The following is a 72,089-nucleotide window of genomic DNA, read 5'->3' on the forward strand; positions in this document are numbered from 1 at the left end:
AGTTTTTAGACTTGTTGACACATCACAACCATTCTTGGGCATATGCTAATCACTCCTCGGACCAGCATAGTTGATCAGGATATGCCACTCTTAAGACTGACTATACATCCCCAAGCTTACTTGTGATATTCAACAATCGTAATACTTTTGTTCTTGTCATTGTGACACCGATTTTAGTAGGAATGCAGGCACGTATACTTACTTAAATATTTTATTATTTAAAAGTATAAACTTTTAGTCAAAGTATTTTAATCGGATTGTTTTTATAGTCTGTATATCTTTTATGGGTTTATATACTCAATTCACTATAAACAATGCACTGATACCAATCTGTCACACCCCAAAACCGAGAACGACAGAAACGTTCTGGGGTGGAGGACGTCATGTAATGTATCACAACAATGTAAAGTAGTAAACAAGCAACAACATCATCCATTGCTTTAATAGTATAATTTTAGTTACAAGTGTGTTCTTTCATAGTATAAGACAACAAAATGAACAATCAAAATAAAAGACGAGTCTGAACTGCTCCGTCTTCACAAAACCTGGTCGTCGTACCTGTCTATTTGTGACCTGAGAATACAAGTTATTTTGAAAGCGAGTATCAGCCAAAAAGCTGGTGAATTCATAAGTATTAATGTGTCTTTGATTTGTAAAACTTGGAATGAAAGTCTTGACATTGTTTTGAAAGAAAGTTCGTACAAGTGTGGAAATGTTTGTAAGTAATGGAAAGCGTTTGAAAAACCCTAGAAATCCCTGTGATTCCTATTAGTATAGATGAAATCTTCTACCAAGACCTAATTGTTTTGAAAGTAACAAAGATGGTTTTTCCCTTGTATGACTACTATTAACAATATATATAGTCTACCTCATAGTTTATGTGAATGTATCACAAAATAAAAGTAATAGGAAAAATATAGCTATGTAAGTGTTTATCCTTTTGTATTAGGATCAACCCGACATCGCGACCGCTGAAATAGTAATAACCTTGGACGTTCGTAGATGTTCATTTTCCTCTGTAGCTAACAGCAGGGCGTAGGAATGGTTAGTCCCGTAAAGGTACCCTAATATAAGTGTTAACCATAGGCATCCGTTAATGTTCATTACCTCTGTTGCTAATAGTTGGGTGTCAGAATGGTTAGTCCCGTCTAGTAGTAGGTAGTCTTCTCACGAGACCCGCTGTAAGTAAGTAATAATATGATTGGTAGTCCCTATTCTACATTTGGAACTAAAGGTGACTTCTGCAACGAATCGCTAGGTCGAAATCCATATTTATTACCAATTCATATATAAGTCCAAACTATACCAATAATAGCTTACTAAGGATATATGAACGTATACCTTTGCTAACCAAAGGTCCTGAACTGACTGACTAGAACTATTATGTCCGTATACATATACATGATATATAACTAATATTTAGACAACCTTCGGACAGATACCCGATACCCTACCAGACCACATCCCAACGAGGAAAAGGAAATAAAGCGGGTTAGCCTTCCTAAGTCCTTTAAACATTACTTATATAACTATACATATACAGGCATGCTTTTAACAAAGTATCTATGTAAAGGTATCTAAGTAAGTGTATCCATGTAAGTGTACTCAAGTAAGTGTATCCCTTCATATATCATTTAGTATAGACTCATGAATGATCTGACTCGGGTGTATTCCTTGTACATGGAATGGTAAGTAGTATCTCCTAAAGTATTAATCCTAGAATACTCAAACTTATTCCAAAAAGTCTGAAATTTAACAGTAACTGATCTGACTTCTTTTGACTTGATATGTTATACATAAATGGAAATTTCGGGTTGTCACATCATCCCCTCCTTAGAAGGAATTTCATTCTGAAATTAGAATTTAGGTGAGGAAATAGGCACGAATAAACAATTCAAGAAGTGGGGATACTTCTTAATTGATTGATTCTCGCGCTCCCAAGTGAATTCGGGTCCTTGGTTGGCATCCCGACGGACCTTCACAAAAGGGAAACAACTATGAATCCTTCACCTGACCGCTCGGTCCATGGTCACTATGGTTCTTCTACGCAAGTGAGGTTCTTGTGGGACTCGATCTCTTCGAGTGAGATTTAAAGAGTGTCGTCGGATCGATACCTTTTTACAAGTTCGAGAGGTGAAGGGTAAAATGTACGTTACTAAGCTTGTGGTGTAGGTTGGGTTTGTGAGTTTCAGGGTCGATTCTAGTTTCAGGAGTCGCACTAGGTTCTAAGTTTGTTCACATGACGATGCGATTACTCATAGTCTTGGGCAGTCTCCATCCTGAAGATCATATTAGAATTCATACATGGTTCATCGATCACAGTCTCGTGTATACGAGTCATATATAATTAAGTTTGAAGAGGTAGTCGAATAAATGCTTCCTGTTTAATCTCACATCCCAACGAGGAAAAGAGTTAAAGTGAAATCATCAATTCTAAACCTGTAGAACCTTGATTATATACCACCCCTTTGCATACATTTTTCAGTGATAGATCAACCGTATGGGTCTTTGAATTGAACTTGACATACTGTACGAGTGGTACCTCGGGAAGGTTTGATGAGGTTTCTTCGGAACGGATAAGAACATGAGGTACTCCATGCATGAGTACTCCGGTGTTCTGGGATGGCGGCTTCACTAGCAAGACGATTGCAGAGAAGGAGATGTGCGCACAAAGTTGGTATTGCGAGGATCGAATTGACTCAAGTTGTATGATAATGTCGGAATCATAGTCAATCTTAATGACACATGTGCTACCGTCCTTTCAGACTACAACAAAGCCTTAGATGAGAAGAACATAGCGTCCCAAGAGATGTTTCATGTTAGAGGACGACTGGACAACAAAAGACTCAAAATGGCTATGTTAGAAAGAGATTTAGAGTTAGAAAAAGATGCAAGAATGTTGAGTGAAACCCAACTAGGAATAGCTTTGAACCAAAGAGATTTAGCTTAGAGTGAGATTGTACGTTTAAATCTTTTAATAGAAAAATTGTTCAATGAAAGTGAAGCTATTGAAAATTTAGTTAATAATGGAACCGTGGACAATACATACAATTTATTTAATAATCGTACCGCAGAGGATTCCTCACCCCGGTTTAACAAAGGTCGACTTTATGTCCCTCCAGACCGAGAATTTCAATTTCCTGTCAATGACAAGACTTTTCCCGAAGATATCATAACACACTTCGGTAGAATTCATAATCTAAGTAATAATTGTGTCATTGAGGAAATTGTGCTTTAGGCTTTGGATCACACATGTGATCAACCTCTTATCTGTGGCACAAATAGTCCAAATTCTTAGACCTCATCTATTGTTGATGAAGAAATAGTCATAGAAAGTCTCGAAGTCTCATAGGACTTTCCACCCTTGTCCTCAGACTGCAGTGCCTCTCACTGCTGTCATGATTCTTAGAAAAATCCCATTCCAGTCACAACCCAGACTTATGCTACAGTAGCTAAGTCTTCCTTACCAAAGTCCACAATTAAAGGTTCAGTGACTCTTCAATCAATTCACCAAGAACTACCCATAGAAAATTTTGAAGTATGTCAATGTTCTCAAAATCCTGATTTTCAAGTTCTTATGAGTGAAGCCCTCGGTGTCAAAAATTTTCAAAGGCCTCCAGGAAACCGCAGTTAAACACTAATGACTGCGGATCTCCAAAAACTTTAGCAAAAAAGGCTTTCAAAGAGGATATTCGATCTCGAGGCACAAATCGATAAATCTTTTCTAAAAACAAAAGACATATCAGATTTCGAAAATCTAAGAGTCCAAAAAAGTTTGTTTTTGCTCACTATCTTTCAAAAAACTCTCCCATCAAGAAACCATGCAAAAAGGAATGTGCAGTTTCAACATCTGTTCCTAATTCATTTGACAAAACCCAAAAGAAAGAAAGGTCTTTTCAAAACAATGGTTTTCAAATCTATTCCTCAGATGATCCAAAATGGAAGGGTATCTTACCCACTCCAACACTTTTAAAATCACCTCAAAGTTTCAACAAATGGAAAGGCATTTTACCAAATCCCAAGAATAGGTCCAAAGTATCTACACGTGCAACATCTTCTTCAAGACAAACTTTTTCTAAATCAAACAGTTCACGTGTCAAATCTTACCAACCTCGGACCAGTCACAAATCAACCACACCCTTTCGACTGCTGACCAAACAAAGAGCCAAAACAAAAGACAAAATTTCAGCATGTCAATGTCAATGTAGTTGTCCGAAAAAGTTTTCTCATGTCAAAACTGACCTTTTTCAGAAACCTCGTAAGTTTTCAAAAAGGAAATACGCTCCAAAAACTCACAAACACCCAGGACTAGGATTAAAAGTTGACACGAAACCAGTCACTGCAACCTCTTTTCATGCATCAATCAGAAGCTCATCTATTTTCCCAGGCTCCAAACTAGTTTGGATGCCTGAACTAACCGTGTAATTTTCAGGCCTTGTGCAAGGAGGAACAAGAAGAAGAATGGTTAATCGATACTGCCTGCTCCTTGCACATGATGGGAAGGTTAGAATACCTTCGAGATTTCAGGCCAATTTGAAACGGTGGAAATGTCACTTTTAGGAACAATGCTAATGGGATAATCCGAGGTTATGGTGTTCTCACTACGGGAAACTTCTCTATTCAAAAGGTTGCTTATGTAGAAGGCCTTAAACACAATCTCATCAGTGTTGGTCAACTATGTAAAGCAGGCCATCGTGTTGAATTTGATGACCATTTTTTGCTATGTAATGACAAGCGATAGAAGCACTTGTCTGATCAAGTCCAGATCCGAAGGTACTATGTACCCTCGGGATGTATCTTTGATCATAGGCAAACCACAGTTATGCTTTCTATCGAAAGCCGTATCCGAAGTTAGCTGACTATGGCACCGTAAGCACACTCATCTAAACTTCAGATACATTAACAACGTGGTCACCGGAGAACTAGTCAGAGGTCTTCTAATCCTCAAGTACAATAATGATACTCTTTGTCCTGCATGTGAGTATGGAAAGAAATTCAAGGCAAGTCATCCCACGGTGATTGATTCCACAATCTCTGAACCATTGGAACTTTTACACATTGATCTCTGCGGTCCGTCTACCATAGCCAGTCTTCATCAAAAAAATACATACTGGTTATTGTGGATGACTTCACACGTTTCACATGGGTCTTCTTTCTTCAACTCAAGTCAGAAACACCGCAGGTGTTGATCAACTTCATCAAGGAAATCGAGCTTCAGATCAACTTACCAGTTAGTCGTATCCGATGTGACAATCGAACCGAGTTTACTAATCATCTTGTAAATAGTTTCTTGGTCTCCAAAGGGATTACACACAACTTCGCAGCTCCTTACACACCACAACAAAATGGCATAGTAGAACGAAGGAACTGCACTCTAGTAGAAGCTGCCAGATCTATGCTCAACTTTGCAAACCTTCCTCTCTACTTCTGGGCCAAAGCAGTGGCCATAGCCTGTTTTGTTAAAAATCGAAGCATTGTGTGCAAACGTCCCAACAAAACACCATATGAATGTCTTAACAACTGCAAGCCAAATGTTCGATTCTTTCATATCTTTGGGTGTAGATGCTTCGTCATAAACAACAGAGATCACCTCAATAAATTCGCACTAAAGTCTGATGAAGGCATCTTCCTTGGCTACTCCACTAACAAAGTTGCTTATCGAGCTCTCATTAGACGCACAAGGTTGATAATTGAAAGCTTCAATGTAAAGTTTGATGACTATCACATCCACAATTTCGCTCTGTTAACTTAAACCACCGCAATTCTAGAAAGTGATATTCCTACCTCTTCCGGTCCATTAAATCTAGATGAAATAAACTATGATGATCTCTTTGATCCTATTGATACATCCAAGTTATCCGAAGTTCTTGTGTCTCTAGAAGCTCAGCAACAAGATGCATATGTATCTGGTCCAACAGCGTCCGAAGAAGTATCGCTAAATACTTCCACCTCGCCGGTTGAGGGGGAAAACTCCACTCCGGACCATACAACAACCATCGAGGTTCCATTACTAGAAGATGAAGCTCCAATCCGCAGAGAGTTTCAACCATCAAACGTTTCTTCGGATTCGGATGATGATAACATAGAAAACATTGACACAAGAATAGATTCAAGGATTATCACACTCCCATCCGCAATCCAGGGGGAACCTTCGCAGGTTCAAGGCGAACTCACTTCTACACTACACGGGAACCTTCACCATCTGTCCAAGATAAATCTAATCCCGCCTTCCCAGTTCAAGAAACTTCAGTAGGATGTTCTCAAGTCCAGGGTGAACTGCCCTCCCCAACTACGGAGTCTTCTGATATTGAATACATTCCCTCCACCGCAGCTGTTGATCATCTGATACCTCGTCTACATGTATGGACGAGAGACCACCCACCAGGTCAAATTATTGGCAACCCATCCGCAGTAATCTAGACTCGGTCATCCAAGGACTTATCCGATCAATTCCACTATGCAGCGTTCTTGTCCTCAGTCGAACCTCGATCGATCAAAGAAGCGTTACTTGAACCAGACTGGATTTCCGCAATGCAAGAAGAACTAGACGAATTCAAAAGGAACAAGGTATGGCAGCTCATTCCAAAACCACAAGGCCACACCATTTTTGGCACACGATGGGTGTTCAAGAATAAGTTAGATGAATCTGGTGGGTCGTCAGAAACAAGGAAAGGCTTGTTACCAAGGGATATAGTCAACTTGAAGGCATTGACTATGATGAAACGTATGCTCCAGTAGCACGAATGGAAGCCATCTGGATCTTCTTAGCATACGCAGCACACAAAAACATCAAGGTTCATCAAATGGATGTAAACAGTGTTTTTCTTAATGGGGAATTAAAAGAAGAGGTTTATCTTCAGCAACCTCTGGGTTTCGAAAGCGTTGAATTCCCAGACCACTGCTACAAGCTTGAAAAGGCAGTCTACGGTCTAAAGCAAGCCCCTAGAGCTTGGTATGAGACTCTATCTGAATTTCTTGTCTCTTCAGGTTACAAAAGAGGAGTGATTGATCGCACTTTATTTCGAAAAGCAAATGGTGATCATCTAATGCTTGTACAAATATATGTGGATGATATCATTTTTGGCTCAACTGAGCAAAAGATGGTGGATGAATTTGCTAAGCTCATGACCAACAAGTTCCAAATGAGTATGAATAGTGAGATTAATTTCTTTCTAGGACTTCAAGTGAAACAAGTCCCTCAAGGGATATTCATTCATCGAGAAAAAGTACACCACAGAACTATTGAAGAAATATTCAATGGATAACTGTTCTTCGGCTAATGTCCCCATGCCTTCGGATATAAAATATCTGCTGATCCCTCAGGTGAATCTGTTAATCACAAGTTTTATAGATGTATTATTGGCTCTCTAATGTACCTCACTGCTAGCCGACCGGATATAGTATTTGCAACAGATGTATGCGCAAGGTACCAGGCAGACCCAAAAATGTCTCATATGAACGCAGCCAAACAAATCCTATGATAATTATAAGGAAGCAAATCTCTTGGATTATGGTACCCCGCAGGAAATGATTTCAGTCTTCAAGAATTTACAGATGCGGATCATGCCGGATGCAAACTTGATTGTAAAATCACCTCAGGTGGATGTCAATTTCTGGGTGGAAGACTAGTCAGCTGGTCCTCAAGAAAACAAAATTGTGTATCATTGTCTACCGCAGAAGTTGAATATGTGGCCGTAACCAGCTGTTGCTCTCAAGTCTTATGGATGAAAACACAACTGCTAGACTGCGGATATAGAATTCTGCGGATACCAATCTATTGTGACTCTGAAAGTGCCATAGCAATTTCTCACAATCCTATTCAGCCCTCCAAGACCAAGCATATTGAACTACGATATCACTTCATCAAAGACCACATCCTGAATGGTAACATTGAACTAATTTTTGTCCATACTCATGAAGATATTGTTGATGAATTTACAAAGGCACTTGACTCTACAAAACTCAACACTTTCTTACAAATGTTAGGAATGATGAATCCGGACCCACAATTCTTTTTGAATTGATAGGTACCGCAGACCATCCTTGGTGTCTGTTGCGGTTCTAGTTGAAGTTATTTACGTTAGATGGTTTTGGTATATTCTAATTACCGCAACCATATATCCTAATTATACTTCGATGGTCCTTATTAAAGAAAAACATTCTTTGTGCATCTGTCTCATTCTTTTGAATAAACCTCGTGTCAGACCTATTTTGGGTATGATCACAAAAAGAAAGATTTTCCAAATCAAATCTTTTTAATATGTCTCTTCCTATTACCCTAAAACATCAAATCCATTACAACTTCCCTTTACCCAACAGATTGATCTCACCCTCACCACACGTTCACCAGAATTGGTCACAAATTTGACATTTCATTAAATGCAAAATTTTTTGGTAAACCCCAAATTCAGATTTAATCCCTCTTTTCTTAATCTATGGCTGAGATTAATACTCTTAATTCAAAATAAACACCCAAACGTTTTTACCTAAATTCACTTAGGGCAAAAACGTTTCCCGCTCCCTTAAGCCACTATAAAACCCTTTTTTTTCTCCACTAAGAAAAGTTTACGCTCTCTAAACCATAAACCTTTCTCTTGTATTCTACCATCCTTCTTCAAAGCTTCCTCAAAAACTCAACAATGGTGAAATCCGGTATATCCAAGAAACCTTCCAAGGCATCTGGATTAGTGAACCCCACTGGTTCAGACTCTGCCTCAAGACATCTCACACCGATGATTTCTTCAAGCGACTTCAGGGCCGTGTTTGAAGAACATGCTTTCTACAATGCCCCCACAAAACTGATGATCAAGTTCATGTCCAATCAACTACTGTTTAGACCCTTCGATTCATTCATAGACGTTATCCGTCTCTCAACCCTCTTCAAGTGTGCATTTTCAGCCTATCAATCACTCGAAAACCTTCAAGAAGTGCATCTCAATCTAGTCAACGATTCTCTTGTCATGTTGACCAAAGAGAAATTTCTAACTACCATAAATCTCCTTGTTCATCCATCCATCAAGGTGTTCACTCCTTCAATGGCGGATATATTGTCAGCGCTCTACCAAATGGGATACTAGAAGAAAATCAAGGGAATTGGGGGATTCAAGAAAAACCAATTGCCTGCGGTCTGGCAATTTGTTTGTCACTTCATCATCTGCAGTTTATCCGGCAGAATCGGAGCCACAGACAACATGGGCCTAAATCTCCTAGAACTCGTATGGAGCATCTTCACAGGGCATGATGTCAACTACAGTCAGATCCTATGGGGATGATTTTCTTCAGTACATTCCAAAAGAAAGCCCATGAGAGAACCCTACCGAACTCACCTTTGCAAGGTTTTGGTCTCTCTGCATCTCCGACCTCCATGCGGATGCAGGAATCAGCATGGGCAACGACATCAACTTCTTTATAACCAAGGATCTTACAAGGTACAATCCCTCCACTAATCAGACTATTTTTGGACCAATAAGAAGACTACCCATTCACATTCTTTCTACGCTCAGTCTTGAGACTGATGATGTCTCAGATCACATTGAGGCTACAGAAGGTATTGCCCCATACCTTCCTACCCCGCCTCCTCCAACTCAATCCGCAGTCATTGATCCGGCTAGTATTGCAGTCCCATGTTCCACAACTCTTTCCAACATTTCATTATCTTAAAAACGCAAGCAGCTAGTCTTTGCTCGGCAAGGCCCCCGCAACACCAAGAAATAAGTAACTCCTAAAAAGGATGCTTCCAAGCCTTCCAAGCCCTCCAAGAAAAGAAAAACTCCACCAGTCATAACTATAGTCGAACCAAGTAGACGTATCTCCAGCAATGACTCTGATGAGGATGATCAACCCATTGTAATCCTCAAGAAATGCAAATCTGATCCCACTAGCGATATCCGTGACCGGACTGATACCTCAGCCTCTCAACAGGCTCTGGTAGTCCTTGGGATGGCCACACATCCATTCGAAACAACCATCCTATACCACTCAGGCGCAATCAGTGTGTCTGATTCACCACAACGTGGAGACTCACCCTAGGTCAATCCCAAGAGGATGGCTCAGGCTCCCGCCCTAAGGTCTACAGGGCTTCCCGTCTTCACTTCTTTTCCCCTGAGGAGTTACACTCCATTCTTTTGTCTGTCACCCAAAGACTTCAAACACCATCCCAACCGCAAGGCGATTCTTCAGCCTTTGCCAGAACTGAGCTGAGGCCAGACTTGACTTTAGCTCATGGAGACCAAGGAAGCTGAGGAAATCCTACTCTGCTTACATCAGTAACAGGTGGTTTAGGCATGTTAAGCACAAATGTGCAAGGATCCGTGAACCCGAGGGACACCTCGGTGCGCTTTCAAGGAATTGACGACATTTCTTTGAATGACTCATGGAGTAAGTATCAACCATCCAATGAAGCTGAAGCCAAGAAATATGCCGCTTTTTGTAGGGCATTCCAAGCAAGAAAAGCAAGACAAACAAAGCAGCATCAGCAGAAACAAGAAGAAATTCTCTCTATGGCTAACTATTGGCAGACGCAATAAATAATGCCAATACTGTAGGTACTTTCTGCAAAGTCCATGCCCTGATGGACAACATGGCTGATACCATCCGCAAGGCTCAAGAGGCGACTGCTGATCAGACTCCCTCAAAGCCTCCTCCATCTCCAACTGCCTGAGACTCCTAAGATCCAGGCACCAAAATCGAAGTTAGTTCTACTCCTACCTTTAGTTTTGATGATGTTGATCTTCAAGAGGTCAATCAACCAAGCCCTTCAGATGATGACCTTATGATGTATGTTGAAGAATAAGAATCGAGTGGTTCTCAATACTCAACCTCCAATCGAAAGGAGAAGAAAAAGAAGAAAAAGATGGTCGTCTCAAGAAAAGAATTTCTCAATCTTCAATCCAAGGTTGATCAAATCCTGGCCGCAGTCAAGTCTACTCAACTGCAGTCTAATGACAATCCTGTGCCACAGTCCTTAATCGAAAGGATTGAACGACTGGAAGCAAGGGAACGAATGGCTGCTGAGAGAATTTCTCTCAAAGTTGAAATAGGGATAAGGTCCCTTGACAACAATCGTCAAGCGGATCACAAGGAGTTTATGGCTGCTGCGGAGCGCCTTATATCTGAGGTATCCGCAATAAAGGACAATTTGCAGGCATCCATTGCGGATCAATCTTCTCGGTCTCAGAAACTGATAGATGAGACTCACACTACATATGAGTCCAATATCTCAGTTCTCCACTCAACCATCAACAAACTCCAACGTTCATTGTCATCAAACTTCCATGGCTCCAAAATTCTCCAATTAACAAAGGAGATACATTGACTGCTCTTCAACACCTCTATTCCTAACAATCAGCAACTGGCTGAGGTTCTCATAGCCTAGTTCCAGGAAGCTTGTGGTAAAGTCGATGGCCTTAAACCATGGCTTGAGGAGGCTCCGGGTCTGAACTCCTCAAAAGGGGGAAGTGAAGAAGAAGTCCATCAAGAAAAAGACTATAAAGAAGAACATCATTCCAACACCGCTTCTCAGAAAATCTCTTCACCGCAACCCTCACCGCAACATCACTCTCCACCACCGTAACAACCAATCATCCCTTCCCCTGAAAGACCTGAAACTCCCCCACACTTCAAGAATCTTGCGGATCACATGTCCTCTCCAAACTCAAATGACTCCCCTGTAACTAAGCAGAAGAAAGTTGACCGAAATGCAACTAAACTTGCAGAGCTTATTTGGAGAGAGTGCGGTTTTGACACTGTGATGGATGAATCCTTAATAAAATCCTGGATCAATCCCCACCGCAGACTTCTTGATGACGACTACAAACCATACCTCATGTATGTTGAACCTCCTTCGGATGGATACTGGGATGTCCCTATCTCCCCAAACACTAAATACTTCACTGTATTTGAGTAGTTTGACCGCAACCTTCCTGATCACAAGAGACTACCAATTGAGTTCGAGAGACTTAACCGATTTTATGCCAAGCATGCATCTCCCATTAAGAAGATCTGGTCCAACGATAGACCTTCAGCAGTCAAGAATTTCAAACCGTGCAAATTTATGAAGGCTGATTTTATGTAATACACACTCACAAGAAGGAATCAGGACTATGACCACACCCAAGTTGACTTCCCCTGCATGAACCCAGAAGAAGTCTTCCTAATAGCAAGGGTGTTCCAGAATAAGTGTGAAAAGCATCTGAAGATGAAGATATCACTTGAAAGGGCAAATACTTATCTGAAAGAAACTGTGTGTGACTTTGCAAAGATCGATGCAGAGATCCACCCAATCATTGCCAAAAAGATTGATCTACCTCCTTTTGATCCCGTACTGATGCCAACCGAAGGCTATGAGGAAAGATCCCTTGGTGCTACAAACTTTCCTGAACTTGGAGTCATCTTTAAAAGGAAGACTGATCAGGTCAAGTACTTCATCCCCATGGCCTCCATGAACCGCCTCACAAAGAAACAACTTGAAATTTGTCGAACCGCAGTGGAAAAATCGAAGCATACAACTGCCGAAGTCAAGTTTGAGATTATAAGAAGGATCATCTGGTTGGAAAATGTCAGGAAATTTTGGCGGATCCGGATCAAGTTCCTTAAACTTGATAACTGAAGAAAATTAAAGGTCACTTAGGGGGAAATTGTTGATACATGAAGTGACCCTCTTAATTTTCTCTACCGCAGTCTACAGCTCTCCGCAGTCAAGCTCCCTCAGCAATCACATCCAAAGTCGTCAAAGCTACCGCAGTCTTTCTTTCTGTACTTAGTCTATTTTGTATCTATCTCTTGTAATACTCTCTATTGTCCAGTATGCCTTGCATGGCTACTCTTAGAGAGTAAATCTACTGTATCTCTTTAGTCTCTATAAATAGAGACTACGCTTTATCAATCAATATAGATCTCTTCTTACTCATCTTTAGATCTTAATTATCTTCAAGTTATCCTTACACATCTCATATCTTTGTTACTCTCTGAAATCCTCTCGAACACAACTGATTGATACCTCTCTTCGGAGCAAGTCATTTGTGACTTTATCACTAAGATTGATCTCACTCACTAACTTGGTTTAAATGCATTCCATGTTTTAAATCAACTTATGTGTTTACTTAATATATCACCTGCCGTCATTTATGTTTCTTCATATTTCCGCAAATAACTATCTAAACATCTAACATATTAACTTATTATTGTTGAGCTTTTAGATCCTTTGTGATCAACTAATTCCGCAATCATACTTGTTCTAACGTTTGTTCAAGTGTGTCTCAAATTTTTTCTCTCAACACTTTTATGTATTCAGAGAATAAAATAAAACAGACTTTGCTATATGGTTAGGTTAATTTTTATAAAATAATTTCTTTTATAATTTAGAGCACCCAATTAATTCCTGGCTAAGACGGTTAATCTGTTGACCTCATTCGACTGACTACTACAACCAAATGGTATTTTTAATCTTGAATAAAAGAATAAAGTTCTGAAGATGAGAAAAGGGACAAACATGTTGTATACATTGAAAATAGTAATTTGACTGATGAAATCTAACGATCAATAGAAAAATAAATCTTATTAAAACTAATAATTCAATTTCGGGAAATTGAGTAAACTAACCACTTTTTGATGTCTATTTAAAAAAATTCATATAAACAATCTTTGCAAATGAACTATTTTCTCCGGAATGGGATGTTCCGGAATGAACTCAAACTCCTTTTTTGGTGGTCCAGCTCGTTAGGCGTCCTGCAAAATATCTATTTCGAAGTATATGTATGTATTCCAAATCAAATTTTTGAATTTCGAATTCGGTAATATATTCAGAAAAAATCTAGATCTCAATATCATTCTGGATCTAGACTTTCCGATACACTCCGACACAACACTCCGTCTCCGACTCTCCGATTCTGATTCCGGTCTTCAACACGCTAATTCGATTCTCCGATTCCGACACACTAATTTGGTACTCCGACTAAAAATATGGAAGACGATCACTATGACTCAGTTGTTTTACAGATAAGTCCTTTACTATGATTTAGGATTTTTGTTTATATTCATCATAAAATAGTGTTATGGAAGAAAATATTGCATTCTAGAATGCGAAGATAACCTCTGGATGAACTAATCACGTTCAAAAGTACCAATATATGATGGCAGTGCATTAGGACCAACCCAAATTAGTTTAGTTGTTTATAGAGTGTTTTTATACATCCAAATCTAGTGCTCGAGAACATAAAATAGTACTGTAGAATGGGTCTAGAACACGATGAGAAGGCCCAAAACATGAGGAAGAAGTTTGAAACACGGGGAATAGGTATAGAAAACTAAGAACATGTTCGTAATGTAGGTCAGTTTGCATTCGAGAGTTGGTTTATAACAAACTTTTTATTTTCATCACGATGGAGTTTTTGATGCATCCATTACACTATTTTGTATACCCAAAATCGGTAGAGGTATTCTTGTGGCATTTAAACATAGACAGACATGCGAGACTATGTTCTGAAATTCATGTTTTCGGAGGTAGTTAGACATTCTTAATGTATATGGGGGATCCTTTGCTTCTACATTCCATCTTTTGCCACAAAGTTGTCACAGTCCTGAAACGAAGTAGATGAAATGGTTTTTAGAACTAGCGGTTACGAGCTATTTTTCGGGAAGAAGTAGTTTTTTATTATCACTGACTTCCACTTTGGAGATTATTTACCTGCCTTCGGTATTGTCCCTGCTTCTTGTTCCTGTGTGTACCCTATGGTCTTGAGGAATCTCCCCGTCAAATTATATGATGTAAAGAATGTGTTTAAGCATTCGCTTAATGACTTATCGAATGAGGATGTGGTCCATGTATGTTTTTGATACCTGTTAGAGATGGGGTTTAATGGGCGGTTGGCAAAACAACTTGTTTTAGAGGAGTATTTCGCTTTGGTATCTGACTTTGAGAAATTCAACAGGTATCATATCATTAATTTTTAACTACTGATTACAATTAAGGGTAATTAGTTATCAAAAATTGACCTACACTCTAAGGATATTTTTATACACTTCTAAGGTATGTACATGATTAACAATTTATCCTTTATTATTAATTTTTTTGTTTGCTGACATTCTAATAGATGATTCTTTTCTCAGATGTGTGAGTAGTTTCTTTGGTACTTGACAAGAGAGTGTGATCCCTCGAGTGGTCACATGTCGAAGCTGAGGCCTTTACAAAAGACTCAGTGCTACCAGTTTATAAAAATTGACGACGTATGGTTACTTCTATATTTTAAGATTTTATTTTATATGTAAAATTTTTATTTATTTAGGATTTTATAATTATGTTAGCAGGATAATAGACTTGTATAGAAGTTGGAGCCGACATAAGTAGAGACTTGTGCTAAATGGTGGATAGTTAGCTCGGTGTGGATTAATAGCCCTGATTTCCTGGAACAGAAGTTCAAATGGCACCTTCCCTAACACCATCACTGAAATGCTCCCTACCCATGAGCCTCAACAAAATAAGGCACGGATAGATGTTCCATCTGATGGGTTTTGGACATAAGAACTTTCCCTATGTGCACATACAACCCTATAGCTTGGATCTAGGTTTTACTAATTGAACATGCTATAATTCCAAGACTTTCATGGCTAAATCTAAGAACAAAACATATGAAAAAGAGATCTAGAATAATACCTTGAGTTACTAGCTTGAAACCTTCTTGTTCATGGAGCTAAGAGTCACAAATGTCACTCCTCTAATGGCTTACAAACACCAACTAGCAAGAAGGTGACTTGAGAGAGATGAAGAAGAGGGAAATCGGCCCTAGGGTTTCTCGAATCACAATTGTGGCCGGTTTCCTCAACCCTATGGGTCTATTTATACTGTGAGCTCCTAGGGTTTCACCCTAAAACCCTAATTGGATAATATGACAACCCGGAATTTCCATTCTGTACAAACTATATCACTTCAATAGAAGTTATAGCAGTCACAGTTAACTTTCCGACTTTTCGCGTAAGTTTGAGTAATTCAGGGTTTACACTTCGGGAAATATCAGGAGAGTGGGTGCATTAGGGTTTTGTGCAACACTGTTATTCCAACACTCTATTATATTAGAGATCATTTCAGGAATAAAAATATTTTCTGCCAAAAATATCTCAAGACTATAAATAGAATTCTAAACCAAATTCAATCATTATTCACTTTTCTAACTAGAGAAAAGCCATTTTCTCTCTCACGGATCTTTGGGTTTTTATCCCAAATCGTGAGTACCTCTTGCTAGTAATGTTAGAAAGCTTTATATGTGTTTATAACATGATTTAGAAGGCTAAATCACTAGATCTAGGAGTTAACTCCCCAAGGTGTTCTTGGGCGGTAAACTCCCGAAACAAAGCCGAGACCGAACCTTGTGTTATGCAACTGACTTAGACTCATATGTATGTGTGTTAGGGACAAGAAAACAACCTAGAATCACCCAAGTTTGGGAGTTCACAGCCCAAGAGTTTCTTAGGCCGTAAACTCCCTTTTCAAACACAAAATGGTGTTTTAAGGCACCTAAGGCTTTAAGACTTTTATCAAGACTAGTTCCCATTTAATCTAAGGCCTTAAACACATCAAAATCGCTTATCAAAGTGAGTTTACGGTGAAGACTTGTTCTTGGGCCGTAAACATGAAAGGATGGCACCAAAGTGTGCCTAATGCCTTCATATGCTTTAGATAAAAGTCTAGAACCTATCCTTCATACGCAAGAGACTTGAAATCAACAAGAACACCATTCCAAGGGAGTTTACGGCCGTAAACTCCAAAGGAAATGGCCTTAGGGCCGTAAACTCCTAAATGGAGTGTTTCTAGACCTTAAACCCTTCCAAGAATTTAACCACCAAGTTGGAATAATTCTAGGAATCATTTGGAACTTCAAAACACACAAAACCCCCATGGTTGGGAGTTTACGGCCGTAAACTCAAGAGTTTACAACCATAAACTCCATGTGTGTTAGTATATGAGGAGTAAACTCATATATGGGGTCCTTTGGAACCCTAAACACAAGTGCCTTGTCCCACAATAGCTTAGATGCAATCCTTAGGGCTTAAAACACTTATATAAAGTGTTTATTATGTCTAGGATGTCTTAGCTTTATCAATTAGTAACTTAAGACTAATTGAGTGCATATATGTGTGATTATATGTTCATTAGGATCGTTGTGTGTGTACAAGTCCTCGCTTGACACCTAGCAATCCTATACCGTTCAGTTCATCCCAATCACCAACTACAGGTGAGTTCATACCCCTTAATCAATGATTTAAATGATTTTAAATGCTTTAATGGGGGGAATACAAGTAGAAAACATTATGTTATTAAATCAATCTTATGTATTTTATAACTGTGTTTTCACTAAGTAGATTTCACATATTTCAAAAGGTGTCACATGAAATGGTTTTCTATCTTAAAATACTTCGATAACAAAAGTATTAGTTTTGAAATGTTTAATGACATCAAGTCACTCTCTATTATAATTTCAAAACTCCTAGATATCTTGAAAAACCATTATTTTACCTTCTTGAATAAAACTATACTTATGCGCATATGTTCATTTATATGTTAGAGATTATAGTTTTCATCCTTCGTTCAGTTTCCCACACCCTGGTGTATCGAGGGTGCATAAATCTACTTGAACAACCACATACTTTCCAGTTAATTATCATAGGGATTGTTAGAAGAAACAAAACATTATTCCTATTACAAGGAATCACACAAGAGTCAGTTCATTCATGAGTCCATACCAGTACATTACCTGATACATGTGTACAATTACAATTGATTACATGATACCTGAGTACGTTTACATATACTTACTTGATACATGATTACGCTTACATGAACACATTACATGAATACCATATAGGAACACTGTTACTTAGGTGCATTATCCTGTATTTACTTACCTGGATACTTGTACTTAGAATTACGAGGATGATTTATTAGTATTTACTGTGTAAATTATCTTTCCTGTCCCAGTTCAATGGGATGATTCGGCGGGACTTACGATTCCGAACCCCACTGATTAGCACCAGTGGTCGATGAATGTCTACGGATGTTTAAGGTTGTTGCTTACTTAGTAGTCAGTGACGGGACTAACCATCCCTCTGTCCAACTGTTGCAACAGTGGATGAGATGTGAATCTTCGGAGGATCATTAGGTTAACGATCGATATTAGGAGATCGATGTTGGGACTAACCCTCCCTCCACCCTGCTGCCGCTATAGAGGATGAGGGGACACTCTTCGGATGTCCATAGGGTCTATCTTTCGCTTCGGCGATGTCGTGTTTGTCCTAGTAACCCAAGACAATAACACTTACATGATTATTTTCCTGTTTACTTTATTTTGTGATACTTTCACATAAACGAGGAGTTAGACTAAGTACTCAAGTACTAGTCAATAGAAAGGGAAAGCTATCATATTACTTACAAAACATTCGGGTCTTGGTAGAAGACTACACTTCATACTTATAGAACATTCGGGTGTTGGTAGAAGACTACATAGTCATAACAAAACATTCGGGTCTTGGTAGAAGACTACACTTCATACTTATAGAACATTCGGGTGTTGGTAGAAGACTACATAGTCATAACAAAACATTCGGGTCTTGGTAGAAGACTACACTTCATACTTATAGAACATTCGGGTCTTGGTAGAAGACTACATAGTCATAACAAAACATTCGGGTCTTGGTAGAAGACTACACTTCATACTTATAGAAAATAAGGGATTTTCTAGGGTTTTTCATACTTACATCAACATCTTCACTTAAAGGTTTACATGGCCTTCATGATAGAATTTCATAAGCATGACAATGACACTTAAATACTTATGAATTCACCAGCTTTAAAGCTGATACTGTCTTTCAAAATAACTTGTATTCTCAGGTCAACAGTAGACAGGTACGATGGCCAGGTTTTGAGAAGACGGAGCAGACAAGACTCGTCTTTTATTTTGATTGTATATTTTTGGTGTCTTACTACAATGAAAGAACACACATGTATTAAAATTCTACTTGTAATGCAATGGATGATGTTGATGCTTGTTTATTATATTACACTGTTGTGATACTGTACATGACGTCCTCCACCCCTGAACGTTTCCGCCGTTCGTGGTTTTGGGGTGTGACAGATTGGTATCAGAGCATTGTTTATAGTGAATATAGTATATCAACCCATAAAAGATATACTAACTATAAATACATCGGGATTAAAACACTCTGTCTCAAAGTTATACTTTTAAATAATAAAATATTTAAGTAAGTATACGTGCCTGCATTCATACTAAAATCAGTGTCACAATGACAAGAACAAAAGTATTACGATTGTTGAATATCACAAGTAAGGCTGGGGATATATGGTCAGTCTTGGGAATGGCATAGCCTGATCAGCTATGATGGTCCGAGTAGTGATTAGCATATGCCCAAGAATGGTTGTGATATGGCAACAAGTCTAAAAACTTACCAACACAACCATAAAGAAATACCATATGGGTATTTGGTCTTACTGTAATTATCTTAGTCAGTTCGTCTAATTAGCTATTTCTTATAATCCTTTTTCTCGCGTAGATTAAAATGGTTGGATTTCACCATGGCGATCCGTACTTCCCAAACCAAGGCAATGCTGGTTGGCTAGAGGCAGAACCAAAAGATGATCACCCAATCCCTTTGGATGATCACCATGCTGAAGGTTTTTCTGATAGTTCTGACTCGGATCCAGAAGTCAACAACCTACCCCCAAATGCTCAAAACCCAAACCTGAACCCCAGCCCTTTGTTTCAAGGACCTACACCTCTGTGGGCCACTAACTTGAATACATGGAGTCATGAACAGGGGTCAGCCCATTCCCTACAATGGAGACCGAAGTTTCTACAACCTAACTGAAGGAGGTTCTGCTAATAGAGTCCTACCAATCATGGTGCGTAGGATTTCTCGGAACACGATAATGGCTCAGGCGACTATCAATCAAGTTTTGGAAGTTGATGCCAACTCTGGTGTTAACACTGTCCACATTTGCCAACTAGAGTCTGCTCATGAAAGGACTCTGGTCCGCAATGCAAATCTGCAGAGGGAACTTGCTAAAACCCAAGCTGAAGTTAGAGAACTTCGAGCTCAGCAAGCAAGGTCAGACAGGCGTATAAGGGACATTGAACGTCTACTGTCAGGATCAAGGACTCATGCTAGCAGTTCTCGTCGCCGATAGAATATCGTCAATTCATCTTTTGGATATAACCTAGTTTATGTAAAACTTTGGTCTAATTTCCTATCTGTATAAATCTTAGACCTGTTAGGTCTTGATCTAGTCTTAATTCTGTCAAAATTTTCCATCTTGGTTGATGTAAGGCCTACTTCTATGCCATTTTTCCTGAACTTGTTACATCTGTAATTCTAGTATTATTGACGGATAACTAATCTTATGGAAATTATTATCCAAATGCTACCTTCTTCATTTAGTGATACTATTCTTCCTGTTGTTGGGCTATGGGGATTTAGTCCATGAGACACATTCATTAATCATTTATTCTTATCCATGTCGTTATCTTTTAAACGTACAGTTAAAGATGCCGCCACGCAAAAGTACAAGACGTAACCCAAACAACGAAGCACGTATACCACCACCTCCACCACCACCTGTACCTCTTCAACCACCAAATCCTTTCGATGCCAACATGTTCCAGGCAGCTTTCACAGCAGCAGTTGCAGCTGCTATGTCAGCAATCAACGCTCCTGCCCCTAGTGGATCAGGAACAGGTGCACCACCCTCGAACCACGGCGAAAGCCATGGACACCCTCGAGAATTCACTTACAAGGACTTCACAAACGCCAAACCCCGCAGCTTCAATGGGACTGGGGGTGTTATGGTGTTGAGACAATGGATTGAGAAGATGGAATCTGTCTTTGAAATCTGTGCTTTCCAGGAAGGCAACAAGGTCAAGTTTGCAGCTTGTACCTTCTCTGACAGAGCACTAACATGGTGGAACAACCATGATAACTATCTGACTTTGGTGGTGGCGTATTCCATAAGTTGGGAAAAGTTAAAGGACATGCTAATGAAAGAGTACTGTCCTCGAGGCGAAGTACAAAAACTCGAGCAGGAATTCTGGGGTCTACAAATGGTTGGATCCGACATCACGACCTACACAAATAGGTTCTGTGATCTGGCAAACTTATGCCCCGACATGGTTGCTCTCCAGAGCAAAAAGATAGAGAGGTATATCTGGGGACTGTCGCCCCAGATCCAGTCAAGTGTGATAGCTTCCAGGCCTATTACATTCGATAGCGCCAAAGAGCTAGCACAATCTCTCATAGACCACAGGAAACCTTAGAACACATCAATCCCTATACCCGTACCACAAAAGTCCAACCCCGACCACAACAGGAAGGGGTGGAATAAGAGGAAAAGAGGGGCTTCGCAAGGAACCTCCAAGAAACAACAACTTGTGGCGATCAATGCTGCCACAGTTACTCCTATCGTCCCTGCGAACCTCTTACCAGCAAAAACATATGCTGGAACTCTCCCAAAGTGCACCAAGTGCAACTTCCACCACCACGGACCTTGCAAGGAGATGCAATGCTCTAACTGCAACAGGAAGGGACACACAGTCCGTTTCTACAAGAGTCCAACAGCCCAGGCCGCCCAGGTTCCTAACGCTGGTATGGGCCAAGCTTGCTACGGTTGTGGCGAAGTGGGCCACTACAAGAGGAACTGCCCTAAAGCAGGAATGGCTGGCGAAGTAGGAAGAGTTATGGCCCTAGGCCACGAGGAAGCAGTAGCTGATCCTATGATAATTACTGGTACGTTCCTCCTCGATAGCTCATATGCTTGCATACTTTTCGATAGTGGAGCCGAGAAAAGTTTTGTAAGTCACAAATTTGCACACCTGCTTAAACAAAAACCATGTGCATTAGATAATTCATTCACGGTAGAAATGGCTAACGGGAAAACAGAGAGTACAAACTGCATATACGTAGGTTGTACCTTAACTTTCGATGGCCATACTTTCAAGATAGATCTCATGCCAGTCCCAATTAAATGTTTCGACGTTATCATCGGTATGGATTGGTTGAGTCTTCTTCCCGCTGACATTATGTGCTTCGAAAAAGCAGTTCGTCTTAACCTTCCTAACAACGAAACCTTAATTATCTACGACGACAAACCTAGTACGAGCCTTAGCATCATTTCGTGCATTCAAGCCCAGAAGTGCTTGCGGAAGGAGTACCATGCATTTCTCGCACACGTCGTCGATACCAGTCAAGAACTGAAAGACATCCAGAAAATCCCAGAAGTACGCGACTTTCCCGACATATTCCCAGAAGAACTTCCCGGTTTACCACCACAACGCCAAGTCGAGTTCAGAATCGACTTAGTGCCAGGGGCTACCCCCGTAGTCAAATCTCCTTATCGTCTGGCACCGGCTAAAATGCAGGAACTTTCCAGTCAACTTAACGAACTTCTCAAGAAGGGATTCATTTGACCGAGCTTCTCACCATGGGGAGCACCAGTCTTGTTCGTCAAGAAGAAGGATGGATCGTTTCGCATGTGCATCGACTATAGAGAACTCAACAAACTTACCATTAAAAATTGTTATCCCTTGCCCCGCATTGACGATTTATTTGATCAATTTCAGGGAGCCAACTACTTCTCGAAGATAGATCTGCGATTCGGATATCACCAACTACGAGTGTTAGAGGAGGATGTTCCCAAGACAGCATTCCAAACTCGTTATGGACACTACGAGTTTGTAGTGATGCCGTTCGGATTAACTAACGCACCCGCAATATTCATGGATCTAATGAATAGGGTGTGCCGTCCTTACTTGGATCAGTTCGTCATCGTCTTCATTGATGACATACTCATCTACTCTCGAAGTAAGGAGGAGCATAGTCAACATCTCCGTAAAATCGTAGAAACATTACGATCGGAGAAGCTCTACGCGAAGTTCTCCAAGTGCGAATTTTGGATTCGGCGAGTCGAATTTTTGGGCCATGTGGTTAGCGAAGAAGGTATACACGTGGACCCTTCCAAAATTAAGGCCATCGAGAACTGGTCAGCACCAAAGACACCTACTGAAATTCGTCAATTTCTAGGTCTCACTGGCTACTATCGCAGGTTCATTCAGAACTTCTCCAGCATAGAGAAACCTCTTACGACACTGACCCAAAAGGGCGTAGACTTTGACTGGGAAGAGAAACAAGAAAGAGCGTTGCAAACGCTCAAACGAACCTTGTGCACCGCACCAATACTGTCCCTTCCCGAAGGGATAGAAGACTTCGTAGTCTATTGCAACGCATCAAACCAAGGGCTCGGATGTGTTATGATGCAGCGAGGTAAGGTCATCGCCTATGCCTCGAGACAGCTGAAGACACATGAGGTTAACTACACAACCCACGATCTTGAACTAGGAGCAGTTGTGTTTGCTCTGAAGATCTGGCGACATTACCTGTACGGTACAAAAAGCACGATCTTTATAGACCATAAGAGTCTACAACATATTTTCGACCAAAAAGAGCTCAACATGAGACAACGACGGTGGGTCGAACTACTCAGTGATTACGAGTGCGAAATTCGTTATCATCCGGGTAAAGCCAATGTAGTAGCCGACGCCCTAAGTCGGAAAGAATATACTGGTCGTAGAGTCAGATCTTTGACTCTAACTATCCATTCACACTTGTCCACGCAAATAAAGGAGGCTCAGCTCGACGCTTTGAAAACTGAAAACGTGGCTGGTGAATCCCTTAGAGGGATGGATAAGAACTTGGAAGTCAAGGGTGGCGGAGCCTTATACCTCATGGATCAGATCTGGACACCGAAACACGGTGGCTTCAGAGACTTGGTCATGACCGAAGCTCACAACACTCGTTATTCCGTCCACCCGGGTTCAGATAAGATGTATCTGGATCTTAAAAAGTTATACTGGTGGCCTAACATGAAAGCAGATATTGCTACCTTCGTGGGTAAATGCCTTACTTACGCAATGGTCAAGGTCGAATACCAGAAACCCTCCGGTCTTCTACAACAACCGGAGATACCAGAATGGAAGTAGGAGCGGATCACTATGGACTTCATAACCAAGTTGCCGAAGACGACGGGTGGACTTGATTCCATATGGGTCATCGTCGATAGACTGACCAAGTCTGCGCACTTCCTACCGATCAAAGAAACAGACAAGATGGAGAAACTTACCAGAACTTACATTAGGGAGATTGTAAGGCTGCACGGTGTTCCTTTATCTATCATCTCGGACCGAGATAGTAGATTCACTTCGAGCTTCTGGCAGTCATTACAAAGTTCCCTAGGAACTAGGCTGGATATGAGTACAGCCTACCATCCACAGACCGACAGGCAAAGTGAGAGAACTATCCAAACCTTAGAGGATATGTTGCGTGCCTATGTGATTGACTTTGGAAAAGCTTGGGATATCCATTTACCCCTTGTTGAATTTTCCTACAACAACAGTTATCATACGAGCATAAAGGCAGCTCCATTCGAGGCCCTCTATGGCCGAAAGTGCAGATCTCCTCTGTGTTGGGCTGAAGTGGGTGATACCCAGTTAGCTAAGGGACGAGTTCCCGAAAGCACTCTCACGGGTCCGGAGATCATTCGGGAAATGATAGAGAAGATCGTTCAAATTCGTGAACGATTGAAAGCCTCTAGAGACCGACAGAAAAGCTACGCTGACAAGCGTAGGAAACCATTGGAGTTCCAGGTGGGCGACCGAGTCCTACTAAAGGTCTCACCCTGGAAGGGCTTGATACGCTTTGGAAAGCGTGGGAAGCTCAATCCAAGATACATAGGGCCTTTCGAGATTCTCGCAAAAATCGGCCCTGTGGCTTACAAGCTCAATCTACCGCAAGAACTCAGTAACGTACATCCTACCTTCCACGTGTCAAACTTGAAAAAGTGTCTATCCGACGAGACTCTTGTTATTCCACTCAACGAGATCGAGATCAACGAGAGCCTCAACTTCACGGAGGAACCAGTAGAAATCATGGACCGAGAGGTCAAGCAAACAAAGCAGAGCCGCATCCCGATAGTGAAGGTGTGCTGGAACGCAAAGCGTGGACTGGAATTCACTTGGGAACGTGAGGATCAGATGAAACTGAAATACCCTCACCTTTTCTCTTAGTTATTTGTAATTTCTTATTTGCTTAAATTCTAATTTCGGGACGAAATTCCTTCTAACGGGGGGATGATGTGACAACCCGGAATTTCCATTCTGTACAAACTATATCACTTCAATAGAAGTTATAGCAGTCACAGTTAACTTTCAGACTTTTCGCGTAAGTTTGAGTAATTCAGGGTTTACACTTTAGGAAATATCAGGAGAGTGGGTGCACTAGGGTTTTGTGCAACACTGTTATTCCAACACTCTATTATATTAGAGATCATTTCAGGAATAAAAATATTTTCTGCCAAAAATATCTCAGGACTATAAATAGAATTCTAAACCAAATTCAATCATTATTCACTTTTCTAACTAGAGAAAAGCCATTTTCTCTCTCACGGATCTTCGGGTTTTTTATCCCAAATCGTGAGTACCTCTTGCTAGTAATGTTAGAAAGCTTTATATGTGTTTATAACATGATTTAGAAGGCTAAATCACTAGATCTAGGAGTTTACTCCCCAAGGTGTTCTTGGGCGGTAAACTCCCGAAACAAAGCCGAGACCGAACCTTGTGTTATGCAACTGACTTAGACTCATATGTATGTGTGTTAGGGACAAGAAAACAACCTAGAATCACCCAAGTTTGGGAGTTCACAGCCCAAGAGTTTCTTAGGCCGTAAACTCCCTTTTCAAACATAAAATGGTGTTTTAAGGCACCTAAGGCTTTAAGACTTTTATCAAGACTAGTTCCCATTTAATCTAAGGCCTTAAACACATCAAAATCGCTTATCAAAGTGAGTTTACGGTCAAGACTTGTTCTTGGGCCATAAACATGAAAGGATGGCACCAAAGTGTGCCTAATGCCTTCATATGCTTTAGATAAAAGTCTAGAACCTATCCTTCATACGCAAGAGACTTGAAATCAACAAGAACACCATTCCAAGGGAGTTTACGGCCATAAACTCCAAAGGAAATGGCCTTAGGGCCGTAAACTCCTAAATGGAGTGTTTCTAGACCTTAAACCCTTCCAAGAATTTAACCACCAAGTTGGAATAATTCTAGGAATCATTTGGAACTTCAAAACACACAAAACCCCCATGGTTGGGAGTTTACGGCCGTAAACTCAAGAGTTTACAACCATAAACTCCATGTGTGTTAGTATATGAGGAGTAAACTCATATATGGGGTCCTTTGGAACCCTAAACACAAGTGCCTTGTCCCACAATAGCTTAGATGCAATCCTTAGGGCTTAAAACACTTATATAAAGTGTTTATTATGTCTAGGATGTCTTAGCTTTATCAATTAGTAACTTAAGACTAATTGAGTGCATATATGTGTTATTATATGTTCATTAGGATCGTTGTGTGTGTACAAGTCCTCGCTTGACACCTAGCAATCCTATACCGTTCAGTTCATCCCAATCACCAACTACAGGTGAGTTCATACCCCTTAATCAATGATTTAAATGATTTTAAATGCTTTAATGGGGGGAATACAAGTAGAAAACATTATGTTATTAAATCAATCTTATGTATTTTATAACTGTGTTTTCACTAAGTAGATTTCACATATTTCAAAAGGTGTCACATGAAATGGTTTTCTATCTTAAAATACTTCGATAACAAAAGTATTAGTTTTGAAATGTTTAATGACATCAAGTCACTCTTTATTATAATTTCAAAACTCGTAGATATCTTGAAAAACCATTATTTTACCTTCTTGAATAAAACTATACTTATGCGCATATGTTCATTTATATGTTAGAGATTATAGTTTTCATCCTTCGTTCAGTTTCCCACACCCTGGTGTATCGAGGGTGCATAAATCTACTTGAACAACCACATACTTTCCAGTTAATTATCATAGGGATAGTTAGATGAAACAAAACATTATTCCTATTACAAGGAATCACACAAGAGTCAGTTCATTCATGAGTCCATACCAGTACATTACCTGATACATGTGTACAATTACAATTGATTACATGATACCTGAGTACGTTTACATATACTTACTTGATACATGATTACGCTTACATGAACACATTACATGAATACCATATAGCAACACTGTTACTTAGGTGCATTATCCTGTATTTACTTACCTGGATACTTGTACTTAGAATTACGAGGATGATTTATTAGTATTTACTGTGTAAATTATCTTTCCTGTCCCAGTTCAATGGGATGATTCGGCGGGACTTACGATTCCGAACCCCACTGATTAGCACCAGTGGTCGATGAATGTCTACGGATGTTTAAGGTTGTTGCTTACTTAGTAGTCAGTGACGGGACTAACCATCCCTCTGTCCAACTGTTGCAACAGTGGATGAGATGTGAATCTTCGGAGGATCATTAGGTTAACGATCGATATTAGGAGATCGATGTTGGGACTAACCCTCCCTCCACCCTGCTGCCGCTATAAAGGATGAGGGGACACTCTTCGGATGTCCATAGGGTCTATCTTTCGCTTCGGCGATGTCGTGTTTGTCCTAGTAACCCAAGACAATAACACTTACATGATTATTTTCCTGTTTACTTTATTTTGTGATACTTTCACATAAACGAGGAGTTAGACTAAGTACTCAAGTACTAGTCAATAGAAAGGGAAAGCTATCATATTACTTACAAAACATTCGGGTCTTGGTAGAAGACTACACTTCATACTTATAGAACATTCGGGTGTTGGTAGAAGACTACATAGTCATAACAAAACATTCGGGTCTTGGTAGAAGACTACACTTCATACTTATAGAACATTCGGGTGTTGGTAGAAGACTACATAGTCATAACAAAACATTCGGGTCTTGGTAGAAGACTACACTTCATACTTATAGAACATTCGGGTCTTGGTAGAAGACTACATAGTCATAACAAAACATTCGGGTCTTGGTAGAAGACTACACTTCATACTTATAGAACATTCGGGTCTTGGTAGAAGACTACATAGTCATAACAAAACATTCGGGTCTTGGTAGAAGACTACACTTCATACTTATAGAAAATAAGGGATTTTCTAGGGTTTTTCATACTTACATCAACATCCTCACTTAAAGGTTTACATGGCCTTCATGATAGATTTTCATAAGCATGACAATGACACTTAAATACTTATGAATTCACCAGCTTTAAAGCTGATACTCTCTTTCAAAATAACTTGTATTCTCAGGTCAACAGTAGAAAGGTACAATGGCCAGGTTTTAAGAAGACGGAGCAGACAAGACTCGTCTTTTATTTTGATTGTATATTTTTGGTGTCTTACTACAATGAAAGAACACACATGTATTAAAATTCTACTTGTAATGCAATGGATGATGTTGATGCTTGTTTATTATATTACATTGTTGTGATACTGTACATGACGTCCTCCACCCCTGAACGTTTCCGTCGTTCGTGGTTTTGGGGTGTGACAGATAACTTAACCTCAAAGCAATCCAAATCCCTTCCTAGATAAGGACTTGGACGATTTCTAGGTGATCCATATCCCTAAAATTGTCCAACCCTATATCCATAAGAATTATCAGCTCAAAATACAACTTTCATACATTTGATAGTTTATACCCCTTTATTTAGTTAATCTCTTTAAGTCACCAAATTAATTCCTAATTAATTTATGACTTATATTAATCAAATAATATAATTATTCTTTTAATATATTATTCTTATAATATATTAATTATAATATCTCTTCTCTCTAAATCACCCTGTCAAGTTGCTATGGCGAAGGTAACCCAAAAGGACCATGCACAACTGGGTCCAGTACTTACCAAATATAGTTACAGCCTTAGACACTAATCCAACAGTCTCCCACTTGGATAAGTCTAGTAACTATAAACACAAACACAATCCGATTAGCAATCGTAGCTCTCAAAGATGCTATCAACTCTGATCTTATCAGTAACCTGTCCTTTAGATAAGGGATTGCATAGCCCTCTGTTTTGATATCGTGCAGACAATTTCATGAGACATTGTCATACTCATTGTCCAGCAACTATTTTCTCGATCTCAGATTTATTTTACATAGAACTTAATTGAACACATCAATTCAGTCCTGACCGGGCCCGGCACATAAGTCAAATCAAATCATCGAGCGGCCGTGATATTTCTTTTACCCTCTTAGAATAAAACTAACAGATAAACTTCGACTTATATGCATTTACTTATCGACTAACCAACTATACACAACAATGCGTTTTATGACATCAATTTACTGATGTGGTTTCTCATTATCAATGTACAACCAATTAGTAAATAATAAACCATATATCTAGGTTTTAAGACCATATGATATTATCGTCTTGCGATCACTCAAAGTGATTCCAGCAAGCGCGGGTTTATTCCAATGCTCAAAAGTTGTTCATAAGCACTCATGAACGTTGCAGTAAACCTTTGCTATGTCTAATGCCATTTAGACAATCTACACACCAATTCATGACAATCTTCATTCATACCTACTTCCAACATATGAACGATTGTGGACTGTTTGAATAATTCGATTATTCTTAATAAACTTAATTATTCTGGCAGTCAAAACATGCATAGTGAAACAATAGCTAAACAATTAACATAAGACAATAACATTACTCATAAATAATACTCTTTTACTTAATAATTAAATGTCAATTACATTTATCTATTACACGTTTCAAATACTATCTAATCTAAACTAATATCATCCTTCAGCCCAATACTCCTAGCATGCTGCAAATGCTTAACCCTGCTCAGTCCCTTCGTAAGCGGATCTACTGGGTTATCTTCTGATGGTATCCTCTTAACCACGAGGTGTCCTTATTCTACTTGATGCCTAATAATGTGATATTTTATGTCGATATGCTGAGATCTACCATGATACCTCGGTTCCTTGGTCAAGGCAACCGCTCCTTCATTATCACAGAAAATTTCCATAGGCTCCTTTATGGAAGGCACAACTCCAAGGTCGCCAATGAAGTTCTTCAACCATATTGTCTCCTTTGATGCTTCGCTCACTGCAATGTACTCTGATTCGCACATCGAATCAGCTATAGTTTCCTGTTTGGAACTTTTCCAAGTTACCGCTCCTCCATTAAGGGTAAAGATCCATCCCGACTGCGAACGATAATTGTCCCTATCGGTCTGGAAACTGGCGTTACTATACCCTCGCACCTTCAAGTCATCACTACCTCCGAGGACTAGAAACCATTCCTTGGTCCTCCGAAGGTACTTAAGGATGTTCTTGACCGCAATTCACTGCGCTCTACCAGGATTCCCTTGATATCTACTGACCATGCTCAAAGCGAAGGCCACATCAAGTCGAGTACAAGTCATAGCATACATGATCGAGCCAACTGCGGAAGCGTAAGGTACTCGGCTCATCTCAACTATCTCGACTTCGGTACTCGGACTTTGAATGTTACTCAACTTGGTATTACTTTGTATCGGTAGTTCTCCATTCTTCGACTTTTCCATACTAAAACGTTTTAGTACCTTATCTAAGTAAGTATTCTGACTAAGTCCTATTAGTCTCTTACTTCTTTCTCTCGCTATCCTTATTCCCAAAATATAGGAAGCCTCTCCGAGGTCCTTCATAGCGAAACACTTCCCGAGCCAGGACTTGACCTCCTGCAGAGTCGGGACGTCGTTTCCTATGAGGAGTATGTCATCGACATACAAAACGAGAAAGCTAACTATGCTCCCACTGGCTTTGACATATACACATGATTCATCTTTGCATCATACAAATTTAAACTCTTTGACTTTCTCATCAAAGCAAAGATTCCATCTGCGAGACGCTTGCTTAAGTCCATAGATGGACTTCTCAAGCTTGCACACTCTATTCGGATGCTTCGGATCGACAAAACCCTCCGGCTGAGCCATGTAACCATCCTCAGCCAACTTCCCATTAAGGAAAGCAGTCTTGACATCCATTTGCTATATCTCATAATCATGAAATGCGGCAATAGCTAGCATCACTCTAATAGACTTTATCTTCGCAACTGGTGAGAAGGTCTCATCATAGTCAACTCCGGGAGTTTGAGTAAAGCCCTTTGCAACCAATCGCGCCTTGTACGTGTGCACATTCCCATCCATGTAGGTCTTCTTCTTGAAGATCCATTTGCACCCAACCGTCTTACGTTCGGGCACATTGTCAACCAAATCCCAAACTTGGTTGTGATACATGGACTGAATCTCGCTGTCCATTGCCTCTTTCCATTTTGCAGACTCCAGGCCTGCCATGGCTTCCTTATAGCAATTAGGTTCATCTAGATTTATTAGTGTACCATCACTAATATACGTGTCCCCTTCAATAGTAATATGAAAACCATAAAACTGGGGTTGAACTCTAACTCTTTCGGAACGTCTAAGAGGTAATGACTCGTCAATAGGTTCAACCGGAGTTTCCTCCTCGGGTTGAGCGCCAGCGGTAGAGGTTCCTTTTATCATTCGACTCTTGAATCTCTTCAAGATTGATTTGCCTCCCACTGTCTCCTTGGCTTATGAGTTCTCTCTCTTGGAAAACCCCTCTCCTCGCAACGAAGACTACATTGTCACTCGGTCTATAGAAGAGATATCCAAAGGATTTCTGCGGGTAGCCGATGAAAATACATTGCTCACTACGAGGTTCGAGCTTGTCATGAGTTTCTCGTCTTACGAAAACTTCACAACCCCAAACCTTGATATCTGCCAACGAGGGAGCTGTCCCTGTCCACATCTCGTGAGGTGTTATGGCAACCTTCTTTGTAGGGGCTCGGTTAAGGATATGGGTGGCAGTCTCTAAGGCATACCCCCAAAATGAGATAGGTAGTGAAGCACGACTCATCATAGAACGAACCATGTCCAACAAGGTTCGATTGCGCCTTTCTGCCACACCGTTTAGCTGTGGTGTCCTAGGTGGCGTCAATTGCGAAACTATTCCACATTCCTTGAGATAGTCGTGGAATTCAAGACTTAGGTACTCTCCTCCTCGATCGGATCGAAGCATCTTGATTTTCCTGCCCAATTGATTCTCCACTTCATTCTTGAATTCTTTGAACTTTTCAAACATTTCAGACTTGTGTTTGATTAAGTAAATATACCCATATCTACTATAATCATCGGTAAAAGTCACGTAGAAGCGGTTTCCATCCTTTGTGGTGGATCTAAATGGCCCACATACATCGGTATGTATGAGATCCAATAAACCCTCACCCCTCTCACAAGTGCTAGTGAAGGGTGACTTGGTCATCTTTCCACATAAACAAGATCCGCACGTGTCATCTTCCTTAAGGTCGAATGACTCCAACACTCCATCCTTTTGGAGTTGGGATATGCGCTTCTTGTTGACATATCCAAGACGACAATGCCACAAAGATACGTTATCCATACTATTGGAACAATCTATACACAACACATCATTTCCTAGGTTATCTACAACCATAATAGTCTCATAAATTTCATTACAGGGCATTGCTTCAAAGTATAAAACACCATTTAGATAAGCATAAATAGAACCATTCATATTATTAAACGAATATCTAAATCCTTGTCTAAACAAACCATGAAATGAAATGATGTTTCTTGCCATATCAGGCGAGGAGCAACAATTATTTAAATGTAGACCTAATCCATTACTAAGCACTAAAGAATACACTCGAATCTTGGTGACAGGCGACGATCTTCTGTTTCCCATGATTAGATTTATTCTTCCTTGCTTCACATCTCTATTTCTTCTTAGTCCCTGCAAATCAGAACAAATGTGGTAACCACATCCTGTATCAAGAACCCAAGAAATAGTGTGAGATGAATTACTAGATTTAATTGTGTATATACTTGCAAAAGATGGCTTCATCTTTCCCTCCTTGATGGCTTGCAGGTATTCCGGGCAACTTCTTTTCCAATGCCCTATCTTGTGGCAATGATGACACTTTGCCTCCTTTGGGTTAGGGTTGGGCTTAGCAAGATCAACTTTGGTCCCACTAGAGGAGGAACCATCTTGGGACTTTGCCTTGCGGTGGCTCTTTGACGGAGCCTTCCTCTTCTTTCCCCTTCCCTGCCCTCTTGCCAAAACAGGATCAGCGGTTGGTGCGGGAGTTGGTGCAACAGACTTTTCCTTTAGGTTGCTCTCAGCAGTCCTTGGAGTTTGCTTAGGGTGACCTCTTCCTTGTTCATGTGGTAGGTCATCCTAAATTGGTTGTAGCATGAAGGCAAGGAATGAAGAACTATGTCGGTGGCCAAATCCTCCCCAAATTTAACATTTAACTTGCGAAGACGATCAACATATCGTTGCATCTTTTGCAAGTGTACAGTCAACGATTCTCCATTTCCCATCTTAGCGGTGATCATATTAGTGATGATCTCGTAGCGCTCTTGCCTCACACTTTGGTGGTACCTCTCCATCAAATCTTGATGCATTTCATATGGATACATGTCCTCATAGGACTTTTGGAATTCTTGGTTCATAGTGGCTATCATGATGCAATGTACTTTCGTTGAATCACGTTCATGTGTCTCAAAGACAGCCATCTCTTCGGGAGTAGCGATTTCCGGGTTGACCTTCTTGAGCTTTTCGTCAAGGACATACTCTTTGTCCTCATAGCGTGCAATGGTGCGAATGTATCTTATCCATTCGCTAAAGTTGGTACCATCGAAGGTCACCTTTTGGCAAAGACTCATTAAGGTGAATGAGTTGGCAGCAACGTTGTTTGAGTTCGACATCTACAAATAGAAAGGACAAAGATTGATTAGAATTTGGATCCCTAATTAAACACCCAAAATGAAAAATTATGGCTAGGACCCAACAACATTATTCACATATTAGAAAAAGGGATGCAGTAATCCAATCATGCAAATAATTTGGAGGTAAGTGAATGACGATTCACTAATTCTTCACCACGAAAACATAACTTTAAGTTTTATTGAGAATTCCTAGATTTTAAAGATTCATTGAACTCTTCAATGGCATGTTTAAATCTCGATATGCCCCTCTAGTTTGTGACTGGGATACCGAGGATCACAAAGCGGGTGTGAATTACCATGCAAATTTACATGGTGCCTTCATTGTTACAATCATCTATTCGATGTGCCGGTAAACCACACACGCTCCATCGAACTATGATAAACAATGAATCACCCTTTGCCACCTTTGCTTAGAACCAATTAGTGTGCCGGTAAACCACACACGCTCCACTAACTTCTTAGCAAGGGTGCAAAGTGCAATTTCATGGGATTGCATCAATTCACTTTTTCCTAAAGTAACTAAGATTGGGAATTTTATAAAATAGTTTAGTTACTTTATATGTTCATTATACTTATTAATGAGGAGAGAGAGTTGCCCTATCCTACCTGTTCGGCTAACGACCCTCTACCGATCAAGCAAGTGGTAGGTGTGAGTGTACACCCATTAAGCGCCATTTTATAGGAAGCAACCTTATACCCACTTTATAGACCGGCTTCGTGAATGAGGCCTACTAACGGTAAGACTAGCATTTTAATCTTACTTATATATTTATTAAGCTTTCAATAATATAATAGTATAGGGTTGAATTTTAAACTTGTAAAAATCTAGGGGTTGAAATTTAAATTCTTCTAAATTAAACTATTAATCACAAGATTCAAATTTCAAAACTTCGGGATAGAAATTGAACTTTTCAAACAATAGGGATCAAATAACAAATAATTCAAATTAAACAATTAATTTCATAATCATCTATATTTGACCTAATCCAATTTTAGTCATTAGATAATTACCAAATAATCTTAAATAGTCCAATATTTATCATATAAATAATTAATATTTAAAAGATTTGAAATTATCTATATTTATGTCAAGGATAATCATTAAATTAAGTTAAAATTCGGATTTTTACATAATAAAACGATTTAGGTATCAATCCAAGACAAAACAGCAACAAAATCCAGAATTATCCTCTGTCTGACGCTCGGACTCGCCGAGTCCAAAAACTGACTCGCCGAGTTGGGTCGACAGAGGGCAAGAAAAACAGTTAAGCACCATATTCAATTGAAACCAATCATGGCTCTGATACCACTGATGGGTTTTGGACATAAGAACTTTCCCTGTGTGCACATACAACCCTGTAGCTTGGATCTAGGTTTCGCTAATTGAACATGCCATAATTCCAAGACTTTCATGGCTAAATCTAAGAACAAAAAATATGAAAAAGAGATCTAGAATAATACCTTGAGTTACTTGCTTGAAACATTCTTGTTCTTGGAGCTAAGAGTCACAAATGTCACTCCTCTAATGGATTACAAACACCAACTAGCAAGAAGGTGACTTGAGAGAGATGAAGAAGACGGAAATCGGCTCAAGGGTTTCTCCAATCACAATTTAGGCCGATTTCCTCAACCCTATGGGTCTATTTATACTGTGAGCTCCTAGGGTTTCACCCTTAAACCCTAATTGGATAACTTAGCCTCAAAGCAATCCAAATCCCTTCCCGGATAAGGCCTTGGACGATTTCTAGGTGATCCATATCCCTAAAATCGTCCAACCCTATATCCATAAGGATTAGCTCAAAATACAACTTTCATACATTTAACAGTTTATACCCCTTTATTCAATTAATCTCTTTAAGTCACCAAATTAATTCCTAATTACATTATGACTTATATTAATCAAATAATATAATTATTCTTTTAATATATTATTCTTATAATATATTAATTATAATATCTCTTCTCTCTAAATCACGCTGTCAAGTTGTTATGGTGAAGGCAACCCAAAAGGACCATGCACAACCGGGTCAAGTACTTACCAAATATAGTTACAGCCTTAGACACTAATCCAACACCATCTCACCCACCACCACCAAAACTGTCGGTGGTAGAACCATCGACTGATAAGGACCAAATTATTACTGGCTTGCTAAACGAGCTCAGTGAATGTCGCGAGCATATGAAGTCACGTGATAAGCATTTAAAAGAGCATGATGTTACTTTAGCCATGCCTCTAAAACTTATCAGTAAGGCTCCTAAAGAAGACGTCGATACCTCAATGGGGGTGGAGGAACATTGTTAAATATTTCACTCCCAAACAGTTTTTATTTAGCTTTATTGTCCTTATGTTTTTACATTGTTTATAATTAAACATTATTGAGTAGTACATGCACTTATCCTACAAGATGCTAGTACCATAGAGTATAATGACAATAACTTATAGGAGCATGATTATGCGTTAGGCACACCCAAACAACCATTGAATAAAGACCTTGAGTAGTCATCTCCATGTATTAAATTGTCGGATATAAAAGTGATTTTTTAGGATAAATACGAAACGCCACTGACAGCACCTCTTACGCATTCTATGTACCAAAATGTTATGTCCATATAGTATAAGTCTACGTGGATACAAATGAAGAGGAAAGTTGTTGCATGACAAGATCCAGCATTGGTGGAAATTCTTTTAGAACATGGCGAACACAGTATATATAAAGAATAGGATGGTTTGTTGCTGGCTGCTCATCGTTATTTGACTGTTAATCCAAAAATTGAGTTTTGGACAAATTATATGTGGAAGGTTGGTTGGAATGTGATGTAAGTTATATAATTTGTGTGCGTATTATGTACTACACTTATGATAACAATACTTAATTTATTGCAAAAAAATTTCTTGGCAGCACATCATGTTGTGGAAGAATGTCACGATTATGGTCACGACGTAATGATGGTTATTATGACCACTACTAGAAAAACAGCCTTTTACGACGCGCAATTTATGATACGCATTGATTTACAATACGCAAAAGTGTGTGACCTAAAAATAATGTCATCTCTCCATAAATTTTAAGGATTTAGGACGCACATTTTTGCGTGCCCTAAAATTAGTGTCAAAAAAAAACACGGAGGGCGCTTTTTATAAAATGCACGTTATCTAAATATGTCGCTTTATAATTTTTAATGAAACGCGCTCTTTGGTAATAATAGGGAAAAGAAAAGCCCAAAAAATTAGAAACACCCGCTTGTTTCACTTCCCTCTTCACCCTAAGCTTTTTTCACTGCGTTTTTCTTTCTCCCCACACACACATAGACATAATCGACGATGTATGCCCATGTTCAAGCGATCTTTGTCAAATTGTTGATCTCGCCTACGATTGAGTGTTCTTAGTCCCGGTCCACCTCCGGTATACCCTAACTCCATCGATCTACTTCCTTCACCATCTCTGCTGACGCTCACCCCCGCCACTTCAATCGCTGTTCTTAACCGATGTTGCTTCTCTCTTCCACCGCCATCCATACTCTTCACTAGACCTTCCTCGAAAAGAGATCAACACACAAAGGCTCCTTCTACATCGGTTTATTCATCCATCTCCCATCGTTATCAGTTTATTCATCCATCTCCTTCTTAAGGTGAGTTAGGGTTTTAAACTTTATACGATTTTATTGAGTTGCAGGATTTGAATAATATAAAGGATGCGTTGAAATACTCTGCTCAGATGCTATTGGAGTCGCGTACTTCGAGACTTTCCCCTCACAAATAATACAAGGTCTGTAATTATACTCATAGAACACTTTTCTTTAGTGATCTGATATAGTGGTGAATGAAGTAAATAAAATTGATGTGTTTAACTATGAATGTGTTTTGTTTTCGGTTAGATATGAGGGCATTTGATGAATTGAGGAAGCTAGATATCTTCTTCAAGGAGGAGAGTAAGGGTAGTTGCTCGATTATTGAGTTGTATGAACTTGTAGTTAAATTAATTTAGCTTCTTAGATCTGATGTATATTTCTTGGATAATTCCTAATTATATTGCGTTTACTTATTCAGAACATGCTGAACAGCCCATCCGATTGGCATGATCTTGTTCGACATGATGTAAAACATGTACGTTTCAGACCTCAGGTTTCCTCTTAGTGCTTAATCAGGACTCGAAATTTTTATATTAATGTATTTTATGTATGCCTTCATATTTTGACGAGATTCATGTTTGTTGCAGGTTATATGTTCGGTTTGTGACACTGAGCAGCCGGTATATTTCGGTGACCCAAATTGAAACCGATTGCTTGAGTTTTCTTCACTGTTTTCACTAGATTTATGATTGTTATATTGTCTATCAGGTTGCACACATCTGCACAAACTGTGGAGTCAATATGGGTGAATACTTTTGTGAAATTTGTGAATTCTATGATCATGATGTACGGATGCAGTATTTGCAGGTCAGTGAGCTATGTGAAAGAAGATCATATCTTTCTTGAATCCATCCTATTAGCATATTTACCAAATTAATTTTATCTTTTATTTATTTCTCATTCACCTTCCAAACCATTTTTTGTCCAGAGTTGGTGGTCATGAGAAATACTTTCATTGCAAGAAGTGTGGTATGCATCATTATCAATGCCTTTTACTTCTGTAATAAGATTCAATTATTCTGATGACAGAAAGTCAACGCCTCCAACGTGAAGTATACATATACTTCCAATTATTCTAATGGTTTGCAATGCCAAAAAGTTTCCTTTTCTGATTATCATCTTCTCTTTCTATTGCCATATGCTCACACGAATTTCTGCCAAATTGAAAAGATTTCTGGCTAACCTTTAGTTGTGAATGATTTTTTTGTCTTAAATCTTCCATATGCTAGAGGAATCTGCCATCTAAAATCTGCAATGGCAAATTTTTATGAATTTTTTATATTTTATTTTTCTGCCAAAGATTACTTTCGTGCCTCAAATATGCTACTTCAAATTGGAATGTCAGAAAGGAATGTAAAGTCCGTAAAACTTTTTATCTGGTTTGTGATATCTGATCTGCCAATTGTTTGCAATGCCAAATATACTAAATTTCTGAGGTTTTAATTATTTTTTCGATGAAGTTAGTGTTGGTTCAGGATTTCATTAGGTCTTCTTTCATATGTTTGTTTTGATTTGAGCTTATGTTTAGGTACTTTTAGGGTTCAGTTCAACCTGTATAATATGGTAGAAGTAGAACACAACATGAATATGAGTGAAGGATTTTGTTGTGGACAGGTTGAGTTTAGAGTTGAGATTTGAGAAAGAATTAATTAGAGTGGTGAGAAAGTAGGACAACGGCTGCTAGACCGACATGGGCACCTACAAAAAGTGGCAACGAACAAGGCGGAACACGTATATTTGGTCCTTCTCAAAAATATTTGTGTAGGGATATTGCTTCTCACACAACCGTCAAGCCCAAGTTACTCTTTTTCTATTTGATACTTTACTTTTACTTATATATCAATATTCAATAGTATCTATCTGCAACAAATCCTTAAATATTATATCTATCAATACAGAAAGGATGGTCAAGACACCTAAGATGAACTAGAAAGGAGATACGTGAAAGAGGAGTTGGTGGAGCGTGAGCACATATACTTCTCATCTAAAGACAAGGGTTATGTTGGTAAAATCACATCACATCACATGACTCATATCTTCATTTGTAATCTATAATAATTATTAATTATTATTAGTGTTGGAATGGCTATTCATTAGTTGACTTGCGTGTATCAATGTGGTTGCAGAGGATAGAGACCGTAGAAAAAGTGGTCATCACCTACTAGAAGGTTCATATTGCATGTTTTCATTGCTTTTCTAACCAATATGAATAGTATTACAGTGCTCATATCTTATAATTTTGTCTAGGGTAACATGCAATCAAAATATTGACACTTATATGTAGTGTGTATTTAAATAGTGATTTGTATGATATTGTAGGACCTAGATGCATTCTTTGCAGCTATTGTTGTGAGTATTGCCACTCTTCGGTTGTTTTTATCACATAGTTGACAAGGAGCTGTTGTATCTATTCAAACTAGGCTTAGAGAAATGGTTGCAAGAGATGAGTTCAGAAGAAGAAGAAGATAAAAGGATGCAACTATAGTTCAAGTACTATGGATGAATTATATTTGAAAAGTATTTAAGAAAATGATTAGAAACAAGGGTGAATTTGTAAAGATTAGTTAGTTACTTGCTGGTAGATCTTGAATATGAAAAGGGTCAATGGATTGTATTTTTTGTATCTAATTCGTTTGTAAATTTTTGTTACAACTTCTATTGATTTCTTTTATCTTTCCATGGAGCAATTATTTGTATGACATTAAATTTTATTCAATGGATTGTATTTTTTGTATGTGATATTTTATTTTATATTATGAGACATTAAATACAAATTTAATTTGAAAATTAGTAAATCTATAAATAATATTTTTTTAAACATTTAAAATTACGATACGCAAAAATGTGTGTCATCTTCATTTATGACATGGCCTTTCTTGATAGTGTCTTCCTTGACACACAATGTGTGTCGTAAATGTGTGTCGTAACTGCGCGTCGCAAATAGACGACGCACAAAAATGTGTCGTCTTTCGTTATGACAGGGCCTTCCTTGACACGCATTTGCACGTCATCTGAGCGTTTTACGACACGCATTGCGCGTCGTAAAAGGTTGTTTTTCTAGTAGTGGGTCCAACTTTATAATTTTAGGGTTTTACAAGTATATAAGCATCATACCTCAAGGATTATAGCACCCTTTTCAACCTCCAGCCTTCTATCATGAAACCATATCCTCCCTTTGAGAGTTTTGGTTGATTTTGGTGCTCTTGGTACACCTTGAAGGAGACGAAGAGGGTTTTTGGAGTAAAGATCAAGAAAGCCACTCTACCCCACACTTGGAATCATTCTTTGGACCATTTGTAAGACTTAAAGCTTCTACCCTTATGATTAATGCCTTGTAGATCTAGCTTTCTTTGTATATTTTTAAGGGTTTTAGTATACCACAACATCCTATGGTGTGCATACAACCTAAATGCTTTGGATCTATGTTTTCTCTAATTATAGATGCAATATTGTTTGTAAAACATTAGTCTACAACTACCATACAAAATGATATAAACACATAAAATTGAGTTATGAAGTTACCTCTTGGTTGTTGCTTGTAGAACTTGTTGTGTTTGGCCTTAAGAACTTAGTGCCCCAAGTGTTGCACCTCAAATGGAATCACAACACACCTTTGGAAAAAGGATGACTTTTGAGAGAATATTCTTACACTCAAATCTGCTCATGAACTCTTAGAACATCTAGTGAACGATTTTTGATGCTAAGGGGCTTCTTATATAGTATGGCAAGATTAGGGTTAGCACCATGTAAACCCTAATTCCCATGACTCTTCATATTACCTAGGATCCATTGGTTAAACCTCCATGGACTATCCAAGGACTACCATATTGGTTTAACCCATCCTAAATAACAATTGGCCCACACTATAAGAATCATTGATTTACCAAATTAATCCCCATATCTTTAACTAGTCTCTTTTGATCACAAAATTAATTCCAAATTAATTCTTGATCAATACTAATTAAATCATATGATTTCATATTAATATATTAGAACATATAATATATTAACAAATCATAAATACCCTCTTCTTAAAAGTCCATCCTATCAAATTGTCCTGGTGATATGCAACCCAAATGGACCATGCTACTCTCGGGTCAAGTACATACCAATTGTAATTATGAGCTTAGACACCTAATCCAATATATTTTACTCCATACGACGTGTTTTAGGTGATATTCTTTCCTTTAGAACTAGCTTGGGTAAAGGACATGCATGGGTCATGCATGTCCATAAAGTTAACATTTTTATGAGCATTTAGTGTCCTTAAATCTTTCTAAAAAGTTACAGTTGAGGGATTAATTGATTAAGGACTCAATCCATTAAAATTTTTCTCATCTGGTAGTCACGACATGGCATGGAGAATCCCACGACGTGGCGATGGAGGACTCCTCGACTATTTTGACCAGACGTGTCCACGACGTGGCCAATGGGGGTCCATGTAGTGGTCACTGCTGATTGAGTTCACTGAGACTGAATTGGCTGAGTTGGAGCATGATTGAGTTTCGGATCGGGTTGAGTGCGTTCGACGTGACTACGGGTTGGTCATAATGTGATGGTTAGTTGTAGGTGATGTTGACTGTTGAATTTGACCTTGATCTTTAACATTTGGCATGGGTTGACTTTTTGTCAAATTTCTAGTTTTAAAAGGTAGACTTAAGGTTTACCTTATGTGGTTTTAGTAGGAAGTGTTTAGAACCCGTTAATTGGTTGTGAGAGATGTTAGCTATTAATTATGTCGACAAGGTGAGTCTTATCACTATACTATGTAGGATTCTAGTTGTCTTTCTGATACCTGCATGTAAGTCCAGGCGGCAGCCCCTGGGATATGTATAAAAGACTAGGTGGTGGCGCCTGGAAATTCTATGCAAGACTAGTGTCTGGCCCCGACAATTATATGTAGGATGCTAGTTGTATTTGTGATGCTTGAATGGAAGATCAGGAGGTGGATCTTGGCACTTGTACGTAAGACCAAGATTTGGCTCCTAGTATAACAAGAAAATAAAATGGTTGGCTTATGGTTGATAGTGACATTAAGACTATGGGTCACCTATATCATTTCACAACCTGTGTATGGCATGTGGTATTTTTGAGAACTCACTAAGCTTTTTGCTTACGGTTTTGTGGTTTAAACATTTTATAATGCCCCATTCCTGGTACGCAATTAAATTATTAAAGTATTATTTTTGATCTACTCGAAAAGTTGGTAGCCCTAACTCGTCGAGTAGATGCCAGAAAGGACGCGAGGTTTAAAGGGTCTACTCGGCGAGTCCAAGCATGGACTCGACGAGTAGGTATGTCATGAGGAAACCCTGTTTTTGGGGTTTTCACCCTATTTAAGCCACGTAATTCCCCTTTGGGCCTCCCTTACCAGCCTCCCTGTCCTCCAGAAACCCTAATTCGATTGAGAGCTTCTCTTTTGAGATTTTGAGTGTGTTTTGTGTTATAGAATATAGTTGGACGAGCTTGGAGCTATCAAGCTTGTGGAAGAGGATCAAGATCCAGGATTACATTCATCTTTGGCAGCCTTCTCAGGTAAAAAGATCTTAGTTTGATAACCCACAACTTAGATCTCCTTTAATGTTGATTTGTGGGTCTTTTTGACCATATTGAGTAGGATAAGTTGCTTCTCATGGGTTGTATGACAAGCAAATCCCTCTTTCCCGTGATATTTAGCCTCTAGAGTCTTAAAAGGAGTCTTGAACCCGTTTCCATCCAAGCCACGGTCATGTTCATGGAAGTAGGTTGTTATAACTTAAGTTTGGGTCCATTTGAGGCGTGCAAAGCCATCAAGTCTCCATCTTTATAGAAATGGACCATGGAAACGACCTAGATCTGTATTTTGGAGCTGTAGAAGGGTGGAATCAGTTAACTAGGTTATATTTGCAAGGGACTCGACGAGTTCATAAGGGGACTCAACGAGTCCGATGAAGAAACCTCCATGATCTTCATAGGACTCGGCGAGTTAGATGATCTTGTCCCTTTTTTGATTATGCCAGGGCCCGGCGAGTCTGAGGATGACTTAATGAGTCAGTTTGACCAATCGTGATGACAAGTAGCTTGGGAACTCGGCGAGTCATGGGGTGACTCGGCGAGCCGAATCGCGATTCCAGGGTTCTGAGTTCTAGAACTCGACAAGTCACAAGGCTGACTCAGCAAGTTTGGTCAACTTGGAAAGTTGACCTTAACCAGAATGTTGACTTTGACTAGGGGTAAAATGGTCATTTTACCCTAAGAATAGTTATCTATTTTTGACTAAGTGTCATTATGGAAATTATAGCTGGAGAGTCGCTAGAGCAGCAGACATCGATTCCTCACCCAGATTTTAAGCAGTCAGTCATTCAAGGTGAGTTTCCTTTCAGTAGGGACGGGTCAAAGGCACCAAGGTCGGCCCGTCTATATGATATGTTAGTAGCTGAGTGTGGGTAGGGCCCAAATCTCACAACAGTCTAGTATAGGCGGGGTCAGATTCTCTTAGTATTACTTGAGCATAGATAGGTAATTACTTGGTAGATATAGTTGTTGTATGTGTGATACTTGTATACATGCTAGTAGAAGAGTATGGGTGGGGCCCGAATCTCCTAGACAGTGGAGTGTTGGCGGGGCCCGAATCTCCTAGACATCAGAGTGTGGGTCGGGCCCAAATCTCGTAGTCAACGGAGTGTGGGTGGGACCCGAATCTCCATGAGAGTGGACGGGGCCTGTGTCTCCTAGTTGTATGACATTTGTATAATATGTGGTAGTTTCGGGAGACTCACTAAGCTTCGTGCTTATAGTTTCAGTTTTGGTTTCAGGTACTTCCAGTAGCAAGGGGAAGGGCTCGGGGTGATCGCATGGCACACACCATAGTATTCAGCCTTGGGATTGTTTTGATATTCTGATATTTTATCATATGTTTTGTCACAGTATTTGATACGACGTTTTGAGATACAAGATGTATGGTTTTTTTTTATGATTATGGGTAATTTATGGTTTTATAATAATTTTCAAATCGAAATTTTTGGACTGTGTTTTTGGGATGTTTCACATTTTCAGCTACTTCTAGTTCTAAAGGGAAGGGCATGGCTTGTTTGCACAACATCCCCTGATGGCTTTATGCACTAGTTGTTATTATTGTACTCTGAAGCTTTAAAGATACCTTTTACTCTGATTGGTTTTAGAGCAAATGGTTGTATAGATTTGATGTCTTAAAAACGAAAAGTTTTTGGTATTTTTGGGACGTTACAAGTTGGTATCAGAACCTTGGTTTTAGGGATTCTGGCACACTCTTGGCCGTGTTTGAACTCAAACTAAGGAATTGATAATCTTTATGAATGAAAATTAATTTTTAAAAAGGTTTTTTTACGAAGAAAGGGGTGCGATGCATGCAATCAGCCATGCTCAAGTAAGTGATTCCCAATATATTCATGCATATTGATATGTTATATGTGTTATAGAATGTTTTGCATGCTAGAAATTTGCATAAGGATATGTTTACAGCTGCATGATAGAATTCCAATTAAGAGAGATACCTATTAGGAAAGGTGCCTTTTAATGTTTTGTGGCCTATAGAGTTTTACTACTCGGATGTTGCTTGCTTTGTGCTTTGTAGAACTCATATTTTAGTAAGTTAACTATTAAATGAATACATTAAGTTACATGTTGCAGAGGTTAAATAGTTTTAATGGCTGATTTGGCCCTATTGCGCAGCTCTTGTTTGAGTTCAACTGTTGTAGGGTTAAGTCTTTTTTTCGAAAAATTATTTAAGTTTTCTTGCATGCAATTGTATTCATGCAGTAGTTAGCTGACATTAGTAGGAATTTTTCAGCAACTGATGGCAGGGTGAGGTAGGGATCCTAGGAGAGCCTAGGAAGTGCTATAGTGTGAATGGTGGGTTTTAGGAGTATTATTTTTATTAGTTGACTTATAGGTTTCAGGATGATTCTCGAGAAAAGTATGGATAGGTGTGGAAGGTAGTATTGGGCCCATACTACTGAAAGCACAAGATCCATACTCGAATCAAGGAACGTGACAAAGATTATGAGAAGCTTGTTGAATGCAAAATTCTTCAGGTATGTTTTGATCATTTGTATGGTTGTTTTTCAGTATGGTGATGAGCACTCATGGAGGAGGTTCTGGTTTTCGTTTAGGCTCAGTCTCTGGTGTTGAGCCGATTATGAGATGATACATGAGTTTGTTATGTCTAAGATCACTCGCGGTATTTTTGAGGCAAATCCTATGATGTGTGGTACCATTAAGGAGTGCATCATGTAGCTACTGGATGATCGACTTGGGGTTTTTCATGAAAAGATTTTGGCCACTCATCTAGGATCACCGACTCTCTCTTTTAAGGAGTTCAAGGCTTGTGGAGCTTCAGACTTCTTCAGGAAGAAGGACCCTACTGCCAGTAGACAGCGGATTGCTGACATGGAGAATGCTCATCAAACTAGTTTTCACCCTGAGGGATAGAAGGTGGGATGTTCATCCTACCTTCTGAGGGCTGGAGCGCGTGATTCGTGGGAGGAGGTGGGTTATTCTTTGGAATTTGAGGCTGTGGCGGCCATGTCTTGGGCTGATTTTGTGTCGAGCTTCAGGGTGGAGTTTATACCTGCCATTGAGGTGTAGTAGTTCGCGAGGGAGTTTCACGAACTTCTCCAAATGATGGAGAATGTGGTAGAGATCACCCCCAAGTTCAGGGAGAGGGATTTTTTTGGTCTCGTAGTATGCTACAGATGAGGAGATGAAGAAGACAAGGTACCAAGATATGCTACATGATGATATTTGGGAGTTTGTGAGCTTGTCGAGTTGCAAGACCTTAGAGGATATGATTGCCAGAGACCAGGAGCGAGAGATTGAGTTAGAGCTTTGTACGAAGCAGAATCTAGCTTAGGTTCAGACATCAGGAGGCTTAGTAAAGAAACCTAAGACTTTCGATTCACGAGCTAGGGTCTAGCAGAACTAGAGCCATTACGGTAATTACAGGAAACCACACATTGAGATGTGTCGATCTAGAGGTATGAGTTGCTACAAGTGCAGTGAGATTGGTTATGTCAGCAAGGATTTTCCTAGGGATTAAGTTTGATTTGTTTTCACTACAAACAGGTGGCCCATTAGAAGGCCGACTGCCTTAGACTGACGTGTGGAACGGTGATGGAACCTACTCCAACTACATTGAGGATCACTAAAGGTCGTGAAGGTGGGGAGGAGGCTCTAGTGGTGATGATCTGAGCATTTTAGTTGCAGTCCGAGGATGCCCGAGTACCTGTCAGATGTTGTTGCCGGTACGTACCATATTTAATTCCTTTTTTGCTTTTATTATTTATGTATATGATTATGTTATTATGTGTGTGAGACGTAATGTTCGAGGAGTTTAAATCTGCACTTAAGGTTCATGTTTTCCTTTATGATTGTCTGGTTATTATCATTTGAGAGATTATCATGTGCCATTCTGCATACCGTGTAATGCCTGAGTTGCCAGGTATCTTCTTTTGTTTCTTTTAGAAAAATACTAATATATGGGGAAAGGATCGTACGCTAGGCATACATAGTGTACACACAGTGTACACAAGTGAGGCATGAATCGGGGGAAGTCCTTGCGTATGTTGGGCATACCTATGAGTATGTTGGGCTTAGTCAGGCTAGAAGCAAACCCTAAATTTTAGGGTTTGCACCCTATTTAAAGACCGTATGTCCCTCCTAACCCTCATTCACTTAGACTCCATCCCCCTTAGAGTGTTAGAACCGAACCCTAGACCTCTTTCATGCATTTTGAGCTTACCTTGTGCATTTTTGGTGTTATTTTGTGGTATTAAAGAAGGCGTTTGGAGAAGAAGCAAGGACGTGAAGAGGGATTGTAGATCCAAAAGTTTGGCATCATTTCTGACCAATTTGAGGTATAAATCTTTAACCTTGACCATTGCATGCTTAGATCTAATTTTGGGTTTTTTATATTGTATGTTGGTACATAGTTGAGGTTCCTTCAGTTTTAGAAGTTTCAGTCCATATAAGCTGTCCTTTTAGGCTCTAGGAGGTATTTGGAGCCACAAAAATCGAACCTTGATGGTTTAGACTCAACCATGCAAGTGCTAGATAGCAACTAAGTGAGCTTATAGACTTAATATGTGTCTTAATCCCCATCCATGCATGCAAAAGCATAAAGATTATAACTTGATGGTTTGGGACGTTTTTAGGGGCCTGGATCTATGTTTTAGATGTTAGGACTTAATGGATTAAGTCACAAGAAAGCTCTTAGGATGGCTGGCCAGTATGCTGGCCATATTAGGTCAACCTCCCATATCAGGTCAAGGATAGCGTACGCCAGACGTACATGCTGAGTAGGCCCTGTGTATGCATACAATAGATAAAAAGTGGTTTTTGCTCTATAGGGTATTGGGCTTGGAGTTGTTGGGCCTCAAGCCCACCTGTGGACTAAGGCCTCTGGACCTAGGCCTAAGATTTATGGTATTGGGCCTTAAATCTTAGTTATTTGGACATGGACATTTTATTTGTAAAGATGGGCCTTGGGAGGAAGAGGCCCAATAGAGTAAAGATTAGGGAACCTTTGCCTTACGATATGAATCAGGGTTTGAACCTTGGGGTCAGGTTTAGATCTAATGACTAATTAGGAAGTTTGTTGTGCTATAGGGAGAGGAGTCCCGATTCATCCACAGAGTACAATTTGATATTCACAATTGAGGTGAGTCTCCCTTCGTGAATGTTACGGGTCGAAGGTACCAAGGCCGACCCTTTATTTATTGCATAGTATGATGGTTGTCTCTGTGATATTTATCATTGTTCACTTATTTCTTGATGATCATGTGATTTATGTATGTTATTATGTGGTAGTGGTAGGGATGAAATAGACCCCATAACTATTGAGTATTTGAGATATTGAAGCTGATTTAGCATGTTTGGTTATTTAGGGAAGCCTTTTTAGGGTTAATCGTTTTGTTTTTTCTTGTGGTGCCTTTACAGTAGAGATTCTCCAACGAGCTCTTCTAACGTATTGATTTTATATTTTTGGTAAATATTTTATGTTCCCTATAAACAATAATTAGGTTAGCTTTTGATTTAAGCTTTTTCTAGATTAGGGTTGTCTTTGTACGTTCAGATTAAAATCATTATACACAAAAAAATTTGATAGATTACTTGCATATGATGGTGATTGGTTCTTGATTGTTCTTGATATTCTGCATTCATCATCTCAAATTTATTCTCAACAAGTGGTGTTAGAGCGGGTTCTTGTAGATCTCAGTGATTATTGCAAGAATCAATATTGTTTATAGAGATATTTTATCATGAATCTCACCTTGTTCTTCAAGTTTTGTAAGTTTTATGAAAAGAAAAAGTGAAATACCTTGTTTTATTGCAAAATCTTATTCAGATCTGTTAACTTCTACTCTTTTTTTCATCTAATTTGTTCGTGAATCGTGTTTTGGAAGAGAAAAAGAAGAAGAATTTCATGTTTATTCACATATTTGTGTTCAGATCTACTTTATCTCTCTAAAAATCATCTCATACCTATTTTCTCTCTCTAGAAATCTTATCAGATCTATTTTCTGTCTCTTCAAATTCAGCTTCTTGTTGAAGATCCAATGGATCGATTATTCTTTGAATCCATTTTAGAACTTGGATTAAAGGTTACTAAACCAATTTATGGTGTCAACAATGTGACTATGTTTCATATTCTTGGTGAATATACGTTGAGGGATGTTACTGAGTTATATAATCTTTTTGTTGATCGGAAAATATCTAAATACTTATGTGTTGATATGGGTGAGTTACAAAAGGATGAGAGAATAGTAGAACAATTTTGTATTATCCATAGACATTAAGATCGAGAAAATGAACAACAAATTTTGGAGATGAAAAGACTTGAAAAGAAAAAGGAAGATATTCTTGATGTTTTAGGTGTTCTTGGTGGAGTTCATAATGTTCTTCATGTTTCTGAAGAAAAAGTGACACCAGATGTTCTTGTTGAGGGGAGTCAAAAGTTTCAAGTTTTTCAGAAGTATCACCATCTACATCTAGTTGTTATGAAAATAACTCTCAAAGAAATTCTTCTGAAATCATGAAAGAAAAGAAGTTTTGTTTAATTGGAACCCAAACAGATGATTTTTGCTATTTTGATGATGTTTTTGAAGGATTGGTTACTTACAGAAAGCTAATTATTCAAGATGTTCAAATTTACCAAACTCCTAAGGATTGTGTTCAAAAGTCTTCAATTGTCCAGATTCAGAAAGGTAAAGAGGTTTTTCAGATCCGAAATTTGTTTTTGAAGCCTAGACATCAGAAAAGAAAGAAGAAGAATAAGAACAAGAGTAAAATAAAAAAGGTTTTGATGCCTAAGGTACAAGTACCTAATGCATGTGAAAAGGTTCAGAAAGCTTAAGTCAAGAATGTTCAAGGAAACTTTTAATTATTCTTCAGATAAATATGTTTGAAGTTGGAGAAAAGAGAAAAGAGTACTTGGTTGGCTTAATGAAATTTATGAAAAAATTTTGTTTTCCAACTAAAAGGCGGGTATTATTTTCAGAAGATGATCGATTCTCTTCAAATAAATGGGTGTGCAAGAAACCAACTTCAAGCTTGAATCTTAAATGGGTACCAAAAGTTTCATAAAAGTTTTGTCTAAAAAAAATCAAAAAAAGGAACAAAATTTGGTGAAAGCTGACGAATTTTAAGTCAAAATGATGAAATCTTGTTGAAGGAATCAATTTTTATTGATTTTTAATTGTTGGAAATGATAAAAGGCTGAAAAAGTTGAAAAAGTGGGTGAAAATGTCATTTTCTGCAAAAGGAGGGCTGAAATCTGACATTATAGCAAAAAGTTAGGTGAAACTGTCAGTGACTGCAACCAGAGGGTCAGATTCGGAATAATACACAAAATTGGTTAGTTTCCGAGTTAAGGCATAATCTATCATTTCTTTAAAATGTGGTGAATGTTTTCGGAGGTTTGGTCAATTGCTTAAATTAGTTCTAGTGAAACGACGTTGAAGAACCAAAATCAGATTCGTAGCTTCAACTCTCTCAATCGAAAATCAACATTTGGAACTTAGTGGCACAATCAGATTCGGAAGTCACAGTCTCGGAAGTGACGGACAAAATCACAACCCAAAATCAAGACTCGGAATCCGAGACTCATATTCAAAATCAATCTCCGTATCGCTCCGAACGCTTGGAGTCGTTCGGAGATCTGCGTTCGGAGTTCTAGGCTCGTTTGCAATCCTTGGTCTCGGAATTGGAATTTCTAAATCGGAATTTTAAACCTTCAATTGGAGTCATTCCGAACTCTGAAGATGTGTTCGTATACGAAAACAGAAATTGAATTTCATCTATTTACCTTCGGAATTAGCATTGAATGTCACGAACTCGGAAATCATTCACCGGGATCGGAGTTCTGGAATCGGATTTTGGAATCTGTATTTGAAATCCGAAATTGCTCTCGTCCAAATCTTTCCTCGCATCTGAATCGGAAAAGTCATTCTCAAAATCGAACTAGCAAGTGAATGAAGTTATTAATAAACACCAATCGGAATTATTTGATGACTCGTAATTGAAGAATCGATCGAAGCAATTTGATTCGTAACTGGTTGGACTTTTTAAAGTCAAACAACGTGTTCATACTCCGATCCAGTGGAGAAGATGAAATTTTTTCAAATTCAGTCCTCTGACTTTTATACCTTTATAGTTTGTACCCCAGCTCTCAAAATTCTTTACAATTTTGGTTTTTATCATTTTTATCTCTTTCTTACCAAAACATTTTCACTTCTTATCTTTTTCATTGTTCTTTATCTTTTCAAACTCTTCTAAATAATAACTTCTTATTCTATTCTTTTTGTCTAATATTTTAAAACCGAAAAATACAAATTAATTTTTGTTATTTTTCCGGTTTTAGTTTTTGAGAATCGTGTCTATTCGAAAAGGATCTATTTCATCAAATCTGACGGGTTTTGAAGATCTATTTGACAAACTCGCTCCTTATGACAGAGCAAGTTATACGACTTACTCTATGAGATAGTGAAGATTGTTGGTGACTCTTCTTAACTTTCCGGATTCTCTCCATGGTATTTGTTGAATATTCAAAGGGGAGAGATGATTATTCAAGGGAGAGGTCGTATTTGAAAGATACTATTTGTTTCTCTCACTTTGCAGACCCCATGTATCGATGAGTCCCACAATTTAAGGGGACAAATGCCAAGAAGATCGAAAATCGTTTTGTGATTCCCTGTAGCGCCTTTACAGTAGAAGTTCTTCATAGAGCTCTTCTAAGGCATAGGTTTTATATTTTTGGTAAATATCTTATGTTCCTTATAAATAATCATTAGATTAGCTTTTAATGTAAGTTTTTTTTGCAGATTAGGGTTTTCTTTGTACGTTCATATCCAAATCAATATACACAAAACCTTTGACAGATTACTTGCATGTGATGGTGATTGATTCTTGATTGTTCTTCATATTCTGCATTCATCATCTTAAATTTATTCTAAAAAATAACCGGTTGAAATTGACCGGAGGGTAGGTCGGGCACCCATATATGCCTAGTAGGGTAGGTTGAGCACCCAAATATGTTCGACAGGGTAGGTCGAGCACCCAGATATGCTCGGCAGGGTAGGTTAGGCACCAATATATGTCTGACAGTATGTTGGTGTTGTATGTGGTATGGTGGGGGAAACTCGATAAGCTTTGTGCTTACCATTTCTGTTTGTGTTTCAGGTACTTCTAGCTCGAAGGGGAAGGGGTCGGCTTGATCGCGTCTCATCACACTATGATTTTCCATAGTAGAGATATTAGGACTTATGCTATGATAATGTTTTTCTACGAATTGTCTTGATTATATGCTATAACTATCTTGTGTTCGCATGGTTTTGAAATCAATGATGTTTTGTGTTTATGAATTTGGTAAACTTAAAAATGAAATTTTTGAATCGTATTTTTCAGTATGTTGAAAGTTGGTATTAGAGCCTTGTTTTGAGGGATTCAGACATACTCTCGGGTGTATTTGAACTAAAATTGAGGGTTTGATCGATGAAGGTCACGTCGTGGTTCATCATATAGTACTCTCTTACGAACTCACTATATGAGACAGGAAGCAACTGAAGAACCCAGTCAACAGCCAGTTCCTTACAGACAACGGATCCCAACATTCTTAACCTATCAATGTGTGACTTCATCTCTAGGACGTGTGCACACACTGACTTTCCTTCTTCATGTTCACTTGCCAAAAGGGCTTGAGTGAGTTTGAACTTTTCAAGACTTTGAACTTGTGGGTTAGGGAGAACAATAGGAGGAGGTGGAGGAAGTGAAGCATGATCTTGTGTTCCTCGATCGAATCGTGGAATATCATCTTTATGTGGAAAGCTTGTTCCACGGGATTTGGGAAGACCATAGTTGTCATACTTTGACATCTACAAAACGGGGGAAAAAATTCAAGTTAGTTGATTGATTGAGTCCTTAATAAATCACCCAAATGAGATATTAAGGCTAGGACCCAACACAATATTCCACAACATAGGAGAGGGATGCCGTAACCCAAATTGCAAAATATTTGAAGGTAAGTGAATGACGATTTACTAATTTTCCACCATGAAAAACGAAAAAGAGATTAGGTTTTAAATGTATTGAAAAACTCCTAGATCCTATGAGATTCGATGAACTTTCCTTGGCATGTTTAAATCTCGATATGCCCCTCGATTTGTGATTGGGATGCCGAGGATCACAAAACAGGGTGTGAATAACCATGAAAACTTACATGGTGCCCCCAATGTTACAGTCACCTATTCGATATGCCGGTTAACCACACACGCTCCACTAAACTATAACAAACATTAAGTCACCCTTTGCTACCTTTGCTTAGAACCATTTAGTGTGCCAGTTAACCACACACGCTCCATTAACGTCTTCGCAAGGGTACAAAGTGTAATTTCATGGAATTGCATGAAATTCACTTTTGCCTAAAGTAACTAAGATTGGAAATTTTGTATAAAACATTTAGTTACTTTATACTTCATTATACTTTTAATGGAAAGGGTTTTCCCTATCCTACCCGTTCGGCTAACGACCCTCCACCAATCAAGGAAGCGGTGGGTGAGAGTGGACACCCTTTAAACGACCATTTTATAGGCCATAACCTTATACCCCCTTATAGATCGACTTCGTGAATGAGGCCTACTAACGGTAAGACTAGCAGTTTAAGTTATACATATATAATATTAGACTTTTAATGTTATATATAGTATAAGGGTGTACTTTACACTTCTAAAATACTAGGTGGTCTAATTTAATAAATTATACTTTTAATTTAATTAAATGTAAACCATATTACTATGGATTTATCAACTCTCTTTTAATTATACACTTAATTAATTTAATAAAACCATAAGGGTGCAATTTGAACTTTTTCAAAACTTAGGGTTTTAGAATTTAACATTTAAAACATTAAAGCTTTTAATTAAAATTTAAATTCCAAAACTTGAGGGAAAGTTTTGAAACATTTCAAATCATTAGGGTTTAGAATTTAAATATTTCAAAATCAAACATTTTAATCAAAAATTTAAATTCCAAAACTCGAGGGCAAGTTTTGAAACTTTTCAAAACACACAGGATCAAATAGAAAATAATTTAAATTAAACAATTAATTTAATGATTATCTAAATTTGACTTAGTCAATATTACTTGCAAGACAATTTACCAATTTAATTCAAATAATCAGTTATTATCATATAAGGAAATTATCATTCAATCAAATGGTAATTATCTTTTGCTTGGTCAAGAATATACTCAAATATATGATAAAATTCGGATATTAATGACCCAAAGCAATTAAGGCAAGTATCCTCAAGCAAAACAGCAAGAAATCCCGAAATCAGCTCTAATTGATGCTTGAACTCGCCGAGTTCCACTATGAACTCGCCGAGTTGTGGCTACTCGCCGTGTCCACAATGGGACTCGCCGAGTTCATCAGTCAGGGGAATAAAAAACGATTTTAAGGCTTGAACAAATAAACAATGCACCAATACAATAGAAACCAATCAAGTCTCTGATACTACTGATGGGTTTAATCCATAAGAACATCCTATGTGCTCATGCAAACCCTAATGCCTAGATCTAGGTTTCTCTATTGTACATGCAATTCATCCAAGACTTTAAACCCTAGATCTAGCATGTGATAATCAATATTAACATAAGAATGGGGTTTAGATCTTACCTTGATTGTTATATAGCAATAACAATCTCAAATCCTCCTTATAATGACTTTAGAAAGCTTAGAGTCACAAGTGTCACTCCTCTAATGGCTCACAAACACCAAGAGCAAGAGAATGAAGAAGGAGAAGAGAGGAGGCACCCAAAAACGTGTAGAAACCCTAAGGAATCAGTTGGCCACATTTTTGGTGCCCTAGGGGTCATTAAATAGTGAGGCTATTAGGGTTATCTAACAAGGAAACCCTAATTTGACTGCTTAGGCTCTAAGCATCCCATGGACTCCCTCCTTAGAGGCCTTGGACGATTTCTAATGGGTTTCCCCATAGAATCCGTCCACTCCATCATCTATTGAGTCCATTAACCCAATATTCAACTATCACACAATTGACAGTTCTAGTCCCCTTTATTTAATTAATGTCTTTTAGCCATAAAATTAATTCTTCATTAATTATTGACTAATATTAATTAAACAATATGATTTCTCCTTTAATATATTATTCTCATAATATATTAATAAATCATAATTAATCCTCTCGCTCCACAATTCATCCTATAGTTGCTTTGGTGAAGGCAACTTAAAAGGACCATGCACCATCGGGTCAAGTACATACCAAAATAGTTATGGACTTAGACACTAATCCAACAGAGGGGGCACGTCATCGCTTATGCCTCGAGGTAGCTGAAGCCTCACGAGGCGAATTACCCGACACACGATTTAGAGTTGGGGGCAATGGTTTTTGCCCTTAAGATTTGATGAAACTACCTCTAGGGGGTCCGTTGTACTATTTACACGGATCACTAGAATCTGAGGTATTTGATGGATCAATCAAATCTGAACATGAAGCAGAATTAGTGGCTAAACATGGTGAAGGACTATGATTGTGAGATCCTTTACCACCCATGGAAGGCTAATGTAGTGGTCGATGCTCTTATCCGCAAGGCAGTCGTGGCTATGATCAAGGATATCTGTCTGAGGATGACAGTGGTGACTCCTCTTCTAGAGCAGATTCGGGAGGCCCAGTTGGTGGCTATGAAGGAGGAGCACCAGAAGAGTGAGTGCATCGTGGGTCAGATTTCCTCCTTCAATTATGATAGTCAAGGTTTATTGACATTTCATTGGAGAGTGTGGGTCCCATACTCAGGCAGCGTGGGCAAAATCCTAATGGAGGAGGCGCAAAAATCCAAATTATCCATCCATCCCTGGGCGACGAAGATGTATAGAGATCTTTATCCTGATTGTTGGTGGCCCTGCATGAAGCGAGATGTAGCTTGGTATGTTGAGAGGTGTTTAACCTACAAGAAGGTCAATGCCGAGCACCAGAGGACTCACGACAAGATGCAGCCATTAGACATCCCAGTGTGGAAATGGGAGGAGATTACCATGGAGTTCATCACTAAGTAGCCACAGATGGCGTGAGGAGTCAATGTGATATGGATCATTGTGGATCGATTGACCAAGAGCACCCATTTCATTCCGATCTAGGAGATTATTTCTGCCAAGAAGCTGGCATATATCTATATCAGGGAGGTTGTGGCTTGGCGTGGTGTGACACCCCCAAAATCACGGCCAGAAAAGACCGGTTTAATTTATGCTTTTAAAATGATTTCAGAGTAGTCCTTTGATTTAAAAAGAGTTGCGGAATTTGTTCCCAAAACAAATATGACAAAAATAAGATTTACCAAAGCATTTCTTAAAGAAATGTATTTTTCATTATATTACAATACTCGGGATGTCATGTTCCGATAAACAGACCAAAAGCATAAACATTTAAATACAGACCTTACAACAGTTATTTACAACAACAGGTCTATAAACCAAAAATAACTTGAAAAGTCGTCCAACTTATGCTCTGGCATCACTACCTATAATACAAAGAAAACTGAGTGGGTCAGGCTTGGGAGCCTGGTGAGCATATAGGGTTTTCAACCCACAATAAGTAATTAAATTTATTTTCATCAACCAACAATAACCCAATTACCCATTCCTGTTATTCTCACATTACATCCCTAAAACAACTAACACAATGGACCTAGTCTAAGAATATTTCATCTGGGCGACAACACATGCATTCGGGGGTTTCCCAGCAATATATGTCAAATAAGGCAACCATGAGGGGGATGGAGTACAACGAATGAACACCCAAGTTCATTAACACCTACAGGTGGCGAGCCTGCTAGCGTTCCACAGGACTGTCTAGAAAAGTCTATGGTCGTCATCTAAACTCCGCTAGATGACTTAATCAAAAACAACATCGAGGCCTCTCATTTGTTTATCACACATCAACTATCTACCCATGTTCTACCCAACATATTAGTAGATAAAAAAATATATTTTTATACATAGTTTAAAACCTGTATAGCATTCTCATTCAACACATATTCCAAGCAACAAATGAGACGTGTACACATAACACGTATTTCATAGAGAATAAATCATATCTATGAGATAGAAGAAAGTGAATATACATTCACATATATAACAACAAAATATACACATAACACGTAAAAATACTTCATAATTATGCGTTAGAAGAAAGTGACTACACACTCACTTGACCAGAAGATGATTGGACAACACTACGACTTGTAGAAGTAGTATTCTTCGGTAGATCTGGAAGATCTTTACAAAAAATGGCTTCTCGCAGGCAGAGCTTCAATTTGGGAATTTCACTTCTCGGGATCTTCGGGGCTTCGGGACTTGCTTCAGGACTCAGGATTAATACCGGGGCTTCGGGATATTTCTTGCACAAAAATCAAGGCAAAACGGGAAAGAGAGAAGAGAAAAGGAGCAAAAAGGCCAGCTACCCTCGCACCCTTTTATAGGGCGCATTACGCTGGGCATAGCTTGAAATCGTCATCGGAGCACTCGAGTCCGAGGCGGTTCATGCACCGAGGTACGCTGGGTGTACTCAACTACTTTGGGCATAGTTCGGATCGGATCAGTGACTCCTTCGGATATTATCCAGAATTCTTAATTAAATATATATTTTAATTATTTATAAAACTTCCAAAATTCATATCTTCCTCATACGAACTCCGTTTTCGACGTTTTTTATATCCACGCGTAGGTGAGACTACGCTCTAAAACTTTCATTTAGACTCTGTCGGCTGATTTCAAATTTTTTTTATTATTTATTTTTAGTAGGCCGGGGTAGGAAACTCCGATATAAATTCATAACTTCTTCGTCTGACGTCCGTTTTCGTCTATCTTTTTATCGTTGCACTACTAATGACGAGATCTTCGATTCTCGTTTAGATTGTTTTGGCTAAAAACCGCTCGATCTCAAATCGAGTATTAGGGTTGCATACTGCTATGTCGAAACTTCGGAAAATCATAACTTCCTCATGCGAAGTCGGATTTGGACGATCTTTTTATGGACGCTCTTGGTTTAACGAACTCTACAACATTCTTTTATATCACTAAGGCTAAATATCGCTCTATTTCAAATTCACATTTTACGTTATTCAGCATCGTGCCGGTCCGGTCACAAAACTTTGACAGGTCATAACTTCTTCGTTATAACTCAGATTTTGGAATTCTTTATATCTATGGAATCCTTGTTTCAACCACTACAACTTCATACAAGGATATCGGGCTTATCTCATACTTTAATTTTGACGCTTATTTTATTCTTAATTCATTAAATTATAATAATTAAGAAAATAAATACATATATCACATTATTCACATAATACTCAAATATTTCATCATTAATACTTCAAAAAGAGTTACAAAGGTTACCCTAGACTATTACATCAATGATAATGCCTATCCTGGAAACGCGGGTGTTACACACGGGGTGCCGGTTTCTGTGATTTCTGACAAAGACGTGTGGGTCACTTCTAAATTCTGGAATAAATTTCATGATAAGATGGGTACTCGTATGCACTTCAGCACGGCCTTCCACCCGCAAACGGATGGTCAGAGCGAGTGGACCATCTAGACATTGGAGGATATGATGCGGGCGTGCGTTCTAGATTTCAGTGGTAGCTGGGATACATACCTCATGTTGCCTGGGTTTTCATATAACAATAGCTACCACGCCAGCATCGACCGATCTCCCTTTGAGATGCTTTATGGGAGGAAGTTCAGAACCCCAAATATTTGGGGTGAGGTCGGTCAACGAGTCATGAGGAGTACCAAGGTGGTACTGAAGATGATCGAGTTGATTCAGCAGGTCTGGAGTAGACTCCAGACAACTTAGAGTCGGTAGAAGAGCTACGCCGACATACGCCTATTGGACCTAGAGTTCCATGTCGGGGTTATGGTCCTCTTAAAGGTGTCACGTTGGAAATGTTTCATTCACTTCAGGAAGCAGGGAAAATTGGGCCCAGTTATATCAGACCCTTTAGGTTTATAGCCTGGGTGGGCAAGGTGGCGTACCGACTAGATCTTCTGGAGGAGCTTAGGCAGATCCACAACACTTTTCATGTCTCGTAGCTGCAAAAGTTCTTAGTGGATGATTCCGTGGTGATTCCTTTGGAGGAAATTCAGGTGGATGATCGCCTGAACTACATCGAGAGGCCAATAGCAATTCTCGATAGGAAACTAAGGATCCGATGAACAAAATGGTCGAGTTGGTGAAGGTGCAGTGGCAGCACTGTAACTGCTCAAAATGGACGTCGGAGCTAGAGGACGAGAATAGGTACCATTACCTGGAGCTTTTTCCAACAGCAGCAGCAGCAGACTTCGAGGATGAAGTCTAATTCAAGTGCGGGAGATTTATAATGCCCGAGTTTCCAGGTATCTTCTTTTGCTGCTTTCAAAAAAATATTAATATATGGGGAAAGGGTCGTACGTTGGGCGTACATAGTGTATGCACGGCGTGCACAAGTGAGGCACGGTCCGGGGGAAGTCCCTGCATATGCTGGGCGTACCCATTCGTATGTTGGGCGTAGTCTGGCCATAAGAAAACCCTAAATTTTAGTGTTTACAACAAATTTACAGACCTAATGTCCCTCCTAACCCTCATTCTCTTAGCCTCCATCACCGTTAGAGTGTTAAAACCGAACCCTAAACCTCTTGCATGCATTTTGAGCTTACCTTGTGCATTTTTGTGTTATTTGGTGGTATTAAAGAAATAGGAGTTTGGAGAAGAACAAAGGACGTGAGGAGGGTTTGTAGATCCAGAATTTTGGCATCATTTCTGATCCATTTGAGGTATAAAGCTTTAACCTTGAACTTACATGCCTAGATCTAGTTTTGGGGTGTTTTATGATATATTTTGGTCCCATAATTAAGGTTCCTTGAGTTTTATAAGTTTCAGCCCATATGAGCTATCCTTTTAGGCTCTTGGAGGTGTTTGGAGCCATAAAAATGGTCCTTAATTGTTTAGCCTCAACCATGCAAGTGCTAGATAGCAACTAAGTGATCTTATGGACTTAATTTGTGTCTAAATCCCCATCCATGCATGTAAAAGCATAAAGTTTATAAGTTTATGGTTTAGGACGTTTTCAGGAGCCTACATCTATGTTTTGGACATTAGAACTTAATGGATTAAGTGAAAAGAAAGTTATTAGGACGGATGACCAGTACGCTGGACGTACTCTTTGGTATACTGCACGTATTGGGTCAACCTCCCATATCTGGTCAAGGCCAACGTACATCGGGTGTACATGTTGAGGACGTCGCGCGTACACGTACAGTGGATCAAAATTGGTTTTTGGGCTATAGGATATTAGGCATGGAATTGTTTGGCCTCAAGCCCACCTGTGGACTAAGGCCTCTGGGCCTAGGCCTAGGATTTATGGTATTTGGCCATATTGGGCCTTAAAGATTAGTTCTTTGGACTTGGACATTTTATTTTCAAAGTTGGGCCTTGGGAGGAAGAGGCTTAATAGGTCAAAGATTAGGGAAGCTTTGCCTTATGGTATAAATCATGGTTTGGACCATAGGGCCAGGTTTAGATCTAATGACTAATTAGGAAGTTTGTTATGCTATAGGTAGAGGAGCCCCGAGTCATCTATGGAGTACGATTTGACATTCACAGTTGAGGTGAGTCTCCCTTCGTGAATGTTATGGATCGAAGGCACCAAGGCGGCCCTTTATTTATTGCATAGTATGATGGTTGTCTATGTGATAATTCTCATTGTTCAGATATTGCTTAATGATCATGTGATTTATGTATGTTATTATGTGGTAGTGGTAGGGGTGAAATACACCCCCTGTAACTGGTTGAAATAAACCGGAGGGTAGGTCGGGTACCCAGATATTCCTGGAAGGGTAGGCCGAGCACCTAAATATAATCGACAGGGTAGGTCGAGCACCCATGTATGATAGATGGGGTAGGTCGGGGCACCCGGATATTCCTAACAGTATGTTGGTGTGTATGTGTTATGGTGGGGGAAACTCACTAAGCTTTGTGCTTACCATTTTATTTTGTGTTTCAGGTACTTCCAGCTCGAATGGGAAACGGCAAGCTTGATCGTGTCGCATCACACTATGATTTTCCACAATAGAGATTTTGGGACTTATGCTATGATAATGTTTTTCTACGAATTGTCTTGATTATACACTATACCTATCTTGTGTTCTCATGGTTTTGGAATCAATGAGGTTTTGTGTTTATGAATTTGGTATACATTAAAATAAAATTTTTGAGTCGTATTTTTCAAGATGTTACATACCGAGAGCCACATTTAGAGGATATATGGATGATCCGGTCTTAGTATTCGGCGTGGGGAACTGTGTGTTTTGCTTGGAGAGTCAGCGACGAAATTTACTTTCATGGTTTCGATGCAATGGTTCCAAGGAAGTTGTTGTGTAAGGATATTGGACTATTGCATTCAGAATTCGTAGAGATCCTTCATCGTTGCATGATAATAAGGGATTGGTCAAACTGCAAGTATAGAATTAGTTGTTGTCAAGTTCATGCCTTCAGGCATGTCAATATGGTCCTTGCGTCAAGAGCTTTTAGGTGAAGATCTCATTGATGTTAGTTGTTCCTTGCTGGAGCACCTAAGATCAAGCTAAAAGGGTACTTGAGCACCTCAGGTTAAATGTTAGTTTAAAGGTTGGTTAGCTTGTTGGATCGATCATTATATTTAGTGGGGGAAGAGTTGTTGTTAATCTATTAACCAATTTCACGGTGTGGTTGATGCGTGTTTTCATGGGTTTTGTTTAGTAGTAATTGGATCTTTGGATTGGTTATCTATCCATTTTTGATAGTTGGTTTATTCATTCTTTATCATCGGTTGAGTTTATTTAATGATTTTTGAAATGTTTCAGTCAAAAGTGTTTTGTTTGAGTCTATCTTTCATCGAGTTTAGTGAAGTGTATACCCTGGCCTTAGGGAGTGTGTACCCTAGATTTTTGGGTCGTGGAATCTTATTTCTTGCAAGCTCAGGTTGGTGGTTGTCTTGAGTAGTGAGGTTATGGTATGGATTTGGAATTTTGAATAGTTATGAGGTGGACAGAGAGTAGCTAAATCCAAGTGGGGGAGAATCGTATGGGATTAATGGAAATATTCCAAAGTGTGAGTTCAATACGAGTTTCATATCCAAGGGCAAGTGAATAGCCAGTTCTAGTTGTGGTTTAAGTCAAAGCTTTTGCAAGGAATAAAGTTAATCGGTCAGTGGTAATCAAGGGAGAAAATGTTAAGAAATCAAGTTGTCTTGTTTGAAGATGTGAAGCATCGATAGCAGAATATTTTGGGTTCTTGGCTAGGTAGAGGTTGAGGGTTGTATGGGAACCCCCTTCCATTTTGTCTGAGTATGGATTTGGGGTTCGAAGCATGAAGCCAAATGTTTGATAGGGTCAAGCTGGCTAGGGTATGTTTTGTGATGTTTCTGCTAAATATTTTGGTGTATAGTTGGCCAGACCATAGGGAGGGCCCATGGCAACCGTTGACGTATTGTAATACTACGTTTAGGTTCGTAGCATTCACTGGGATGAACTAGGTTGTTGTGGAAGTGTTGTAACACTACGAGTTGGATCATAGCATTTACTAGGTTTAGGTAAGCCATTGTAAGAATGTGAAGGAATATGGTCAGGCCCATACCATTTGGTAGATCGAGTTATGTTGTGGCAGGAATGGTTGTAAGACTATGGGAGGCCCACAAGATTCATAGAATTGATATGATATAAGCTGATTTGGGGTCAAGAGTGATGTAAGACTACAGATTGGTTTGTAGCATTCACCTGAAGTGAAACAGACTAGATATTGTTCATTGATGGTTGGTCAGTTGCCCATTGTTTGGTATGAAGAGGTATTAGATCTGTATTGACAGGTAGGCTAGGATAACCTTTTTCGGTTAGACTCTTCGTTGGAGTATTGTGGTGCGACCATGTGTGAGGTTGTCATATTCAACAATCGGTTAAGATTTATGCATTTCAGTATACTAGTAGGACAACGTGGAACCAAGAAGACCTTGGATAGATTGAATTTGCAAAAAAATTTGGTCCGCATGATGTAATGTATATGTTGGGCTGTAGTGCCAAGGGTTGGGGCTCGTGTTGGGAGCCACCTTTATACTTTAGTGGAAGGTTAACGGCATCGGTGAATGGTCATGGATTCAGTTCCCCATATACCAGTGAGATAATGCAGGGTTATAGAGGTTTTAGTCAGTTCTAGGTCTCGGATTAGAGTCATCATGGTTGTGGTTTGAATGTTTGTATCTGTCTGGAAGTCAGGAACAATATAAGGTTTTCAGATTTCAAGTAGAGTAGTTAGACCTTCTCTTTGATGGTTAGTGAGGTGTGTTAGTGTTCGTTCCATCGTTATGACTCGTGATTTCTACTAAGATTTGGTTTGGTAGCAATATTGAAAGGCAGTCTTCTATGTGAGATGATTTCTCAGTTACGTTTAGGATTCTGGTAGTTCAGTCAGAATCGGCTTGTGAAGTAAGGTAAGTTTTAAAGAAAGATTTCGATGATGAAATCTAATTTAAGTGGGAGAGAGTTGTTGTAACGTCGTGATTTTTAACGTAATTTCTTTTTACTTAAAAACACTTTTTATCATAATTTGAATCTTTTAAAAATATAACAAAAGTAGATGTTTAATTTGATAAAAACATCTAACATATCTAAAATGGTATCCTCTAATTAGCATAACTACCCTATAAGAAACCCCTTTCACCACTCCAATTCTCGTACACTTGTCACACGACCATCTAGAAAGACTGAGTAACTAATCCCCATTATGGCTTAAGATCTTTCAACCGATTAAACTTTCAAGGTTCTACCTATACAACAATTGTATCCCGCAAAAACAAGCAAACATCAACATAGACATGTTCCTGATACAACCTTAACTAGCAATGAAGCATGTAATAAAATTCATCATATTTTCACTATGTTATAGCATATGTCTACCAATTCATTACAGTTTTAACTCAAACTGAGCATGCTAGATGATCAGCCAATTCAAAAAATATAGCCTGTAAGAAAATAACATACCATCAATCAAGCATAACATATGACTATGGATTTTATTAGGCATAATCATCGCAATCAAATTCTACTAGCACATATCAATCACAGCGTGAAATCAAGAAATACCAAGGCATAACCATTCACAATGTGCACACAATCAAATTTACCAAACAAGAATTAGTAATTATGGCATGATCCTAATTTTGCATCAATAATACACTTATGAGATTTAGTTTTTGGTTATGCACAAATGTTAAATATATTATCGACTCACACCAAAAAACTAATTTTGCACATGCATAAAATTCATCAAAATGAAAGTGTCATAAAAATAACTCATAAAATGGTAATAACACAAATCACATGTTAGATTCAAAAATATTATATCATCATTATACACAAGTAATAACTAGGTTACCCTAATGTGAATCAAATCACCATACGGATTGCATTTTTCAATTAAGAACTTTAGTGAGTTAAGACTGTGAACTCACCTTTAGCCTTAATGAGACTCCACTTCAACTCCAAGTCTTGCAATTACTTGAAGTTATCAAGGCTTCACCTAAAATGCACACAAAACAAGCAATTAACAAATAAAGTACATGCTTAAAAAAATACAACTTTAATACAAACTTTAATATATATAGTTTTTTATAATTTCCCAGCCGACCCTTGTCCAATGTTTTAATCATAAAACAGAATTCGTAACTCGTATTGAGCTGATTCTGGACTTTCTGACAACTAGTCTCGATTTCCTATAGCTTCATCAGTTTGGGATATTAGCTAAATGCACCCAGATTATCAGTTACAACCCTCGCAATATGTGGAAAAGTTGTTGTGCAAATTTCAAACTTTTACCAAAAAATCACCATATGCTTTGAGACTTTAAAAAATGGATTAAAGCCACTCGATTTACATACAAGAAGATTGAATAAGAGTATTAAGACATCAATTGAGTGTTTAATGGAAATACCAAGGAGTTGGTTAATGGATGATTGAAAATAGGATGTCATTACAAACCAAGGCAATACAACCAAAAAGACTTCTTTATGTTCCAAATCAAGACACATGTAGGGATGGAACTTGGGTAGAATTTTGGACATAGTTTGAATGACTTTGGAGGTTATTATTTCAGCCCTTATAATACGATTTTAGGGTAGAAAATACAAAGGCAATACAACCAAAAATCATAAGACCTTTCAAGCTTTGTGTTGACAACTATTTGGTATGAAAAAAAACACATATTAAACCACATTGCAAGAATTATTGGGGCTATTTTGGGAGTCTTAAAGAGAGGTCAAAACATGTGACATCCCCAAAATCACGGCCAGAAAAGACTGGTTTCATTTATGCTTTTAAAATAGTTTCAGAGTAAATCCATTGATTTTAAAGAGTTGCGGAATTTGCTCCCAAAACAAAATATGATAAAATAAAGTTTATCAAAGCATTTCATCAAGAGATGCATTTTCATTATATAACAATATTCGGGATGTCATGTTCCGATAAACAGACCAAAAGCATAAACAACAAAAGATAGACCATACAACAGTTACATATAACAACTGGTCTAATATCGAACGATCTTGATAAGTCATCCAACTTATGCTCTCGCGCCACTACCTGTAATACAACAAAACTGAGTGGGTCAGCTTGGGAGCCCGGTGAGCATATATGGTTTTCAACCCACAATAAATAATTATATTTAATTTCACCAACCAACAATAACCCGATTACCCATTCCCGTTATCCCCACTTTACATCCCTAAAACAACATCTATTATAAGGGACCTAATCTAGGAATTTCATCAGGATGGACTTTACCACGAGGGGTTTCCTCAACAATAAAAGTCCTAAGGCAACCATAAGGGGATAAAATACACTGGTGAACACATCGTTCACAACACCTACAAGTCATGAACCTACTAGCGTTCCACATAACTGTCTAGAAAGAGTCTGTGGTCATTATCCATACTCCGCTGTATAACTAGATCAACAACAACAACATCGAGGCATCTCATCTGTTTATCGCACATCAACTATCTACCCATGTTCTACCCAACATATTAGTAGATACAAATATATATTTTTATACACAGTTTAAAACCTGTATAGCATTCTCATTCAATACATATTCCAAACAACAGATGAGACACATACACATAACACGTATTTCATAGATAATAAATCATATCTATGAGATAGAAGAAAGTGAATACACATTCACACATATAACAAAAAATTATACCCATAACACATATTTTCATATAAAATACTTCATAATTATACGTTAGAAGAAAGTAACTACACACTCACTTGATCAGAAGATGATCGGACAACACTACGGCTTGTAGAAGTAGTATTCTTTGGTAGATCTGGAAGATCTTCATAAAAATTGGCTTCTTGCGGGCAAAGCTTCGACTCAGGAATCTTACTTCTCGGGATCCTCGGGGCTTCGGGACTTGCTTTGGGTCTCAGGATTAATACCGGGGCTTCGGGATATTTCTTGCACGAAAAACGATGCAAAAACGAGAGAGAAAGAAGAGAAAAGGAGCAAGAAATCGGCAGCCTCGACTTCCTTTTATAGGAGGCTAGATCCTTGATTTATGCTTGGCCTAAATCCAGGTACGCTGGGCGTAATACGGATAAGCCCAGTGACTCCCCACCCCCCCCCCCCCCCCCCCCCCGTTCGGATAATATCAGATATTTATAATTAAATTTAGTATTTAATTATTTAATAAACTTCAAAAATTCATATCTTCCTCATACGAACTTCGTTTTCGACGTTCTTTATATCCACACGTAGGTGAGACTACGCTCTACAACTTTTGTTAAAACTCCTTCGGCTAATTTTGAATTTATTTTTATTATTTATTTTTAGTCGGCCGGGATAGGAAAACTTCGTTAAAAATTCACAACTTCTTCATCTGACGTCTGTTCTTTTTATCGTTGCACTACTAATAACGAGATCTTCGATTCTCGTTTAGATTGCTTCGGCTAGAAATCACTCGATCTCGTAATCGAAGTTCGGGCTACATACTGCTAAGTTGAAACTTGGAAAAATCATAACTTCCTCATACGAAGTCAGATTTAGGCATTCTTTTTATGCACACTCTTGGTTTAACGAACTCTAAGACTTTCGTTTAGATCACTAAGGCTAAATATCGCTCCAACGTAAATTCACTTTTTACGTCATTCAACGTCGTGTCGGTTCTATCGCGAAAGTTCGACATATCATAACCTCTTCGTTATAACTCGGATTTCGGCGTTCTTTATATATTCGGAAACCTCGTTTCAACTACTAAAACATTATCCATAGATATCGGCTTTATCTAACATTTCATTTTGACGCTTATTTTCATACTTAATTCAATTAAGTCACACAGTTAAGCACAAACCACATAATACTCAAATAATACACTTCTATTATTTCAAAACGGGTTACAAAGGTTAACCTAGGCTATTACATCAACATTAATGACAAGCCCAGAAACACAGGCGTTACAAAACTTGTCTTATATGTAGAAAAATCACACAGCAAAAACCACAATGATTAAAGGTAAAAGAAGACAAGATTTTGACACCAAATGGAGACGATTGATTACACAATTCTATCAAATTATTTAACACCTTAAAAACATACGAAGGAGTGATTTTGGAAGGATTTTCACACAAATAATTAGTAAAGAACACACCCAATATAGCTGGAAATTCGGCAATCCTTAAAGCCAAAGGAATTGTAGTGAAAGTAGATTGTCAAAACGCACAAAAATACAAAATATGGCGTCCAAAATTCAACTATAGGTATACAACTTGAACGCTAAACACTTGAGGAAGAAGAAACCAAGAAAAATTGCCATTTATTTTGTCAAATTTGACCCCAGTCAATCTCCATTTAGAATCTCGTCGTCCTCAACACCTCATTCCCTCACAATTGGCTCCCCCCCTTCCTCGTCGATTCGTTATTCTTTTTTCCCTACACGGTCAACTCCTTCCATCCTTAATCACTGACTGACGCACAAAACAAATTGATAACCCAATATTATTTGGGTCAACTCTCTGATCACATCAGCCTCACCCTCCCTTGATCTTTAGTTTTTTCTTCTTCTTTCGATTATGATATGCGATACATCCTAAGGAAAACACGTCCACCTTTTTATGTACGTCGAGGTAAAAAAAGAATGTAGGAAAAAATCAATCGATCAATTATCTCTTATGGGTGTTGTATATGAATTCCTAATTAGGACCTCACACTTATTCATTCTAATACTTCATTAACCCTAACCATAAGTACTTGACAATTTAAGTTCCTTTTAATGACAAATTAACCCCTCTATACATTTAAACAATCTTAAAGAATTATTTTTTTCCATTGCATCCCATAAATCCTTTTAATTAGATTATTTCCTTTTAATTGTTTAAGTATCATTTGACCCTATTTTATTTAATTTAGTTCATAAAAATAAATAATTCAAGTAACTGAAGCCAACATCGTTGTTGTAAGGAAATTCCGGGTCGTTACGATTCCCCTTCCTTAAAAAGATTTCTTCCTTGAAATCTAAAACAATGCATCATCTTATTACATAATACATTCTCAAGCTATGCTCCACACTTAATCATGATTCGGAATCGAAAGCCAAAGAAATCAAAGTGAAAGTAGATTGTCAAAACGCACAAAAGCGCAAAATAAGGCATCCAAAATTCGATTATAGGTCTAGAACTTGAAACCTAAACACTTGAGGAAGAAGATAACAAGAAATTATACCAATTATTTGATCAAATTCAACCCCAATGGATCTCCAGTCAGAATCCCGTCATCCTCAATACTTCATTGCCTCATAATACCCCTCCTCGTCTATTCCTTATTTTTTCTCCTACACAATCAACTCTTTTTTTCCTTACTCACTGACTGACGCACACAACAAATCAATAACCCAATGCTATTTGGGTCGACTCTTTGATCGCATCAGCCTCGCCCTCCCTCGATCGTGAGTTTTTTTCTTCTCTCGATTCTTATACGCGACCCAACCCATGGAAAACACGTTCGCTTTTTTTATGTATGTCGAGGTCAAAAAATGGATGTTATATACGAATTCCTAATGTGGACCTCAAACTTATTCATTCTAGTACTTCATTCACCCTAACCCTAAGTACTTGACAAATTAAGTTCTTTTTAATGTAAAATTAACCCCTCTATTCATTTAAACCTTCTTACTAAATTATTTTTTTTGCCATTCAATCCCATAAATCTGTTTAACTAGATTATTTCCTTTTAATTGTTTAAATATGTAACACCCCGAATCCTGGATGAGAAATTAAGAGTTATAATGCACTTTGGAGGACCTACTCAACGAGTTGGTTGGTCCCGAATCTTTGTGTAGGGGATGAGCTGGCCACGTGGGTTATGAAGCCTACTCGTCGAGTCGAAGGGCTGGACTCGACGAGTTGAGTCTATATTGAGAAAACCATAATTTTAGTTCTTTCACCATATTTAAAGGCTCTTAAGCCCTCTTTTCCACCTCCCTAACCATTTAAACACACTGAGAGGAACCCTAGGCGAGCTGTAGTCATTGTGAGAGAGAGTAAGGCTAAAAATCTTGTGTTCAAGTGCATTTTTAGAAGAGGGTTGAAGAGAAAGAAGGTTCAGAACGAGAAAAAGCTTTGGATCCAGTGTTCTTTCGGTGCTAGATTTTATTTGGAGGTAAAAAGCTATCTCCTTGATCATTCCTTTTGTTAGATCTCTTCTAGAGAGTTTTTGGGCTTTATCGCATCCGTCTTTTTAGTTTGGAGTTGTTAAGTTGGTCATGAAAGTTGAGACTACAAATCTAAGCAATATAAGTCCCTATGAGCCCAATGATTCGAGCTTTATCAAGCTTTGGGCAATTCTTCAAGCACAAAGACTCTTATGGAGCTCGTTTTGGCATCTTGATCCCTTTATTCCATGCATGAACATAAAGGTTGCAGCTTTACGTGATGAAGCAGCCATAGGAGGCTAGTTCCAGAGTATAAGACCTTATTTCTGTCCAAAATCGTCTGAATGAGGAACTGGACTGAATAGACTCGATGAGTTGGTGAGCCGACTCGACGAGTTGGTTAGGGTTTACCCGATGGTTTGGACGCGCGAAAAACTCGACGAGTTGATGAGACAAGACAACGAGTTGAGAGGATTCAGAGTAGACTCGACGAGTTGATGAGACAACACGACGAGTAGGTAGGGTTTTTCCTGATCTTTTGGACACTACATGGACTCGTCGATTTGGCTAGAAACTCGACAAGTAGAGCCGTGTTTTCGTGATGTACTGAGTTCTAAGGGACTCGATGAGTTCATGCATTGTACTTGACGAGTTGAGTCAACATGGACTGTTGACTTGGGTGTGGACTTCCATTGAATTTTAGAGTTGGATCAGTTTTGACTGTTGACTCCCATTGACTTTATGGTTTTGGTCAACTGTGGATGTTGGAGGCCATAGAGAGTCGGAGAGTTGACTAGCAGCTCGAGTGTCGGATACTTTGCTTTACTCTATGAGGTGAGTCTTCTCACTATACTTACCTTGAGTGGTAATTTTTGGGACTGGAGGGTCTTGTGTGCTTATATTGAGTATTGTGATATTATGCATTATGTCTTTGTGAGTTATGCAGTATGATGTTCTGTGCTTCTATTGAGTTAGAACTGGAAGGTTTAAACCGAGTTGTGAGACCGGAGGGTCCTCATTGAGATACCATGAATGGAGGGTTCGACCTGAGCTGTGGGACCGGAGGGTCTTAACTGACACACATGACCAGAGGGTCCTTATCGAGACATATCCATGAGAGGCTAACTATTTGTGTTTATGGTATTTTGAGAAACTCACTAAGCTTCGTGCTTACCTTGTTGTGTGATATGTGTTTCAGGTACTTTTCAGGATCGCGGGAAGGCACCGGCTTGATTGTACACACAAGATGGAGTTATGTTTTGAGGATCTTGGATTTTTATTCAACAAGTTGGTATAAGAGCCTAGGTTTGAAGGATTCGGATGTACTCTCAGTTATGTCCGGACTCAAACTAAGGATTTGAGAAGGTTTTTGGAAAATAAATGATTTTTTTGAAAACGAGTACGAGTTTAAAGAGAAAATTAGACGAAGCAGTGTGTACAATTAGCCAGAGCCCGTGCTGTGATTTCCCAAAATACCATTATTTCTTTGTATTATGAGATATTTATGAGATATTAGAGTTGCATGCAAGAGAATAGGCTAGGTATTTCCGAAATTAGGGCTAGGTTTGCCTGATTCATCATGCCTTAGCCTAGGTAATGTTATTGATTAATATTATCTGCTATTTACATTGTGTATGTTCTGAGTAAGAGTATATAGCAAGAATATTTTAGAGAGAACTTTGAGTAGAGGAGTAATCTAAGGGAGATACTTAGATATGCATTTGTGCAATCTAGTGAGAGAGTAGTGAGCTACCAATGAGAGGTAGGGTTGCCTGTGTTCGGTAATGCCTTTTAGAGTTGCGGATAGAGCGAGTATAGTTGTGTGCTAGAGGGGTTTTATGTGTTGGTGGAGGTGATTTGATGCCTAAATGCTGCTTGCTTTGTGCTTTGTGGAACTCTTGATGATGGGAGACAACTACTAAGTGAATATGACGATATTCAGGACGTAAATGGATAGCATAATGAGGAGTTCTTCAATAGTTGATGGCAGAGAAGTGTGAGAACCTAGGAAGAGCCTAGGGAGGTATGTTAGTCATATGAGTACGCTGATAAAGGAGAGTATTCGTTGGAGAGCGAGCATATGCAACGGGATTAGTGATCGAGAAGGTTCGGCAGCTACTTAGGAAACCTGGGACGATCCGTGTGGAAAGTAAGGGTAGATGTGGTAGGTAGTATGGGCCCGTGCTATAGAAAGAAGAGGACGCATACACGAAAAAGGGAGGATTCTAGAGGTTCTAAATAGAATGTAGTAGGGAGATAACATGGTTCTGGTACCATGATTCGTAACAAAGTTTGTTGCCATTTTTACCAGTTATCCAGTGAGGGGTGTTCAGATTGAGAATGGATATGGTAAACTGTGGAGCCAGAGGACCATGTCGGTTGAGCTTCGATAGAGTGTATCTTGAAAGGAAAATTGAGTTTAGATCCCAAA

This window comes from Lactuca sativa, chromosome 9 (genome assembly GCF_002870075.4).
Source record: "Lactuca sativa cultivar Salinas chromosome 9, Lsat_Salinas_v11, whole genome shotgun sequence".
Classification (NCBI taxonomy): Eukaryota; Viridiplantae; Streptophyta; class Magnoliopsida; order Asterales; family Asteraceae; genus Lactuca; species Lactuca sativa.